Source organism: Carica papaya, chromosome 4 (genome assembly GCF_054855325.1).
Source record: "Carica papaya isolate Zhongbai chromosome 4, ASM5485532v1, whole genome shotgun sequence".
In the NCBI taxonomy this organism is placed as follows: Eukaryota; Viridiplantae; Streptophyta; class Magnoliopsida; order Brassicales; family Caricaceae; genus Carica; species Carica papaya.
Window position 1 is genome coordinate 17215170 of NC_142312.1, and position 72089 is coordinate 17287258.

General features: G+C 35.4%; 2 protein-coding genes across 3 annotated transcripts; one reads left to right on the top strand and one right to left on the bottom strand.

Moving 5' to 3' along the window:
* Positions 1 to 8362: 8362 nt before the first annotated feature.
* Positions 8363 to 9764, bottom strand: LOC148266338 (uncharacterized; the record flags this gene model as incomplete). The annotated part of the gene is made up of 3 exons (XM_088219089.1): positions 8363 to 8418; positions 8459 to 8495; positions 9696 to 9764. Coding segments are annotated over 3 exons (162 nt in total), but the record flags the coding sequence as incomplete, so codon positions are not given.
* Positions 9765 to 15582: 5818 nt separating this feature from the next.
* LOC110807357 (Tetratricopeptide repeat (TPR)-like superfamily protein) lies at positions 15583 to 31582 on the top strand. Of its 2 annotated transcripts, none has more exons than XM_088217993.1 (14): positions 15583 to 16120; positions 16872 to 16994; positions 17267 to 17336; positions 18033 to 18146; positions 21757 to 21840; positions 22246 to 22296; positions 22435 to 22464; positions 22648 to 22710; positions 22846 to 22911; positions 23108 to 23236; positions 23462 to 23497; positions 26709 to 26828; positions 26917 to 27102; positions 29689 to 29856. In XM_088217993.1, exons 1-14 carry the CDS (start codon positions 15723 to 15725, stop codon positions 29764 to 29766), a joined length of 1548 nt encoding a protein of 515 aa, XP_088074119.1. In that variant the 5' UTR covers positions 15583 to 15722; the 3' UTR covers positions 29767 to 29856. The 2 variants fall into 2 exon arrangements, with proteins under 2 accessions (XP_088074119.1, XP_021888170.1); XM_022032478.2 differs by lacking the exon at positions 29689 to 29856 and adding an exon at positions 31315 to 31582 and having other exon boundaries at positions 15584 to 16120.
* Positions 31583 to 72089: the final 40507 nt, after the last annotated feature.

Consider the following 72089-nt stretch of genomic DNA (forward strand, 5'->3'; position numbering starts at 1 on the left):
TCAGCTACACTTGCCTGCTTCTTGCACCCCTCTAGTTTGTGTGTTGTGAACAGATATGGTGTCATACAGGCTATTGATGGTTTAGATAATAGTGAACTATATAATTAAATACAAGCATAAAATGATGACATGAATCAAAGGCTTACCGAGTATCGTGGAAAAGAGTATATGGACTTGGTGCATGAGGTAAACCCTACCGTGGACGTATTCTTAGTCGTACAAGGCTAGAAAGTCCCATACTAGATAGGGTTGAGAGTTGTTTAATTATGCTCATATCGAACAAGATATTGAAATGGTCTATAATTGTGGCGCCCATTACCGAATGGGGTATGGGGACGAATGATGACTTATAAAGAAAATGTTTATGTATCCACGTGTAGCGGGGATCCCTATGGGCCCCCTATAATATCGATAGTGGAAACAAAAATAACGTGACGGAAATGGAAATAGTAAGTAATCATGGTTTGGGTGCGATGGTAAAGAACCCAAGACTATACATTTATAGAAATGCATGTTTATTGAGATTTCATCGTGATTCTAATTTTATCTTAGTGTATTGTGTTTGGAAGACTACTAATAAGAAAAAGGAAAAAGAATGTTTTTAGTAAAAACGAATAAAAGATTCATTAGCGTTTGGCTTTCATTGGAAATGTATGCTCCATTTGTTATTTTATGATTTTCCACAATACTTTGGCTGTTGTGTCGATGGTAGGGTTTTTGATATTCTTATTGAGTAAATGTAGCTCACTTTTTTCTTATTAACCATTTTAAATTGAGACGATCAAGACCTGGATCTCGAACAGTGAAAAAATAACTTGGATATTGTTCCAGTATGTTCTGCCAGACTTGAATTGAGGTTAATTATTATTTTGTACTAATTTTTTGTGGTAGGTTCTAAAACATTCTAATAGGCCTTTTGGGTATTTTCAAGTTAACGTGCAAGGAATGTAACTTTTAAACTTCAAACTCTTCTGCACAATGGTAATTTCATCATCACTCTATCATTACAATCTTACCAAATACTCGAAACTCTTAATGGGGGATTCGGGCCTTTACATAAAAGATATCCAATTAAGTAAGATCACATGTCAAATTTAATAACATGTGGTAAATATGTTGAGGGCATTAAGGCAACTAATAGAAAATGATTAAGGTGTACATTTTGAAACTATAAAGATCAAAAAACAAAATAAGTAAATAAATGGACCAAATTGAATAAAATGAAATAATAAATGAAATGAAAAGGTATTTAAGTTGATGTCATGTGCCAAGTCTAGTAAATATATGACAAATATGTTTAAAATGTTAACAAAAACTAACATAGATGGATCAATGTGCATAATTTTTTAAAAGTATAAAGACAAAAAAAAAAAGTGAAAGAGATAGTATAATAACTAAATTGAATAAAACAAAATATTGTATGGACCAAAAAGGTATTTAAGTCCTTTATTATTCAAGTTTTTATCTACTAAATTATTATAGTTTCATTTAAAGCATTACCTAGTTTTAATTTTTCGTATTTCCTAGTTACTTGATGAATAAATTTCTAGTGTCTCATAAATAATTTTAAGGTACCAATTAGAGGAAAATTTATAATTCATAGCTTTTGGTTGGCCATACTTAGTATTTGTAAAGCATTGGAAAAACTCATATATATGGTGCACATGAATTTAGTAGTATAGAGGTATAATACTCATTTTTATTTCTCTTCATGTGTTTTTACTAGTTCTGACTTACGAGTTATTATTAAACATAATAATAACTATAGATTTTTAAATATATATATATTAAACTCACACACATATATTTTTTATAGTTTGCTCCATATGTATACAAATGTATTATATGATTGATTTACTGATAACCATCACATTTATATACATTTTTTTTGTTGTTAATATATATTTTACAAAATTTAAGTAATTATATTTGTTTTATTTTATAGCAAATTTACTTAAAATAATTTAACTAAATTAAAATACAAAAATAGTTTTATACTTTTTTATACTTGCCCCGTTTTTTCCCATTCAGTTGAAGCTTCACAAAATTACCTTCACTTTTACTAAAGCATTTTTGAATTTTGACAGGTGAGTCAGCCATTCTGCTGCCAAGCAAATTAAGGTGCTATCTTCGGCGGATTTTGAATGGGTTTGGTTGAACTAAATGGGGTTCCAAGTAGTCGAAAATGATTTTACGTTGGGGTAGCGGTAGCAGGGCATCATTTTCGAAAGTAAGAGAGTGTTCATGAATTTTGGAGAAAAAGCCTGCGAAAGGATTTGGAGGGAATCACTAGTAGGGATGTTGCAAGATTGACCGGAGGGAGGGCGGATCTAGAAAGGTAAGGATGAGGATAGAGCAAAAGGAATTGGAGACGGGTTAAGGGATTTTGGACTGGGGTGAGGGAAGGACGTAATGTGGGATAGATGTTGTTGCTCCCTCCTTGCACCCTCTCAACAAAGTTTTCCTACAAATTTTTTCTGATTCATAAGTGCCATATGAAATTAATATAATGCTCTAGTGTATACATTTCGCAGTAGAATAGATTTTTCAACTACATTATTTTACATATCCCATGGCTCCAGAATAATTAACTTAAGAAATAATAGCTAAAATTAATTACAATATCACAACCCAAGTATGTGTTTTTAGAATTCATTCGATCCATCTTAAATATTTTTCGAAACTAGTTTACTTCACTAAACTTAGGGATGGGAGTAACATAATAGATCAATAAATAAAAAGAATAAAATTGAAATAATAATTTTATGAACTTTCATTTTAACACTTAATCTTATGCCTCCTCCCAATAATAGAGTAGGAGATATTCACAATGTTTTCTTTAAAAAAAAAAGAAAAATTATATCAATTAATTAGTACTACCTAACACAACACTAACTAATTTCCCAAGCAAAGCAAAAAAAGATCCATTCTCTATGAAAGCTTCTCTGCTCCTCATGCTCATCTCTTTAACCTTTCTTCTCATCTCTTTACTCTCACTACTCGTCATATGCGCCACTGTTTTCTCTATCCCATTAGCCATCATAAGTTCATCATCATTCTTCATTTGAAACTCAACTAGTACATAATCCTCCTTTCAGTAATCCAATCTCTTCTCTATTGCCCACCCAACTTCATTCATCATCTCAAAACCATTAATTTACTATTGTGTGTATATCGACCATGTTACCATTGGCACTCTACAGCACACACAATCTCTTCTCTACCAATAACATCAATTCGTTCTATTTTTCTCAACTCCATACTCATACATTGAATTGCATCCAACACAATGATTTAATATTTAAATTTTGAATTTGAGGTTTAGAGTTCAAATTTATCTTACATCTTGCTTTTAGATAGATGCTTAATTGCAACAGTGATCTTTCTTTAGACCTCCCTTCTCCTAGCTGATATCTGACGAAGATTCCTCCTTTTAATCCCCCTTAACTATTCTGTCTAACCTTTCCTCAGTTAACTTTTCCTGTTTTCAGCCTCCTCTCCATCATTCCCTTCTCTCTCTCTCTCTCTCTCTCTCTCTCTCTCTCTCTCTCTCTCTCTCTCTCTCTATCAACCCTTACTCCCCCTTTATCCTTTTTATTGTTCCCTTCTGTCCTCATTCGAATTCAACAGTTGTAATATAAATAAGTTGAATGGGATGGATTTTTAACCATTGGATTTAGGGATTTGTAACAATAACAAAAAAGGAGATTAAAAAAAAAAAGACAAACCCCTAAAGGGCAGAAGAGAGGGACAGAGTAAAAAAAAGAGGAAGAAAAAGAAGAAGAAAAAGAAGGAGAAGAAGAATGAGAAGGAAAAGAAGAATCAGAAAGAGAAGAAGAATGAGATGAAGAATGAGAAGAAGAAGAAGAAACAATAAAAGAAGAGATAGAAGAAAGAGAATAAGAAGAAGAAGAATAAGAAGAAAAAGGATAAAAAGATAAGGAGAAGAAGAAGAAGAATGAAAAGAAGAAGAAGAAGAAGAAAAAGAAGAAAAAAAGGAAAAGAAGAAGAAGAAGAAGAAAAAGAAGAATAAGATAACAAGGAGAAGAAGGAGAATAAGGAGGAGGAGGAGGAGGAGAAGAAGAAGAAAAAGAAGAAAAGAAGAAGAAGAAGAAGGAGGAAGAGAAGACGAATGAGGAGAAGGAGAAGAAGGTGAAGAAGAAGAAGGAGAAAAAGGAGGAGAAGAAGAAGAATGAGAAAAAAAAGGAGAAGAACAAGAACAAGAAAAAGAAGAAAAAGAACAAGAAGAATGAGAAGAAAAATAAGAAAAAGAAAAATAAGAAGAAGAAGAAGAAGGAGAATAAGCAAAAGAAGAAGAAGAAGAAGAAGAAGAAGAAGAAGGAGAAGGAGAAGGAGAAGGAGAAGGAGAAGGAGAAGGAGAAGGAGAAGAAGAAAGAAAAGAAGAAAAAGAAGGAGAATAATAATAATAATAATAAAAAGAAAAAGAAAAAGAAGAAGAAGGAAAAGGAGAAGAAGAAGGAAAAGAAGAAGAAGAAGAAGGAGAAGGAGAAGGAGAAGGAGAAGGAGAAAGAGAAGAAGAAGAAGGAAAAAGAGAAAAAGAAGAAGAATAAGAATAAGAATAAGAAGAAGGAGAAGGAGAAGGAGAAAAAGAAGGAGAAAGAGAAGAATCAGGAGAAAGAGAAAGAGAAGAAGAAGAAGAAGGATAAAAAGAAGAAAGAGAAGAAAAAGAAAGAGAAGAATGAGGAAGAGAAGAAGTAGAAGGAGAAGAAAAAGAAGAAGAATAAAGAAAAGGAGGAGGAGAAGGAGAAGAAGAAGGAGAAGATGAAGAAGGAGAAGAAGAATAAGAAGAAGAAAAAGGAGAAAAAAATGAGAAGAAAAAAAAAAGAAGGAGAATAGGGGAGGAATGAGGAGAAGAAGGAGAAAAAGAAATAGAAGAATGAGGAGAAGAAGAAGAATAAGAATAAGAAAAAGAAGAAGAAGAAGAAGAAAAAGGACAAGGAGAAGTAGAAGAAAAAGAAGAAGGAGAAGCAGGAGAAGAAGAAGAAGAATAAGAATAAGAGGAAGAAGAAGAAGCATAAGAAGAAGAAGAAGAAGAAGAAGGAAAAGAAGAAGAAGAAGAAGAAGGAGAAGAAGACGAAGAAGAATAATAATAATAATAATAATAAGAAAAAGAAGAAGGAGAAGAAAAAGAAGAAGAATGAGAATAATAATAATAATAAGAAAAAGAAGAAGGAGAAGAAAAAGAAGAAGAATGAGAAGAAAAAGGAGAAGAAAAAGGAGAAGAAGGAGAAGAAGAAGAAGGAGAAGAAAAAAAAAAGAAAAAGAAAAAGAAAAAGAAAAAGAAAAAGAAGAGGAAGAAGAAGAAGAAGAAGAAGAAGATAGAGAAGAAGAAGGAGAAAAAGAAAGAGGAGAAGAAGAAGAAGAAAACAGAGAAGAAGAAGGAGAAAAAGGAAGATGAGAAGAAGAAAAAAAAAGAAGAAGGAGAAAAAGGAAGATAAGGAGAAGCAGAAGAATAATAATAAGAAGAAGAAGGAGAAGTAGAAGGAGAAGAAGAACAAGAAGAAGAAGAAGGAAAAGAAAGGGAAAAAGAAAAAAAAGTAGTAGAAAAAGGAGAAGGAGAAGAAGAAGAAGAAGGAGAAGAAGAAAAAGGAGAAAAAGAAGAATAAGGAGAGGAAGAAAAAAAAAGAAGAAAGAGAAGAAAAAGGAGAATAAGAAGGAAAAGAAGAAGCAGAAGAAGAAGAAGAAGAAGAAGAAAAGTAAGGAGAAGAAAAAGAAGGAGAAGAATGAGAAAAAGATGAAAAAAGAGAAGAAGAAGAAGAAAAAGAAAAAAAAAAGAAGAAAAAAAAGGAAAATGAGAAGGAGACAGCTAAGAAGAAGGGGAAGGGGAAGGAGAATGAGAGGGAGACGGGGACGGAGAAGGAGAAGGAAAAGGAGACGGGGACTGAGAAGGAGAAGGGGAAGGAGAATGAGAGGAAGAAGAAGAAGAAAAAGAAAAAGAAAAAGAAGAATAAGAAGGAGAAGTAGAAAGAGAAGTAGAAGGAGAAGTAGAGGGAGAAGAAGAAGAAGAAGAAGGAGAAGAAGAAATAGGAGAAGATGAAGAAGAAGAAGTAGGAGAAGATGAAGAAGAAAAAGAAGAAGAAGAAGAAAAAGAAGTAGAAGGAGAAGAAAAAGAAGAAGAAAAAAAAGAGAAGAATGAGACGGGGACGGAGAAGGAGAAGGAGACAGGGATGGAGAATGGGAAGGGGAAAGAGAATGAGAGGAAGAAGAAAAAGAAGAAGAAGAAGAAGAAAAAGAAGAAAAATAAAAAAAATAAAAAAAAGAAGAAGAATAATAATAAGAATAAGAAGAATAAGAAGGAGAAGTAGAAAGAGAAGTAGAAGGAGAAGAAGAAGAAGAAGAAGAAGAAGAAGAATAAGGAGAAGTAGAGGTAGAAGAAGATGAAGAAGAAGAAGAAGGAGAAGAAGAAGTAGGAGAAGATGAAGAAGAATGAGAAGAAGAAGAAGTAGGAGAAGATGAAGAAGAAAAAGAAGAAGAAGAAGAAGAAGAAGTAGTAGAAGGAAAAGAAAAAGAAGAAAAAAAAAAGGAGAATGAGAAGGAGACGGGGACGGAGAATGAGAAGGGGAAGAAAAATGAAAGGAAGAAGAAGAAGAAAAAGAAGAAGAAGAAGAAGAAGCAGAAGGAGAACAAAAGGAGAAAAAGATGAAGAAGAATAAGGAGAAGGAGAAGAATGCTAATAAAAAAATGAAGGAGAAGAATGTGAAGAAGAAGAAAAATAAGGAGAATAAGAAGGAGAAGTAGAAAAAGAAGAATAAGGAGAATAAGAAAGAGAAGTAGAAAAAGAAGTAGAAGGAGAAGTAGAAGGAGAAGAAGAAGAAAGAGAAGAAGAAGTAGGAAAAGATGATGAAGAAGGAGAAGAAGAAGAAAGAGAAGAAGAAGTAGGAGAAGATGAAGAAGAAAAAGAAGATGAAGAAGAAGTAGAAGTAGAAGGAGAAGAAAAAGAAGAAGAAAAAAAGAAGAAGGAGAAGGAGACGGCGGCAGAGAAGGAAAAGGGGAAGGAGAATGAGAAGAAGAAGAAGAAGAAAAAGAAGAAAAATAAGAAGAAAGAGAAGAATGCGAAGAAGAAGAATAAGAAGAACAAAAAAGAGGAGAAGAATGCGAAGAAGATGAATAATAATAAGAATAGGAAGAATAGACATAAGAAGAAGAATAATAATAAGAAGGAGAATAAGAAGGAGAAGTAGAAGAAGAAAAAGAAGAATAAAAAGAAGAAACAGAAGGAGAAAGAGGAGAAGATGATGAAGAAGAAGAAGAATGAGAAGAAGAAGAAGTAGGAGAAGATGAAGAAGAAAAAGAAGAAGAAGAAGAAGTAGAAGGAGAAGAAAAAGAAGAAGAAAAAAAGGAGAAGGAGAAGGAGACAGGGACGGAGAAGGAGAAGGGGAAGAAGAATGAGAGGAAGAAGAAGCAGAAGGAGAACAAAAGGAGAAATAAAAGAAGAAGAAGAAGAAGAAGAAGGAGAAGAATGCGAAGAAGAAGAATAATAATAACAAGAATAAGAAAGAAGAAGAATAAGAATAAGAATAAGAAGAATAAGAAGAAAAAGAAAAATAAACAGAAGAAGAAGAAGAAGAAAAAAAAAGAAAAAGAATAGGAGAACTAGAAGGAGAAGAAGAAAAAGGAAAAAAATGAAAAAAATAAGAAAAAGTAGAAGAAGAATGAAAAGAAGAAGGAGAAGGATAAGAAGGAGAAGAAGAAGTAGAAGAAGAAGAAGTAGAAGGAGAAGAAGAATGAGAAGAAAAAGAAGAAGAAAAAGAAGAATAAAAAAAAGAAGAAGAAGAAGGAGAAGTAGAAGGAGTAGAAGAACAAGAAGAAGAAGAAAGAAAAGAAAGAGAAGAAGAAGTAGAAAAAGAAGAAGAAGTAGTAGAAGAAGGAGAAGAAGAAGAAGGAGAAAAAGAAGAAGAATGAGAAGAAGAAGGAGAATAAGAAGAAGAAGAAGAAGGAGAAAGAGAAGAAGAAGGAGAATAAGAAGGAAAAGAAGAAGCTGAAGAAGAAGAAGAAAAAGCAGAAGAAGAAGCAGAAGAAGAAGAAGAAGAAGAAGAAGAAAAAGAAGAAAAAGAAGGAGAAGAAAAAGAAGGATAAGAAGGATAAGAATGAGGAGAAGATGAAGAAGAAGAAGAAGAAGAAGAAGGATAAGATGGAAAAGAAGAAGAAGAAGGAGAAGAAGGAGAAGAAGATAAAAAAAGAGAAAAAGAAAAAGAAGAAGAAGAAAAAGAAAAAAAAGAAGGACAATGAGAAGAAGACGGCAAAAAAGAAGGGGAAGGGGAAGGAGAATGAGAGGGATAAGGAAAAGAAGAAGCAGAAGGAGAAAAGAAGGAGAAGTAGAATAAGAAAAAGAAGAAGAAGATTATGATGAAGATGAAGGAGAAGAAAGAGAAGAATAAGAAGAAGAAAAAAAAGAAGTAGAATAATAATAATAATAATAATAATAATAAGAAAAAAAAAGAAGAAGAAGGAGAAGGAGGGGTAGAAGAAGCAGAAGGAGAAAAAGAAAAAGGAAAAGAAGGAGAAGAAGAAGAAGGAAAAGAAAGAGAAGAAATAGAAGAAGAAGGAGAAGAAGTAGGAGGAGAAGAAGCAGAAGGAGAAGTAAAAGAAGACGAAGGATAAGAAGAAAGAGAAAAAGAAGGAGAAAAAGAAGAAGAAAGAGAAGAATGAGAAGAAGAATAAGAAGAAGAAGAAGAAGAATGAGAGGACGAAGAAGAAGGAGAAGAAGGTGAAGGAGAATAAAGAGGAGGAGGAGAAGCAGAAGGAAAAGAAGAAGGAGATGACGAAACAGAAGAAGTAGGGGATGAAGGAGGAGGAGAAGAAACAACAGGAAAAGAAGAAGAAGGAGAAGGAGAAGAAGGAGAAGGAAAACAAGAAAAAGGAGAAGAAGAAAAAGGAAAAGAAGAAGAAGATGTGGAAAAAGATGATGATGATGATGAAGATGAATATGAAGATGAAGAAGAAAGAGAAGAAGAAGAACGAGAATAAGAATAAGAATAAGAATAAGAAGGAGAAAAATGAGATGAAGAAGAAGAAGAAAGACAAGAAGAAAATGAAGATGAATAAGAAGAATAAGAAGAAAAAGAAGAAAGAGAAGGAGAAGTAGAAGGAGCAACAGAAGAAGAAGATGAAGAAGAAGGAGAATGAGAAAAAAAAAAGAAGGAGAAGAATGAGGAGAAGAAGGAGAAGAAGAAGATGAATAAGAAGAAGAAGAAGAAGCAGAAGGAGAAGAAGAAATAAAAGGAGAAGTAAAAGGAGAAGCAGAAGAAGAAAAAGAAGAATAAGAAGAAGAAGAAGAAGAAGAAAAAAAAAAGAGAAAAGAAGAAGAATGAGAAGAAAAAGGAGAAAAAGGAGTAGAAAGAGAAGAAGAATAATAATAATAATAATAATAATAAGATGGAGAAAAAGAAGGAAGAGGAGAAGAAAAAGAATAAGAAGAAGAAGAAGAAAAATAAGAAAAATAAGAAGAAGAAAAATAATATAAAGAAGAAGTAGAAGGAGCAGAAAGAGTATGAGAAATAAAAGGAGAAGGAAAAGAAGAAGAAGTAGAAGAAGAGGAAAAAGAAGAAGGAGAAGAAGAAGAAGAGGAAAAGAAAAAAGAAGAGGAAAAGGAGGAAGAGGAAAAGAAGAAGAAGAAGAAGAAAAAAAAAAGAATAGGAAGAAGAAAGAGAAGATGGAGAAAGAGATTAAGTGGAAGGAGAAGAAGAAGATGGAGAAGAAGAAGAAGAAGAAGAAGAAGAAGAAGAAGAAGAAGAAGAAGAATAATAATAATAATAATAATAATAATAATAATAATAAAGAGAAGAAGAAGGAGAAGAAGAAGAAGAAGCAGGAGAAGAAGAAGGAGAAGAAGAAGAAGAAAAAGGAGAAGAAGAAGAAGGAGAAGGAGAAGGAGAAGGTAAAGAAAAAGAAGCAGAAGAAGAAGAAGAACAAGCATAAAAAGAAGAAGAAAGAGAAGAAGAAGAAGAAGAAGAACAAGACCAAGAAGGAGAAGAAGGAGAAAAAAAAAGGAGAAGGAAGGAGAAGGTAAAGAAGAAGAAGTAGAAGAAGAAAAAAAGTTGATATATGAATTTGCTTAATACAAGATTTCTTAAGAGATGTTTTTTCTCTTGTTCTGATTCTTGTTTTAATTAGGATTCCTACAAGCAAAGTTAATTACTTTATGAGTAGTTTATTCTTAGATTCTCTCTTCAAGGGTTAAATTTGGGTTGCAGATTTATTCTAAATTTTTCTTTCACTAACTGAATTAGATTAAGAACTTGGTGAATCTGATTTAGCTTTCCAAGGAGTTGCTTCCAAGCACTAAGGTATTAAGTCTCGAGTATAATATACCCTAGTTCGTATCAATTTAGTATCAAAGCTCAGGCTCTAAATCAGGTTATATCCTTTGTGTTTCATCTCTTTACTTCTATCTCATTGTTTCAAGTCTTTGTTTCCATTTCCATCCTCTAAATCCATTCGTTATTGCTTAACATCCAGCATATCAATTTAGTGTCCTTTCATTTTTCATTCGTTTCAACTTGTTTTCTGTTGTTAATTTTTCATCATTTGTTGTTCTCCATCTCCTGTGAGCTATTTGTCATCCAAAAGTTAGTCCATTCAAGTTTATTTTTGTTGTTTTACATAAAAAAATATTTAAAAAAAAAGAAAAAATAGAAAGAATGTGAAAAGAAAAGTAAAAAAAAAAAGAGGATTTGAAAAAGGAGTTCAAAAAAATTCAGTTTGTTTTCCTAGATTAAAATTTCTTTTAAGTCGTATTTCTTTGTAAGAATTTATGTTTATCTTTTATTTCCATCTATCTTGGTTGAGTTTCATTCAGATTATTTTTTATTTTCTTCCAACTTGGTTTATTCTATTTCTCATTGTAATTCAAAACATTTGTATAAGCTTTGATTCTCTACAACGAATCTTAACAAGAGAATTGGAGTGGTAAAAGACTGAGTGAGATATGTGAAATTAAGTGATACCATCATTTAAGTGAGATATGTGAGGGGGTGATGTGAGAAACTATTATTCTGCTTTAATAACTTTGATTTATAGCTTAATACAAGATGAGTGGACAAGCAAATAATCCACAAAACAAGATAGATGGGTTTCAAGCCTTAACGAAATTTATGCAAGCTATGGATAGAAGATATGGTGAGATTACAAAGGGGCAACCACCTAATGCTCCTAATCCAGCCATGCATGGTAGAAGATTTGCTAAATAGAGTTTAAGAAGGTAATGACTTTAAAGATGATGAATTACATGGTGATAATGAAGAAGTGAAGAGGTGCAACCGAGAGTAAGAAACAACAATAATAGAAACTTTAGTGGTGTTAAATTGAAGATTTCATCCTTTCATGGATAGATCCTAAAACTTACTTGGATTGGGGAAAAAAGATTGAAGTACTATTTCATTGCAATAGAAACTGCATGGTAAAGCCCAGTAGAGTCGCCACGGCCGAAATCATAAAACCCCTCCGATGAGCCCATTCCCGCTTCTAGTTTCAAAAATTTTTTCGACCATTGTGTTCACCGTCTTTTTCTGTGTAGATTAGCTAAAGAAGAATCCCCAACCTTGAAGAAAAACCGGTGGAGCCACCGCACCCAGAGACCCCCCCCCCCGGCTAATAGGTTTAGTTTTTTTGTGATTTTCTGGCCAACCGATGCCCCCTAACGTATTTTTTCCCAAGGATACGTGTAAAACCGGCCAAAACTGACCAAAATCGACTAGGTCAAGTGGTTGGTATGGTTTAGTAGTTGTTTAGATGATAAGAGTCTAAATAAATGAAAGCTTACTGGGCATTCTAGGCAAGAGTGGACGAATCGGGTACATAGGGAACCCTACTATGGACATTATCTCATTCGAACGGGGTCGAGAAGTCCCATACCGAAAAAGTTTTGGGAGATACAGTTCACCCTCATACCGAATGGGATATCGAGGTGATGGTTTTTTTTGGTGCCCATTACCTGACAAAGTATGAGGATGGCCGGGTTAATTATCAATCTTGATACTAGGTCCACGAATAGAAGAATATCCCTATGGACCCCCACAGGTCCCAATAAGTAGGTTAAAAAGGAAGGATTGTTGATCCTATGCATGAAATTGAAATGTCATTTAGTTAATTGTCTTCATAGATTGATTTTGGAAAAAACCATAATGATAAGTATCGAATAAAAAATTTTAAAGTTAAATGTATTTATTTAAAACAACGGTTCCATTAGTTATTTTCTAATTTTTACCAACCTTCAATTTTTCGTATAAGTGATTAGTGTGTTATTCTTATTAAATTAGTGTAGTTCACCTTTTCGTTAATCATTTCAGATTAAGAAGACCAAAATTCAAATCCTGATCAACAAGAAGGTTGTAAATAGTCCAACTCTTGAACTCCCTTCAAGTGCCAGTGAATGTTGCCTTATGATACTTATTTATTCATTTTTCTTTAATTACTGTTTGTCTTTTATGAACCATATAGAGTAGACATTCCCGTAGCCCTATTGAGCAATTCAATTTATTGTGTAAGGAATATAAACCCTAACGTTTATTATTCGCTTCCATATTTAAATTATAAATTCATTTTTTTTAAGGTTTCGGGCCTCAACATTAATTTAGTCATGCTTTATAATAATTACATAAAGGTAAATTAAAATAGTAAAATGAATAATTTATGGAAATTATTTTGATTTAATAAATATGTAAACAAATTAATAAATTTTATTTTGAATATAATATATAAGATAAGAAAATTAGATGTTGAATATAGAAATATGATTTAAATGAGATCGAATGCCTTAGTAACTAGAGTAGTAGTAGAAACGAGACGAGCATGCAATATGATTCCATGAAACTTTGGGTTCATCACTAATCCGAGAAGATGTAGTTGCTGTGCAAGTTTTCTTCTAATTTTGGGATGATTTTTGGAGCTCAAATTGGAATCATTGTGCTCCAAAGTATGTAAGTATAATTAGTAACCAACTAGAAGCCTTCATATAATCATTTTTTAAAAATGTTTCATTATAATTTTATGAAATTAAGAGCATGCAAACAGGTAAGGGTGATGTGGTTTGAAAATAGAATTTTAGTGATTTTTAAAGTTTTTATAAGTATTTGTTTGTTGATGATTGTGAATGCTCGATTGTATTTTTGTCTATCTCTAAACATGTTAGGAGAATTGAATAGATATAATTTAAGTTACAATGAAATAAAATATGAAGTAGAATGTCAATTGTGGAAAAATTAGGGAGTGAATTAGGAATTAGGCAAAAGAATTGATGAATAAGACTTAAAAGAATTATAAAATAAAAATAAAATGCATCAAGTTGATAAAAATAGAATAAAGCAATAATAATAGATAATAAATATTGGCGATAAAATACTAACTAATTTAATCCTTAAATCACAAAGAGTTACACAAAATAAACTAATATTAACAAGTAAAAATGCAAATAATAAAATAAAATATCAAGATTGATAAGATTTAGTTAGAGAATGAGGGAAGAATGATTTTGTTAGAAAAGGTTGAGAAGGATGTGTCGAATTTTAAAATGTGAAAAAAAAATCAATTTTAACTAGAATAGGAAGAAAAGAAAATAATGCAAATAATGAACTTAGAGATAACTCATTTAAGATTTGTATGCCTGAAATTCAGCAGCGTGGTGAACCCTATCCTTGGTTGGATGATATCATTTCTAGACGTGGTTGGGAAGTGTGTTCTGTTCTAAGTCACCTGACGACAGATTGCTCTGACCAATGTGCATATCTTGTTTGTATGTGCATCTCCTTGTGATAGTGAGAATTCTGATCCCACAATAATATCAATTGAATAACGAACACATGTTCAATATTTAAAAAAACTATAAAATTTTAATAATGTTAATATTGTGATTGGATTGGGACAAATCGAGAATCGGAGATACTTGTGAGGGGCTACGGATGTCTCGATTCGACCAAAAATTTACAGAAAATTATGGTATATTGATTTGAAGGAAAAGTTTAGCTTGGGAAGAATCTGAGGGATAAAATGAACCTAAAGAGATATTGAGAGATATATTGAAAGAGTGGGATAAAATGTGATTTAAGGGGATTTCGAGGAATACGTTGAATTTAAGAGAATTTTGAGGGATAAATTGATGGGGGATACTGAGGGATAAATAGGAAGAAAGGTAGTGAGGGATAAAATATGATAAAATGGGAATGTAATAGTAAATTACTAATAAGATAGAAGTAAGGAAAAGAGGAAGCTTAAGAGATTTAGATGAGAGAGAAAGTAAAAAGGAAAAATTTAGAAATTTATGAAATTACACTGATCTTTGGAGTTTTCAAATAAAAAGCAAAAGAAAAGTTTTACATATATGAATATCTGTATGATTTGTATGCTGCATGCCTAGAGCCTAGTTATTTTTTATACTTATTGAACACATTGAAATTGCTTACCCTATTCAAATTCTAATCTTTTTCAGATTAGAAAGATGAATAGTAGTACCTAAATTAAAATTTTCATATTATGCTTTGTACGGGTAGTGTATATATTTAGTTTTGAATATATAGAATTTTGTTGCCTCATGTATTGTCATTTGATATTATAACTATATAAGGGATAAATAATTATGTAGATTTGTATTTTTATGTACTGTGAATGACTAATTATTTAATTTAGTCGGTACCTGACGACTATAGTGCCTTAGTGGGACTACAAGTCGTCATAAAACTCTTAGATGCAGACAATATAATGTAATACTATAATTTATAACCAAATTTAGGCTTTGATAGCAATTCTACTATTATAATTGAATCATTCGTGAACTTAAGTGAATATTAGAATTTGATAATGAATTACATAATTCTTTCCAATTTTACAATTTATTGAACTAATTTTTAAGTAGCATATTTTTATTTAATTTTAAGATTAAATAATTACACAATTTATTTTAAAATAAGTATTTTTAGTTATTTATAACATTAATATAAAAATTTTAATATATATTTTTTAAAATTATATATAAATAATTACAAATTTGGATAGATAAACTATATTCTAAATTTTACCATTCAAATTTAATTCAGAAAATTTAAACTTAATTCAAATGGGAATTCAATAACTATACCTTTAGATATATTGCAAAATAAGTTATTTATTTGATAAATTTCCCGTGGTATATATTTATTAATGTTTATATGAATTTTAAATATATAATGACATGAAAATATATCAAAATTTACCAATATAAATATATTATTTTAAAATTGGAAAAAATATTAACACGGAAATGTAGATATAGGTACCATCTCACTTATAATTTTTTTGATATAAAAAATAGATTAGAAATAATCATTCTAATTATTTTAATTTAAAAGGTAATAGATAATGTTATTTTTGTTAAAATTATAATAATTTGTGAAAAAAATTAATTTAATCATCGCCAATAAACTAAAATAAATCCGTTAAATTAAATACTATTGACCTACAAATGAAAATTTTTAAAATGTACTAGTTGCTAAACTGGTTAATGTTTATATACTAAAATTGTAATTTAATTTAATTTTTTTCCAAACCCCTCTCTCTCTCTCTCTCTCTCTCTCTCTCGCTTTTTTCTACTCGCCTGATTACATTCGTCTAAACAGATCTCCCTGGTTATATGTCCCTTCTCCTTTTCCTTTAAACCAGTCATAACTCAAACTTAGGGGCGGAAGCAGTGGCCAGCATCTGAATTTCCAGAGAAAAATTCATTTTCGTCTGCAATGTCCACGATTCCCGAAGAAGCTCAGTTGCAAAATGGAGTCATACCAGAACCAGAACCAGGACCCGATCAAATTACGACATCGCAATTAGAACCAAATATAGAGCAACCAAAACCCGAAGCAGAAGAAAAACCTGAACCAGAAACAGAGGCAAGAGCTGCAGATCACAAGCCAGACCAACACAGAGAGACCTCGATCCAATCAAATGAGGAGCAATCCAGAGAGACCTCGATCCAATTAAATGCGGTCGACGACGTTCCCACCTCGGGGCAAACTACGCGCCCTGAGCTGCGAAAAGACGAAGGTAGCCGGACTTTCACAATGAGAGAGTTACTCAATGAACTGAAAAGCGACGAAGGAGATGAGAGCCTTCAGGATTCTGCCGTATCTCCTTACAGGTTTGTGTTTCTACTGATGGATGTTTAGTTTCCTTTTTTCTTTTCTTACTCCTCTTGTTTCTAAAATTTAATCTTGTCGCTAGGATATTCGTAATTGCTTGCTAGGAGATACTGATAGACTCACCGGAAGGGTTTAGATCTCATATAAATATGGTTTTTGAGGATGGTAGCATTTGATCCTCTGTGAAATTCGTATGTCAAATTGGCTTTGCATTTCCAGTTTTTGGAGAAATCATATGCGGATTGGGGCATGTTCAGTTTTTTCAAAATTTTATCGAATAGTTTTGTTTAGGTAACTCTTCCTTGACCAAGCTTTTCAAGTTAGTTACAAATCTGAGCTTTGTTGATATTTTTGTGTGTACTTTTTAAGTATCATACCCTCTTTGATTGTGTTCTTCCTTGCTATGGTGTCAACTCTTTGTCACTTGCACTATCTTTCCTAGGTGAAATTCTTATTTCAAATTGGCTTCGCATTTTCTAGTTTTTGAAGAGATTAGATGCGATCCTAACATGTTCATTTTTTCGAAAAATTTTATCAAACAATTTTGTTTGTGCAACCCTTCCTTGACCATGGTTTTCAAGTTAGTTACAAATCTGAGCTTTGTTGATGCTTTTATGTTGAACATTTTTTAAATATCCTCTTGGATTGCTTTCCTCTTTGCTACAATGCCAACTCTTTCTCCTGCACTAATCATTCATTAAAACTAGTTAGGAAGTACTAACAGTTTTGTGTTTCCTCTTATTAATTCAGTCAAGAGAGTACACCACAGCAACATGTAGAGAATGATCCTGCCATGGACTTGATCAACAGTGTAACAGGTTCTGATGAGGAGGGTCGATCTCGCCAGCGGGTTCTTGCATTTGCTGCCAGGAAGTATGGTCATTCCATTCAATTGTGTGATTTCAATCAGTTAAAGGAAAAAGTCGAGTTGTTTTCATTTGCAGTATCATCAAGAAATTTGTGTAAGATGTAAACTTTGGATTCAAACTTAATAGATTTTTTAACTGGGTTTCCTGTTTTTCACATCCAAACATTAGAAAGAAAAGGAGGAAAAAGTCAAACCCAGCTACTTAGAATCAAATTTTCTGCTTTTTTTTCTTTTTGTTTTTAAAGATTTAACACTAATTTCCTCTGGAACCCTGTAGGTATTCTAGTGCAATAGAGAGAAACCCAGAAGATTATGATGCCCTGTACAACTGGGCACTGGTTCTTCAGGTCTGAAACAACTTTTCATTTTGACCATTTTATGTTTTTGTGTGGATTTTGTTATGTGGAGACAAGTTTGTGAGAAGAAAGCTCTTTCATGAAAGATTTTTTTTTTTTCTCATTTTTAGAACTATTCTTACGAATCAGGCGTTTGATGTTTGTGTAGCACTGTCATTTACAGCGAAAATAAAAAGCAAAAGTAAATTGAAAAGGAAAGAAAGGTTGGGATTTGGGCTAGTAGAGTTCCAATTATTGGGAATATAAGTAGAGAAACTTGTATCTTCTTTTTTTTTTTTAATTCTTTTAGAAAAATAAAGGTGATTATCATAAGTATTGAAGCATAGAGAGTTCTTGATTGGAGGATGGATATCTTTTCTGCTTGAAATTTTGCCTCTTATGTGTCATATGCTGTAACTGGGAAAAGGCTTGGCTGAATTGAGTTTTCTTGTCATATGCTTTCTAAAGTTCATCTTAGCTGCTCTCTTGTTTCTATGTCATAGTCTATTGCTTGAAAAGATTTTTTTCTACTATGCAGTCACATTTACTCATGTATAATGATTTTCTGAAGAGCCTAAAATTTATTGGACAGCTTTCCAGTGTTTTGAGGCAGTATCATAATTTGATTCTTTTCCAAAACTGAAACAATTTCACATAGATCATGTTCCCATATATTGTATTGACGTGATCCACATTTTCCCTTGGCAGGAAAGTGCAGACATTGTTAGTACGGATTCTACTACACCTTCAAAAGATGCGTTGCTTGAGGAGGCTTGTAAAAAGTATGATGAGGCAACTCGTCTTTGCCCTACACTTCACGATGTATGTACATCTATCTCATGGAGAGCTGTGTTTTATACCTTATTAACTGGTCATATTGAAGTGACAATACAGTGCAAATACAGTACATAAGCCAGGTAATAGATTGAAAACAGAATGCTTAGAACTTTTGCTGCAAGTCGTATGCTAGACCTGCAGTACTTAAGAATTTCAGATTTCCTGGTGCAACATGAGGATTAAATAGGACAGTATTGCAGGTTATAAAGATTAAGAAATCTGGGGAAGGGCCTGTTTTACATTTGCTTTTGAGTGATTCCTGCCTGGTTGCTTCTTCTAATTTGTACAGACATTTACATGGCAGTCTAAAGCCACATTTAGTATACTAAGTGGGGAAAGGTAAGGAAGTCTGAAGCTTTATCCTACTTTAGTCAGTGTTTGGTATTTAAAATTGACTCAGGTAGAGGAACTCTATCTTACCAAGAGTGGTAAACTAGTTAGGGTGGGAGTCCATCTCTATCTAACAAAATTACTTCAATGCTCATTTGGGACATTTTTCTTCCAAATTTATCCCTCCTAATGACACTAATTACAAAATAACACAGTATTTGAAAATCGTTCCAACACTACCCCAATAAACTTCCAAAGCTTTACTACACTGTCATTGGAAACTGCTAGAACACTGTCCAACCTCAGCAAAAAAATGTTGGAAAACATTGTTACTACCCCAATAAACTTCCAAAGCTTTACTACACTGTCATTGGAAACTGCTAGAACACTGTCCGACCTCAGCAAAAAAATGTTGGAAAACATTGTTATGTCATATACCAGTTACTGAATAACCATATTTTGATCTGGCAGGTATCTAGCTTGATTGCTAGGCCTTCACAGCCTTTAGGCCATGTTTTTTGCAATTTCTGGGTCCTCTTGGTTGTTGCTGTGTGACCCTCAAAGTCATTTGGTTGTCTTCTCATGACCTTTACGGTCATCTAGTCATGTACTAGCAAATACTATCCTATCTTGATTGAGATTACTACTCAACCTCGGCCCTGTTCCTGAACACTAACTAAATTAGCTAAGTTACCCTGGGGCTCTCAAAATTTGACATAACAAGTTTATGCAATTCGTTTAGAGATGACAACAGTGTGGGTTTTCCCACCTCGTCCCTGCCCTGTCCGTTATTATCCACGTGCCGTGTCTGTTCTGTATCCAGCACATATATGAAAGCTTTTCTCCTTGTCCTTGTCTTATCTGGGAATTTAATTCCTTATCTGCACTAAACCACCCATTTTGTTAAAATATAAAAGTAATAAATAAATATGACATATAAACTGAAAAGACTATATAAGAATATATTTATATTTTTTATTTAATTCGTAAATATATATGTATAAATGGGGCGGTTCAAAGGGGGAAATATGTAGCACTACCCAAACCCGTCTGCCCCGAATTTGTTTCTTGGCAAAGGAAAACTGTCCCACCTGGGGAGTGGCATTCTGGATATCTGTAGTTCATGGGCAAAAGTAGCGATTTCTTATTCTCTGTGCATGTATTCTTCTTTCTTTTCTTGATAATACTTCTTTTCCTATTAAAAAAAGGTTAAGTGGCATTTAGGTTTGGGTATGGTGTAATGAGTTTGGGTCATAAACCAAGTGAAATTTGTTTAGACACCACAATAAAAGTGCCTAAATAGTAAACAAGCCACTTAGCAACATGATTGAATCCATTTTATAGCATAAAGGTTTGAAATATATTAAACTAGTTATGCAATAAATAGTAACTTCTCTATATTTATTCATCAAAGTCCTAACATTATTAATATATATTGATATATATTCAATATCCATATGCTAAGCCCTTGTGGAAGGGATTATTATTTGCTGGTCTCTGGTGTTTTTGGCTTGCTCGTAACTCGGGAGTCTATAATAATAGAAACACTCCATACTCCGAGTTGTGAAATAGGGTGATTTTTTTGACCTACTTGTGGATTACAGGACATGGCTGCTACAAGGACCTTAGCATCTCTGATCTTCAATGCAATTGGGATATCAATTTTTTTTTTTGAAATAAGCAATTGGGATATTATTATTCGTGACTGTTAGCTTTTCGTGTTGGTTGTTTCTGCTGCTTTTGATGGATTTACTTTTTTTGTATTTCATTTTTTAGGATGTGTCATTCTCCTATCTTGTATTTTCTTCTCTTCGTCTTAATAAATTCTTCTTTTATGGAAAAAAAACTCAATATTCATATTACTAAAGTAATCTATTTATTTTGGAATTAAATGTGATGTTTATATTTTCATGGTTATTCTGAAATTATAATATTATTCTAAATAAATAATCTATTAAGCATGTCAATTATTATTTGAAATGACTAAAAACATATTAGTTACTTCGCAAAGTTGCTAATACATCTCTATCAACACTGTAACAAATGCCCCCATGTCTTTTTAATTGGGAAAATTACGAACCCATATTTTGCTGGTGTGACAATGGAACCTCTCTTAACTAACTTTGTTTAACTTTAAACAAATGAAGGATAAAAATGTAATTTGCACCTTTTTATATTATAGCTACACTATTATTATCATATTTTTCTTTTCTTGCAGTTATAGTATAATAATAGTTCACTATTCTCCCATTCATATTCTCCCTAATCGTATTTCTTTCGACAATAATATCACAATATCATTTTCGGTTTGAGTTTTTAATTTTTAATAATAATTTTATTTTACTTTTAGTTTTTTAACTTAACTAAATCTGTATTTGTATCAGTCATTCTGCTTTTACCAGTTTTTGTATTATTGGTTTTGATCAATTTATCTGGTTTTAATTGGTTTTAAGTAGCATTCTACTTTGTGCAAAATTTAAACTGTACCATACTACTCTATATTGTTACGTACATATAGGAAAGTAGTTTTCCCAATTAAAAAGAGTTTTTTTTTGTTAATGTGCTGATAGTATAGGGGGGTATTAGTAATGTTCCTTAATTATTTTACAAATAGGTTAAATGCATTAAATTGATTTTGAGGAACTAATATTTTATTCATAGGAAAGCAAATGGTAAGTTCGATATACTTTACTAAAAAAATCATTTGATATTATTAGTATACTGTTTATGTAATTTATCTTTTGGGAATTAAATTTGATGTTGGTATTTTCATGGTTATATGAAATTATAATATTATTTCAAATAAAATAATATATGTTGATTATGATTTGAAATGACTAAAGCATATTAATCATTTTACAAATATGTTCAATGTCTTAAATTGATTTTTGAGTTAGTTAGCATATAACTTAACTTGATAGATAAATGGGTACAAACGAGTTTAAACAGGTTGATTCGGTTATAAATAGGTTGGATTTGGATTTGGAAATAAAAACCCAATTGGTAAATGGGTCAAGTTTGGGTTTAGGAGTGAAATTGTTATTTCCTTGTGTAGACACTACTTGTTAGACACTGGTGACATAAACTGCTACCTGTACCCTACTATACACCAGTGTGCTATGGTACACTTTCCTATTAAACGACCCTACCTTATACAAATTGTTAAAATAGCCTAATTTTCTAAGTTAATAATGTTAGTGGATATGTTTGTATAGTGATCTATTATGATCCCTATCACATTGTAATCTATTTTGTCCCTTGATAGGCTTTCTACAATTGGGCAATAGCAATCTCAGATAGAGCAAAAATGCGAGGTCGTACAAAGGAGGCTGAAGATCTGTGGAAGCAGGTTTGAGTGTATGATTTTGGAGTTCAGTCATGCTATTTTTCTGCACCTATTTATCAGAAAACACATGGCTTATGTTTTATTTGTCTAATAGAAATTGGGCTGCTATCAAATAGGGTACTTACTGCTGGATATGAATATAATTAATGGAATAAAGGTTACATTATGAAAAAGAAACATATTGCTATATTGCCAAATCCCATATGTTTTGGTACCAGGGGCGACCTTTATGATATCTAGAGAGGTTTGTCATGCTAAATTCAGATTTGTTTTTCTTCTTCTGTATTGTTCTTCTAAACTAGGGGAGGTTGCGTTTTAGGAATCAATATCATGTGTAGATATGTTATTCTGTTCATATCCCAACTCTTTTATATTAACCTAGTGTTGAAAAAGTTTATCTGATTTCAGGCAACAAAAAACTATGAAAAGGCCATCCAGCTAAACTGGAACAGTCCCCAGGTACACCAAAAACTATATTGGCGTCTTTTGTAACTTCATCTGAAGTCTATTCACTAATATCTTTTTTGCACCAGTACTCCTTTTGTAATATTTTCTTTTTTGTGGTGTGATTCAACTTCCATGTAAAATTCATTACAGGCGCTCAACAACTGGGGTCTTGCACTCCAGGTACTTTGAGTTAAACTAAATTTCTTTTAGAATTACTCAAATGCATTTTATTCTATTTACGATTAAATTATGAGAATAACTTTGGAGAGCCTTGTTTAGTAATTTTTGTCAGTTTTTACTTTTTCGTATGTGTGACAATGATATGAAGTCAAATGTGATTTTAGTTTCTGTTGTACAATTTAGGAACTCAGTGGAATTGTTCCGGCACGAGAAAAGCAAACTATTGTGAAAACTGCAATTAGTAAGGTACACAAATCATTGGTGATACCAGTGGTTGCATTAATATATAGGCAAGAGCAGCATACTTGGCATCTGATGTATTCTTAGATTTTTTCTGGTAATGTCTTTCTTTCTTATACTTCCACTGACTTTATAATGCAGTTCCGTGCAGCAATAAGGTTGCAGTTTGATTTCCATCGAGCAATTTACAACCTTGGAACTGTTCTGGTCAGTTGCAAATCTGTGATATTACTTTTGGAGGTTGAGATAAACCTTTTCTTGTTATTTGTGGGATTAGAAACCACAAGGAACTCACCGGCCACTCTTTGGAGAGGGCTGACTGTTGAGGCTAGACCATGTTTATGATGTTTTGCTTTTAGTTGAAGTGACACATATCTCCTCATTGCAATATGCTATTATGTAGTATGGACTAGCAGAAGACACACTAAGAACTGGGGGTTCAGGCAATACTAAAGAACTCTCTCCTAGCGAGTTGTATAGCCAATCTGCTATGTACATTGCATTTGCCCATGCATTAAAACCAAGTTACTCTGTAAGTGCTGTATCTGATGTTTCCTTCTATCAGCTTCTGCAGTTTATTTTTAGATTTTGCAGTTTGAAAATGTACTTTCTTCTTATAGTTTCATTTTTTTAAAATCTTCCTTCAGATACCTTCTAAAGATTCCCACTTAGTTAGTTGTTGGTGAGGAATGCATTACCCCACTCCCTCACATTTTCTTTCATGACAATATCTACTTTGATGCTTCAAACTTTTCAGGTTTACAGCAGTGCGTTGGGTGTTGTGCGATCCATGGTCAGTGCTTGCTTTTATTAACATTCATTTTATTGTATTCTAAAATGTCTAATTTCTCTTAAAATTCATTTTGTTACAACCCTGTTGTTTCTCTTTTTTGCTTAATTTAATTGATTTTTCTGTATTAGTTAGACTGTAGTTCCTTAAAATTAAACAATTGTTCTCTTTGATGAATCTGAATATAAATAGTTCGAAACTGTAATCTGGCCTGAGAAACTGTTGTTTCATTATTAGTGTTCTGTTAATGAGTCCCCAAGAGTCTACGTTGGGTTTACGGGTCAAGGTGTTAAAAATATTTTCACATGGGAAGTGTAGGAAAGTTAGTGAAAATGTTAAGTATTTTATTTTCTAATTATTTATGTATCTGAAAGTAGTTTGTAGTTACTACATCTGTCAGTTTATGTTCAGTTTTATGTTTGAAAACTGCCATCAGTTATCTTATTTTTAAGGAGGTATTAAATATCCTTGAGGAGAAGCAGTTATCTTATAGTGTTAAGGCTGTTCCGAGGGAAATATTGGCAGAGAATTATCAATAAGATTTTTTGAGTACTTAAAATCTAGAAGATTTTTGGTTTCTGTAATTATGAGCATATACTATTAATCAGAATCTCAGAACAAGGTCCTAAAGTAGAGGCCATAACATTTGGTACCAAAGTCTTACCATTATGGGTGATCTACGATCTCTCAGGCAAAAATTTTAGAATTTCCTAAAATTGTACCAGGAGGATTGAGCACAGGAAGAACTTGAGTGGGAGTGAGACTGGACCACTTTGCTACCTGAGTAAGTTGTCTGGAACTATTATTTATAGAATTGTCTGGTCGTTCCGAAGTCAGAAGAGATGTTGGCTACAGAAGCAGTGGTGCGAAAAGGACTTGGCAGAATTAGTGCAACTTCCCCAAGTGGGTTCAGTGGATGATGTTCCACAATCTGAGGAATTTGCAGTTGGGCAAGTTTGTTAACTGTGAATTGAAAGTGATTGTTTGAGGCAGAACTTGAAGGCAACAGACTCAAGGGTCTTTGCTTCAACTGCCAAAAGATGTTTATCCTGAGTAACTGCTGTGACAAAATTTGTTCAATCTGCGGAGGAAGAAGAGCATATAGATGCCTACACACCAGCAAGCATCACCAATCCAGGGGAATTTCATGAGAAATCAATCGGCGTAGATGGATCAAGAAGTATCATTCACCATGAGAATTTCCTTGAGTCTGTTGAACCTAATGTAACCATATGCATTCTCTTAGAATCAGACAATCCGAATGATGATCAGACTGTCCAGATATATGCCCATGTGCTTTTCTTAGATCAGTGTGCCTTTTTTGATTCGTTGGCGGTGTTGGATTTTGGCTAGAGATTGTGGCTGAGTTTGATGGTGAAGAAAGATACGAGGAATTGGTCGAATTGATGTTTATCATGGGTCACTGCTGTCCCAAAATGTGTCATATCCACGGAGGAAGAAGAGCAGATAGATGCCTATGAACTAGCAAACATCATCAACCTTTAGCAATTCAATAGGTGTAGACAGATCAAGAAGTAACATACACTGGGAAAATTTTCTCGAGGAGTCTGTTGAACCTAATATAACCATATGCATACTCTTAGAATCAGGCATAATCCCATTAATGAGCAGACCATCCAGATATGCCCATGTGCCACGCCTTTTTCAATTCCTTTAGTGGTGTTGGATTTTCACCCTAAATCTAGTTCATGTAAGATTTTGGCTAGAGATTGTGGCTGATAGGTTTGATGGTGAAGAATGAGAGGAGGAATTGGTCCCAGTTGATGCAAAGGAGGCTACAATCCCCATTCTATAAGAGGAGTTTGATCTTCATAACAATGCACATGGAGGGATGAGGTTGCTTTGCGAATTTCTAGAAGAACTTCCTACCTTGAGGTTTCAGTACCCTGGGACTGTTTGCCTTCACCAGATTGAGGATGGCGAAAGAAAAATTAATGAGACAGTTGTGTGTAAAGAAGTTACAGACTAGTTCCTTGCCTTTCTAGTACTTCAATCTTTTTGATTGTTTTATTCATTTTTAACCTTCTAAGGTTGGGTGCAAATCTAGGTGTCCCTTGTTGACAACTCTAGATTGATAGTTTACTGTCATGTGTACGATTTTTATTAAAAGTTGGCAGCAATTACACTTTCATGGTCTGAGGGAATCTAGGTGGAGTTGACCAAGAAACTTATCTACCGCATCACAAACAGTGGATAGAGATCCATCATTGCTGCATCTACTACTTTTAGCAAGTTGAATGACCCTCAAGATTTGACTCCTAGTGATTCATAGGACCATTGGATTTGCCACCTACTTTGACTGCTACATTTTTCCATTCCTACTCAGCAGCTATTTTATATTTTCGTGTTTGGGCTGGATAAAGAGAAGTTTGGTTCACTGTTTCAAAGAACAAAAAAAAAAGAAGTTTGGTTTACTAGGAAGGGTTGCCTCCTAAAGATGCTTCTTGGGAGGCTACTGATCATTTAGCTCATCGCTATCTGCATTTTGTGCTTGAGGGACAAGCGGTTCTGGAGGGGGAGAGTACTGTTATGAGTCCTGAAAAGTCTACATCAGATTCAAGGGTTCTAGTTTATGAAAGGTTTTCCACATGAGAAGTGGAGGAAGACTTGGTCAAATTGCTAAGTATTTTATTTTCTAGTTATTTTACTTTTTTGAAAGTAGTTAATAGTTACAAAACTTTTCAGTTTATGTTCAGTTTTATGCTCGAAAACTATGTGATCGTTTATTCGATTATTAAGGAGGTAGTTACTGTCCTTAAGGCAATTAGCATGTATTGTGTACACAAGGCTGTCCTGGAGGGAATAATATAGCCATAAAATTACTGATAAGTTTATTAAGTCCTTTAAACTCTAAGTGCTCTTTGGATTCTCTTTTTTAATGAGCTTATACTATTAATCAATATCTGTTAACAGGATCCTAAAGTAGGGTCCATAACATAGTCCTTGATAAAAAGGGAAACCAACCATTGTATTCATTTGAACATTTGGCTAGCATATGAACATAGTTGATGAAGATTTCATTCTTTGTCTAGCAGGCAAAATTACAATCCATCAGCACAACTAACTTTGCTGTTGCAATGTCAGTTTAGAATTCAATCGTTCAGCTCAATAATAACACATTTTTTATGTATGTTTTGTTGTAATTGGTTGGAAAAGTCCTTATTAACAAAATTGGGCGGTGATTTTGTGGCAGTTGCCCCTTCCCCATCTTAAACTTGGATATTTGACTGCACCACCTGTAGGCAATCTGCTTGCACCTCATAGTGATTGGAAGCAATCCGAGTTTAGTTTGAATCATGAAAAGCTTCAACAGGTATTCTTCTGCACGCTAAATTAACTGGTACCTAGGTATACCTTTCCTTCTTCTGTGATTTCCTTCTGAATCTTTATGCCCTGCACAGGTGAACAAATCTGAACAAAATCAAATTTCCCAAAGCCTCTCTGGCAGATCAGGAGATATGAATAGTGATAAAAAGACTATCAAAGTCAATATTCCCGATATTGTTTCTGTCTCCGCATGTGCTGATTTGACTTTACCACCTGGTGCTGGTCTCTGCATTGATACAATTCATGGGCCAATTTTCCTGGTAAGATTCATGTTTGTGCTTTTCTATGAACCATTTCTCTATGTGAAGGTTTTTGGATGGATACAGAAACCTTATAATATAAAAGCAACCTAGGTTTCCTAAAAAATAAACACATAAAACAAGACAGACAATTTATGAATTTTTTTTTCTTTTCAAAATATATTAATAATCATTCAATCAGAGAAGATAGATAAATATATTTTATTTTCTAAAAATTAAATTTCTTTCCTCTTTTTTGGAAGCTGTGAGGGAAGAGAAAAGAGAAGAAATGGAGGGGGCAGAAAAGAAAAGAAAAAGTAGTATATTATTTTTCCTTGTTTGGATGCTAAAAGAATACGTAAAAGAAATAGAAAAAAAATAAATGAAAATATTGTTTGTTTTTTAGTAGAAACAGAACGAAAATGTTTGGTTCTACCGTTGTAAAACCCTTTTGTCTTTTATGGTTTCATCTACCTAAGTGCTATATATAATAATTTATAAAAGAAAACTTATGTATTGCCTTTTTGAACAATAAAGAATTGCAAATGTTTAGAAAATATTTATTAAAATAAGTTGTATAGATCATGAAATATTATATAGATCATGAAATAAATAAATAGTAATACTTAAAATTTGCATAATTTGTTTGTATCTTATTATCAAGCAGAAGCCTTGGAATGTTCTTGGGACCTGGGCACGAACCTTGAACTTTTGTCATTCCAAGAGTCAATGCATTCCTAGGACCCCAATGGTGTTCTAGGAATCAACTCAGTATCTGGCGTTTTCTAGAGACATGGTCAGGTTATTGGACTCTGGCATGTTCTCTATACCTGGAGGTAGTTTCGGGATTTGTATTGAGTTTTTGGGCTTGGGTTTACTTGGGATCCATGATTGATCTGCATATCTGGAGGTGGCTTGGGGATCTGAGGGCATTTTAGGGGTTTGAGCATATCCAAAATCTGGGTGTGAGCTAGGGACCTAAGTTTGCTAGCGAGACCTAGAGATATACTCGGGACCCTGGAGTAGAATCCGGACCTCAATGGTGATCTAGGTACTTGTAGGCATTGGAGCTTATCTGTGTTTTTTGGGAATTGGGTGCAGTTTGTAGTGATGTCAACTTGATGGGTTTGAGCCAGATTTCACTCGCCTTGCCTTTGTCCAGCATGTTAATATTTTTACTCTGTTGGTGGTTTTGGAATGAATATTTATGCTCTGTCCTGTTCGTTTCATTCCCCACTTGGCACCAAATATTTTAACTTTACGTATGCGAGTATGTGTGTATATATATATATATCTAAATGCAAGAACTGAGATTTATCGGTCAATGTGAATAACAAAAGGATGTGAACCTACCCTGTCTCAATTATAATTCTTTCACACTCATCTTGTCCTACCCTGAATTCTTTTTTTGAAGGAAAAAACTGTACCTAACACGGATGGCGTGGTTTGGATTCTCATATCCACTGGATATAGTCCTAGGTTCCAGAGGTGGTCTAGAGATTTTAGTGCATTCTTGGTGCATTCTTGAAACTTAGCCATGATCAGGGGACTTGAGCATTCTTAGTACTTGGGTGATATCCTGAGGACTCAACATGTCCAAGAGAGATGGTAACATTATTAGAAATCAGGCGCTTTCATGTTATTGAAGTGGATTCAAGTTGAGTTCTGGGGCCCAGGGGCATTCTCAGGACCTGTGAGCTGTCTGGAGATCTGGAGGAGATTTGGGGATACAAGAGCAACTTGGGGATCTGAGTACGTTTTTGGGACTCAGACATGAATTGGATGCATTCCGAAGATCTAGGCATGGTCTGTGGACCTAAGCTTGCTTGAGAAATGCAGAAGCAGACTTGGTTCCCCTATCTGGGGATGAATTATTTGTCTCTTAACCTGCCTTGTCTGGGGAACTTAATTCCGTGCTTTGCACCAAATAGTCAAATGTGTATGTATATATACAAGTACCAAAATTTACATGCGAATGTGCATAGACAAAAAGAATATATAGAAATACAAATATGAATGTGTATGAATATGTAAAAATAAATGTAGAAATTATATAAATTTATATATATATTTGAGGCAGGTAATGTTATTGCATAACCCAAATGTACCCTGTTCCAGATGTGTTTCTTTCATCACTTGCCCAATCCTACCCTGAATTCATTTTTTGAAAGGAAAAATTGCCCCACCCTGGATGGGGCAGTGTACGTTCCCACAATTCACAGGTGGTTTTGGACCCGAGTGCATTCTCAGACCTAGGCTCGTTCTCAAAACTTAGGGTTCGGGGGTGGTCCAGGAATCTTGGGTGGCCCCAGGAGGTTTGGGGACCAGGGGCATGTTTTCCAGGACCTAGACACAGTTCTTGGGTCTCAAAGTGTGATACAACTTCTGTGAAGATTTAGCATATGTAGAGATGGAAAGGGGGCAGATCAGGCCAAATCCAAATCCAACCCCCTTTTGCATATTGCATGAACCGAATCCTTACAGAACCCAAAACAGATTTGTTTTTTCGGAACTTTTTGGGGCCGTACTGGATTTATGGGTTATGCCACTCATATCTGCTTCGTATTTGATGATGCACACAAAATTAAGACAGAGGAGCAAATGCAGATGTGCAGTCAAGCTGGAGTTGGCGCTTTGAAGGCGAAGAGAAAGTGGAGCTGGTGCTGTCAAAGGCGAAGAGGATGAGGAGCTAGCGAGGTGGATGATTGTTTTGGTAAAAGATGCTGAAAAAACTCAAGGTTTCTTTGGTGCGTGTATAGTATCATATATATATATATAGACAAGTCGGGTTTGGGTGGGGTTTTGGCATATGCCAAACCTGATTCTGCTCTGAGTCAATCTATTATTCCAGACAATCCGAATCCAACTTGATCTGAACCTGTTGGCCGGTTAAAAAAATACTGGTCGGGTGTGGGCGGGTTGGCTTAAGTTTTGTAAAAATGCTATCCCAAAGCATACATCAAGGGTAGATTTGTCCTTATGTATTTTACAATATCTTTTTTCTCTTTTGTCTGGAGGAATTAAAAATGTGACAATTGATGGGGATGAAAGGATAAAATTTATTCCTTATTCCCTTTCTTTCCTAAGTATGTCTCAAACTCCTTAATAAGGAAAAATATGATTTTCTTTTCCCTCAGCTCATTCTGATCCATTCCTCTTCATCCAGATATACCCTTACATGCAATATATCTATATTATTATTATTATTATTATTTTTTTGAATATGCAATATATCTATATTATATTTAACAATATCTTCAGAAGCAATATTTATTGCCCAAGACACAAATTAGGAACATCTTGAACTACATTTTATGCAAGATAAATTATCAAATAAAAGTAATCCTTTTTTCAATGGCGACTTTTTTTCTAAGCATGATGAAATGAAGCCTAAATATGCTTGCAGTTCCTCTGGTAATTGGCATTTCCTGTCAAGTGGAAGAAGTCATTTGTTCTATGTGTTATTATGTTCCAAAAATTAATTTTGGCTTTTACCTGGAGCTAGTTAGCTCTGCTATTTGGGTCCTTTCCTCCAGCCTTCTAGTTGCAGAAAGCATGTCCATGACTAAATTCATGTCATCTTGGTCTATCCTTACTCATCTTTGCTTGGTCTACCTAGATTGTCTCTGATGCCTCCTTGAAATAATTTTGAAGATAACCGAATTACATTTAACTCATTACCACAATTTATCCTTTACTTATATGATGCTAGCATTTGCGTAGAATAAATAATTTTCTGTACGAACTTTTTGTTTCGCAAGGAACTGTCTGGGCTACTTTGTGGGCCTTCACTTTTTTGAACATGCATGTTTTATTTCATTGGATGGGAATTAATATAAAGCAACTCATATTTGGATACTCTTTTATATTTAATTTGGAAATTTTCCATGATGGACAACTGGATTTAGAGTTAGTTTTGTTTTTGAAGAATGACAGTATATTTTAATTTGTTTGCTTATTTAATTTACCTTCTACTTAGTGTTTAATTAATTTATTTTTCACCATGCTCTGTAATGATCTAACTACAAAAGATTATGATGATTTCCTTCCTGAAGGTTGATTGCTAGATAATCAGGGAGGTCAGAACAAATATTACAGATCCTGTTTATAGTGATTTTCAACAAATTATAATAATCACTGGAAAATTGGGTCTTGTTTCCTGATAGAAGCTCGGAGCGTTTGTTCAAGTTGCATTCATGTTTTGGAGTCATATTTCTCTTGTTGATCTTTCAGGTTGCTGAGTCATGGGAATACCTGGATGGATGGCTTGATGCAATCCGCCTACTTTACACAGTTTATGCACGTGGTAAAAGCGATGTTTTAGCTGGTATTATTACAGGTTGATTATTTTATTTATTGAACATGTCAGCATGCAATTCTTTTCTGTAAGACGATAAAAGATTTATGATGGAGATGCTGATTACTTAGATTAAGCTTTTGTGTGTTGTAAATTGTTTTGGCTACTGAAATTTTCAGCTTACCTCACCCATTCCTTTGTTTATCTCTTTCCTCAATTTGGCTTCGTTGGATGCTCATGCAACCCTGGCCAGAAGAGTTAGTTTTGGGAGAGAAAAATAGTTGGAAATAAAAGAGAGATTTGTTTTTTCTTTCTTGAACAGGGTTCTGTGTTTCTTTCTTCCTTGAACAGATAGGTTGTTTGGTTTCATTTATTTTTCTGGTAAAATAATTTTATAAGCTGGTTTGGTTAAAAAATGAGCTTAATGAGCAGTTGTTTTAGAATAGTTGGCTCATAAGTTCGTGATTTACAATTAAATAGAAAAGGCTCTCAGAGGATTTTTTCGGAGTATAAGCTATGCGATAAGTAAATTTGTCTTTCTGGTTTGTAATTAAAATATTCCGATTAGAAGCTGTTAAATAATTACTTGTCATTTTTTAGTTGGTTGATTTCATTCTCAATTTACCAGCTCTGTTTTACCATAAACTTATGATTTATGTGCACGTTATAACTTGAATAGAGATACAATAAACATTTATTTCACTTATTTTTGTAAGAGGTGAGAAATTTTATCACAAAAAAAAAATCCAAAGGCTATTATGCCCTTCCCATTAATAAGGTTGCCATATGTTCGGGTAACTTCCATACATTTATCTTGTATTTTTATGTTTTTATTAATTGATCTTTAATTTTTAATTTAAAAATTGATTTCTATATTTTTAAGGAGAAGAAATACTATTGACGATAAGAGAGAAAACAAATAGAAAAAATGAGGATAAACAAGGAGTAAAAATACAAGGAAAACTAACACAAACAGAAATCAATATAGAAGAGCCTCCCAGATGACGATATATCTTTGAAACGGTCTTGTGCCTTGGCCCACAAAGGATCCAGAAAGTCTTTCCTTAAAAGGACATTTTAGTCATTTTAAGCTCATCTTTTTTCTCAATTATTCTCTCCCTCTATCTCTAGTCAAACCATTTGCAGATTATGTTATTATGCGGTTGTTTGGCAGAGAAGTGGTGAGTGCAGAGGAGAAAGTAGATATGTGGATGGTGATTAGTACAATGAATTAAAAACAACTAACATATTCTTAAAAAAAAAATTGTAAAGTGTTAAATTAGAAAGTTAAAGATTAGTCTAAATGAAGGTAATTTTTGGAATAAATCCATTTATGGATTTATTTAATTCAAAAATGATAAGATTTTTATTTGAAATTATAAGAATTGAGTTTATATAGAAATTATATAAAATTAAAATAAAATATTTTAAATTATATATATTTTTATAAGATTGACTTTTTTTTTTAAAGCCAAAGGGAGAAAAGAAAGCACACAGGAGAGCGAGACACTAGTGATTCATTATGCATGTCCGTGCATCGTCTTAGATATTTAATATGAGAAGTTAGTCTAACTCCTTTGTGCATGGAAAATTTTGATGGTGCCACTCGAGCCAAATGAGCTAGAAAAGCAAGACGATCACATAGGATTTCCCTCCCTATGTACGTGAGAAGCTTTAATGTTCTAAACTCTCCTCAAGAGGTTGAAGAGCCTAGCCTAGTCCACATAGTGCAAACCTTTAATGTGAGCAAACTTCTCAAAATGAAGCTTCAGGTATAAGCAGTCAATTTCAATGATAATGTTACTGTAATGGAGTCCCATGCTTTTTGAAAACCTATCAAGGAAGTTAGACCTCAACCTGCACAAGGTAATAAGAGCCTGTATTAGTTAAAAAAATCTGTGATCTGGTTATCTTTATTGTTTTTTAGCAGGTCGTCAGTTGAAGAATGCCCATTCATACTCCTAATAGAACCATTTGTATTGGTTTTGATCCATTCCAAATAGGGGCCCTCCAGCCAACATCCAAGTGCTTTCCACAATGCCTAGGGAAGTCGGTTGACTCATTTTTGTTGTAACTCTTTTGGGCTTCCAAAGCTATCTGAATGATCTCACACCTATTGAGGATTTTAGTTTTTTGAGCATCACTGTGAATGAATTCATTATATGCATGCCAGTTCAAGCCATAATAACAAAAATAGCCTTCCGTTTTGCCATTTTGTGGGTAGAGACATCACTCTACAGATTCTACTTGAGCTACCTATCAAAAGGAAGAGAAAAGAAGTTGTCAATAAGACATACATCAATATCGTTAGTTCAGACCTATCTAGAGACAATACAATCTTTAGTAGTATAGAGAGTATCCTTGGAGGTAGGTTGTATATGAGCAACTATTAAAATAAAATGATATTCGTTGATCAAGCTATCCAAAACTAATGATATATGTAAAAAATAATAGGTAAAAATAAGGGAAATATTAGATTTGCGCAGGTGGTGTTTAGCAATAGTGGAGGGTGCAGAAATAAGACAACTGAGATGAAACTTTTCGCTGCAATGGTTAAATGAAGTGGGCACTCCTTTACCTGCAAGAAAGATAAGGAGAAATGCTAGAAACAGAGAAAAAAATGGAGGATTTTGGTGCTGTGTCGGCAGCAATAGAGAGGAGAGCAGAGTAGGTCTGCACGGGGAAGAAGACAAGTTTAAATACCCATTTTGTCTCCAAGCTCAGCTGAGCCTGAACGCATTGGATCACCTTTTAGTGAAACAATGCATTTTGGTGTGGGTTGGATCGACTTGCTTTATACATGCCTGATAACATCCCCCGTCAAGATGGAGAGTGAACGTTTTCTGCTTCCATCTTGATCATATGCTCCTTGAGAAGCCAACTAGATAGAGTTTTAGTGAAAATATCTACTAGTTGTTGCTTGCTGTTCACATACCTCATGACTATACTCCCTTATTGTACTTTGTCTCTAAGTAAGTGACAATCTATTTCAATATATTTGGTTCTCTCATGAAACATAGGATTAACGTCTATGTGTATGACAGTCTTGTTATCACAATATAAGTTTGTTGCTTTTAAATAACACACTTTAAGATTATTAAGTACTTACCTTATCTAATTTAACTCATAACATACACTTGTCATAGCTCTATATTCCTCATCTGATGAAGATCTAGAAACTGTTTGTTGTTTCTTATATTTTCAAGATATCAATGAATTTTCTAAAAGAACACAATATTCTGTAACAGAATTTTTTGTGTTTAGGCGTCCCCCTTAGTCACCATCAATATAAGCTTTAGTTTTAATTCAGATGTATTTGACTAAAACAAATCTTGACCTTGTGTACCTTTAACATACCTTAGGACTTTGTATGCAGCTCTCAAGTGACGATCTATGGGATTTTCCATGAATTGGCTTAGAACTTGAACAAAGTAAACTAGGTTAGGCCTAGTCAATACGAGGTACATTACCTTTAATATACCTCCTGTACATTGTTGGATCTAGTACTGGCTTTCCTTCATCCTTCAAAAGCTTAATATTCTGGTCCAGAGGGAATGATGAGATTTTGCTTCCTGGAACCACCTGTATCTTTCAAAAGGTCTAAGGCATATTTTCTCTAACATTTATGAACTCTTCTCTTTGACCTAGCAATTTTAGTGCCAAGAAAATACTTTAAATTTCCTAAATCCTTAATTTTAAATTTATTATCCAGTGTTATCTTTAGTTCTTTAATTATGGATTCATCATTACCTACCACAATGATGCCATCAACATATACAAGTAGTAGTGTAAAACTCTTATCATTGGTCTTTATGAACAAACTGTAGTAAGCCTTGAATTGTTTGAATCCTTGTTGAGTAATAAATTTAAAAAATTTGGCATACCACTGTCTAGATGTTTGTTTAAGCCCATATAAGCTTTTTTATAGTCTATATACTTTCCCTTCTCTCTTTTTAGGATGCCTAGGAGGAAGTTTCATGTACACTTCCTCATTTAAATCTCCATGTAAAAAGGCATTGTTGACATCTAACTCTTGAAGATGACATCCTTTGTTTGCTATTGGAGCCAACAATATTATTATAGAAATGATTTTGGCCACAGGTGAGAATGTCTCATGATAGTTTAGACCTTTTCTTTGGGTGAAACCCTTAGCAATAAGTCTAGGTTTGTGTCTCTTAATGGTCCCATCTACTTTGAATTTCACTTTGTAGACCCACTTGCATGTTATTGTTCTCTTCCCCGCTAGTAAATCAACTACTTTCCAGGTCTTGTTTTCTTCAAGGGCTTATAGTTCTTTTTTTCATTGCATTTCTCCAGTTTGGGTCCTTGCTAGCCTCATATGAACTTGGTTCATTATAGGATGCTACAACAAGTATGTACTTTTTGTGTCCCCCCATAAGTCTACTGTATGTAATTGTGCTTGATAGGGGAATGACACCACCATTGCAAACTTTTGGATCAAATAACTCCATGTAATCATTGTTCTCTTGAATCTAATCACATATATAGTCCTTTAAGTACTTCGATGACCTCTTTATTCTTGTTGATTTTTTCCTTGGAACTTCATTGTTATTTATATGGTCTTCTCTTCTTTCTCTTTCCCCATCAATTCTTTCTTGATTGTTGGATACCTCTTCTATTTGTATGAGATTCATAACTTCCATACATGGGCTATCTTGACCCATCACTTGGTCTCTAGTAATGTCTTGCACAAAGGTGTTTAATTCCACTTCATCTATCACAATATTCTTAGACTCATGTATAGTTTGCAGATCCTTTATACACTTTTTTTTCTTGTGAGGAAATACTTTTTTATGAAATATTACATTTATAAAAATAACGACCTCACCGGTTTCTTCATCTACCAATTTATATCCCTTTGTACCAAAAAGATACCCTATGAACAAACATCTTTTTGCTCTTGCATCGAATTTTTGTCTCCCACTTAATAAAGTAGACGCGAAAGCCAAGTACCCAAATACTTTCAGGTGAATATAATTTGGTTTCTTTCGATATAAAACTTCAAAAGATGTCCTGCCACCTAGCATAGAAGAGGGTGTTCTGTTAATTAAATATGTACCAGTAAGAACAAAATTACTCCAATACTTGATGTCTACCCCATTTTGGTATTTTAGCGCCCTTGCAGTATTAAGTATTTGTCGATGCTTTCGTTCGACTCTTCCATTCTATTGTGGAGTTTTGACACAGCTCTTTTGATGCATAATTCCCTTTTCATCATAGAATCTTTTCATTTCGATTTCCTTCCGTTATCAGTTCTAATCACGTTTACTTTCCTATCAAATTGAGTCTCAACAAAAGTGCAAAAAATTTGTAAATGTAAACATGTTTCACCCTTACTTTTCATCATATATACTCAAGTACATCTAGTAAAATCATCAATAATCATTTAAAAAATATCTGAATCCATGATAAGAAATTTCAGTACGAGGTCCCAAAATATCACAATGTATTAAATCAAAACATTATACTGCTTTATTACTGCTATCACAAAACAAAAGTTTATGCATTTTTGCAAATGGGCATACATAACATAACATAACTTATAGTCTTTGCTTGCTAACATATTAAAATCAAAATTAAAGTTCAATGAAGGGTGCCCAAGTCTATAGCGCTACACATCAAAGTCTCTCTCCTTTTTGATGGGACCTTGTAGTGTCATTCCTACAAATATTTGTTGACTTGTGTTTTTTGAATCCTTCACTTGTCTAAGCTGGTATAATCCATCCTTAATCTCTCCCATTCCAAGTGTCTTCCATGTCAAAACGTCCTAGATGATACAATTTTATTATAAGAAAATTAGACAACATCTAACATTCTATTAATGCCTTCTTGCATATATTAAATTAAATTTAAATGAAGGTGCACATATGACATTCTTAAATACAAGCTTGTCACTTAATTTTACCATTCCTATATGAGATACATCTACACTTTCTCCATTAGGTAATGCAACTTTAGATCCAACATTTGATGTTATCTTAGTATATTATTTTGGTGTGTGTACTATGTGATTTGAGGCCCTAGTATCAATTATTCAAAGTGTGTGTGTGTGTTTATTTCTATCTATTGTGCAAACATTAAAACAAGAAAACATAACAAAGAATGCAGTGAGTTTCTGATCCTGAAGTTGCTTTGAAGTTGTTTGTACCATATTGATAGTAGCTTGACTTTGCTGAATGAAAGCCATAAGTTGATGGAGTTGATCCTTTGTCAACAAATTGTGCTCTTCTCCCTTGAGTTCAATTTGTGCATTAATAAAAGATACTTGATTGATTGTGGGTTGTCTAATCTTATTTTAGGTCCTTTGTCTCTTTGATTGGTTCTTATTTCTATAGCATATTTCAACTGTATGTCGTGGCAGATTACAATTGGTGCATACAAGTTGATTTGGGTTGGCCTTAAAGCATCTTTCCAAAGAGTGTCTAGTCTTCTTGCAATAAGTACAATAATATTTCTCATTGTTCGGGTTGTCATTTTTCTGTGATTTGTTGGCCTCTTTTATACTGAAAACCATGGCTCAGTTAGTAACAGATTTCAAGAAATTTTTCTTTTTTTCTCCTCTTGTTGGATGATAGAAAATGCCTCGTCCAAATTAGGAAGAGGCTTCATTGCTAAGATTTAGGATGTCAAGTTCCTATATGACTCGTTAAGTCCCATAAAAAACCTCATTGTGTGATCCCTTTTCTGGTACCCAGTAATGGTTTAAGGCCCCCACATGTGCAGTTGGAAATGGGTTCATAATTTATGAGTTCATCAATCAGAAATTTGAGTTTTGAAAAATAAGCCTCACTGGCTCTTAGTTTTGCATGAGTGCATATATAGACTGCTTAATTTGATATACCCTTGTTGCATTTTGTTCAATATGCCTTTGTTCTAGTTCATGCCATAGTTGGTGTGCAGTTTGAGCATAAAATGTGCTTGTCTTAATGTCAGATGAAAGTGCATTATGTATCCAAATAATCACCATGTCATTACACCATTTTTAATGTGTTCTCAATAGATCCACTGGATCCGTAGGTTGTGTTAGGGTTCCATCTATAAATCCTATTTTGTTCTGTATACTCAATGCCCATTGTAGTTGCTGTCATTAAGTTCTGGGACAAGAACTGCGATAGAATTTAGTGATTTCTCAAGATAGTATGGGCTGTTGACATTTGAGGAACCCAGATTTGTTATGGCCAAATCCTTAAGGTTTGGGTTTGGGTTTGCGGTGGTTTGGTAAGAATTTTGACTCTCCATTCATAATATGCTTTAATACCATGAAAAAAATGATATTCACCGACCAAGCCATCTAGAACTAACGATTTGAAAAATTAATAGGTAAAAGTAAATGGAAATACTGGATTTACACAGGTGGTGTTTGGTGATGGTGGAGGGCGTAGAAGTGAGAGAACTGAGAGGAAACGTTTTGTTGTAGTGGCTAAATGAAGCAACCACTTGTTTATTTGCAAGAAATACAAAGAAGAATGAGAGAAACAGAGAAAAAATGGATGATTTTGGTGCTGCTTTGGGTACAATAGAGAGGAGAGCAGAGTAGGTATGCTCAGGGGAAAAGACGAGCTTAAATACATGTTTTATCCTTGAGCTCAGCTGAGCCCGAACGCACTGGATCACCTTTTAGTGAAACAGCGTGTTTTGGTGTGGGTTAGGTTGATCTACTTCGTACAGGCCCGATAACAACTATCATCATTCGGGTTATGGTAATGACACCTCTCTGAATAAGCCAAAAGCTTATTTGAAGTAAAGAGAAAAGTAAAAACCATATTTGTTTCCAATTAAAGCCAATTTCTTAAGGCTCACTATAGATAAATGAAGTCGTAGGCTAACCAAATAGAGAAGATACAATAACTGAAGGGATATTAAGTGATTTTATCTGTAGGACTACTTCTTCTACATATTCTCATATGCGTAATGGACAAACAAATCTGTCTAGGGATCAGACTTTCAAACTCCTTCCACCTTCAAGATCTATCCTCATTCAAATAGGAGGAAACTTTCCTCAGGAGATGGGTCTCAAGAATAAGAGCATTAATAAGCTCACTCAAAAGGTGGTTATTGATATATCTAACCATCTAAATTGACAAGGTTCTAATTAACAAAAATCAATAAATGCCTTTTTGGAGGGTTTGAAGGGGCCTGGTAAGATTTTTTCAAGTGAAGGAACTAGAATGAAAAAAGTCATTCACTTCTAGCATATGCTTACTAGGAAAATATTTGGCTTTTAAGATCTAAGTCCCTATTCATGGACTAGGATCCAATTAAGTCTTAGAAGGAAGACATCATTTTTGCTCTTCATATCTTGGATGCCAAGGCCACATTTCTCCTTCTGACGACATAGCCTCTCCCACTTCAGTAGGGGAATAATTTATTTGTTCACCCTAGAATTCCAAATAAAGCTCTTGATAAGTTTGTCAATGCGATTAGTGACTGAACTGGGAAAGTAAATAGTCTTTTAGTGTGGGATGGAATAGAAGCCATGATGGATTCAATAATTATGGTTCTCCTAGCAAAGGATGGATAAGGAATATGCCAACTTGCTAGCATATTTTAGACTTGATCTATAATCCCTTATATATTGAGATGGTGAATCTCAGATGGATACTAAAGACTCCTAGATAACAAACCAGGTCAGTAATGAAAAGAATCATGCTATTCTCATTGAGGTCGAATGCTAATTTCTTATCCACATTTTGGGAAAAAATGTAGGATTTGGCAAGGTCAACTTTTTGGATAGACCTAACACATAAGAGATTAAAACATTCTTTGATGATCTTCATATATTTTATTGAGGCCTCAACAAATAGGATAATGTCATCAGTTGAAGAAAAAGTGGGAGATGTTAGTTTAAAAACACCAGTAACCACTTTAGAATAGGTCATTTAGCCAAACCACTCAATATAGAGGACAAATAGGTATGTGAGAAGGGGTCACCTAGCTTAATCCCCTAAGATAGCTTGAAACTCTCAATCAAGCTACCATTCAGGGAGATTATCATCGAGGAGGACTTAATATAGCTCATGGAGAATTAGGTCCATTCTTTGAAAAATCTCATAATACGAGGAGTGTTTTTAATAAAGTTGTAATTTAACTTGTTATAATTTTTTTCGAGGTATCTTTAATAGCCATACAATTTTTCCTACCATTTTTACCCTTCATGGAGTAAATAACTTACATTCACAATAATGAGGTAGTCAATGATTTGATAACTTGGAACAAAATTGGCCTACTTCATTTGGACAAGAGGACTAATAACCTGATGTGGGGAGCTATAGGATCAAAAACACATTGATAATAAACTCATTATACTTAGCATGAAGAAACTTAATTCTCTAAATTAAACCCTCCTTACTTGAATCACAATCAATAGTTTGAAGGCAACTCAAGATAATTGGGATAATAAAAAGGAACAGGAAAGACACCATGAGTTACTCGATAAGTCGATTCAAATTTCTTGATTTAACAAGATGGTTGAAGCAATCTCATTTGAAGAACACCCACTCTCAAAATTAGTAAAACTAATTTAGAAACAAATTGAATAATTTAATTGATCTTGAAAGTTGTTATTTTATAGCCTAAAGTGAGGCTTTAAATAGACTTTCATCAAGATAGCTCTAAAGAAATACAATCACTTGAATTTAATTAAAATTTTACCTAAAATATAGCCTTATCCTAATCTTAATTCAAAAATAATAATTAAATAATCTTAAGGATAAAATTAACAATAAATTAGCAATTAAAAAAACTAATAAAATATTACTTGAATAAGGATGAATTTCCCCATGTGCTTTAATCTTCTTTTGGACTTTAAGTTAATGAAGAATTCTTCTTAGAAAATTGATCATGTATCATGTGATCCTGGATGGCCCTAATTTAGTTCCAAAGATGAAATCCTGCGTCAAGGAGGAACTCCATGGAAATCCGGACTCCTAAAAAATAATTACCCGCGAGTCCACCACAGAACGAGATCCTACCCATGCAGTACAATGGATGAGCACACGTAGGCGTAGGAAAAAAGGGAAATCCTTTTTCCGCAAGGATTCCCGTAGGTCCCGTCCCAAACAAGCAAGCAATTCTAGAACGCTTTTGTTTCCTAAATGTGATTGGGTCAAATGGGAAAGTAAATTTCAGTTTTCTAAATGGGAGCACCTTGAACAGGAAAGTAAATCTAGTTTCCTAAACGGGAACACCTTGAATAGAGAAGTAACTTCATCTCTAACTACTTTCCTAAATGGGACTATTCTAAAGAGTGGGCCAAGTTGGTTTAAAGGAAACTTGAAGCTGCCCAAGTAACACTTCATGGGCTTAGAGAAGTTACAAGGAAAGAAGAAAAGCTCATTTATGGCCCAACCCAAGGTAGCCCAAGGACTTCATGGCCAAAGTGGGCCAAGGCCAAAAAAAGAATGGTGGAAAGTATGTGTCGTGCATGTGATATCCCTTTGACACATGTGCCGGCAACCACATGTGCAGAAGAGCCCACCCGTACATGTGGGCCCATCAATCGCATGCGGACAAATAACTTTGCATGCCCAGTGCATGCACGAATGTGCGCAGAAAGTGCTCCGCATGCGAACAGGAAGGAAAGTTCACACCCAACAGGGGTGCACACGTGCGGCCCAAGCCCATGCAGCAATAGCCCATGCAATCCAAGCCCAAACCAAATGGTCAGAGCGATCTAGGCTCAACTCGAGCTGCCTGTACCCAAGAAATAGACCTGCAAAGCCCAATTGGCCCTTCCACGCGACTCGCAACCCAGCCTGTAGCCCAGCCCACGAGGCCTAGTGCTTGACCCACATGCAAACTGGCTCATCCATGCAATGTTTTCTTCCTAGTCCTTTTTGGACTCCAAAATTGTAACTTTTCCTATTTCTACAAGGTATCCAAGTTTTTCAATTCTTCAATGTGCAAAATTTGTCAAAATTGAAGGTGGAATTCTACTCAAAGTTGGAGGAGAGATATCGTTGAAGAATTAGGAAGAGGAGACCATTATTTAATATTATTTAATTAATTTTTTAATGTAAGCCTTATTCATAGGATTAATCAATTATTATTTTAGGATTTAAGTGAGGATCGATATTGATTTTATGTATTTTAAATTCAAATTAGGATAGGATTTTATTATTTAATTAATTAGGTATTTTTTTTTCAATTACATTAGAAATTAGAATATGGATAGGAATTTTAAATCCTATTTTATATAGAAATAGTAATTAAGAGCCTATATAAAGGCCTTAGCTCAAGCATTGTAAACAAAGTCTTTTGAGAATTAATAAAATTAAGTTTTGAGCTTTTATTAGCCTTGTGCTAAGTTTTCTTTTCAGGTTATTCCAAGCTAGGTAAGTTCGTCTAAGTTTTAATTGAACCGAGGAGTTAGAATCGATTTATTGGGTAAGTCCGTTGCGTCTTTCTTTTTCTTGTTTTTGTTTCTCTAGGTTTTGTTTTTACATTCCTAATTTTTAGTGTTACAAATTCAATTAGAGGTTGCGCTGTTTTAATTAAGTTTTTTCAGTCTTGATATTGCATGCGATTGGGTTAAGATTTCGGGAGTCCAGAGGATCCTCCCTATAGCCACCCACGTTACTATAAATCACATGTGGAAGAGGAATAAGGAAGACTCCCTATCGGCATCAAATTCCAATCCGATACGCCTCACCTTCACCGAGCAAGGTCTCCCACATGCGCACTGGATGCTCGCGTGTACATGCGGCACTTCCTACACGAACACTCCTTCCCACATGCGAGCAACAACTCCCCAAGGCTGTAGCATAGTTTAGCTTGTCCCTTTTTGACACGACCTCCTTTGGTCGTGACCCTCTTTGGCCATGAGGCCTTGATTCTTTCTCTGGTTGAGTCAGAAGCTGGCCCTCCTTTTTACCTTGAGATTCTTCAAGCCCATTATGGTTAGGGGTGTAAATACTTTACTCTTTGAGATGATACCATTTAGAAAACAAAAGTAATATGAAACTTCTTGCTTGTTTGGAACGGAACGTGTGTGCTGTATGGCATGTATGTGAAGCGCCCTTACTCTTGTGAGTGTGTGGCTCTCATGTTGTATGCATGCACATTGTGCACGTTGTATATCCTACCTATGCGACTGTGTTCTCGCGAGTAAATATCTCTGGGAATCCTAATTTTCACATGATTCCTCCTTGATGCGAGAATGTATCCTGGGAACAAAATTTGGGCCATCTAGGATCACATCATAACCTTTTTCAACCGATTTGTAAAAATTATAGTAATAATTTTATAAATGAAGTTACAAAGGCTAATAGGTCTGAACTCAAAAAAGGTCTTAACATCCTCTTTTATGGGATGAGAGTAACGATGGTGTCGTTAACATCATCAATATGAATGATACCTTCGAAGATCATATCTAGAAAATTGCATACACTTTGACCAACCACATTCTAGTACTAGAAGTCAACATGAAGACTTTAAAGGGCCCTATGGGCCTAGGATCTTGCTGTTATCAATAAATCCAACGAAATCAAGGGTGTTCCCCTTAAAAAAGTGAGCATGAGGATTTGACTCTAAGGAGGTAAGGTCGATGGTTAACCTCCTTCATATAAAATCATGGTAGAAACCTTTAGCAAGCATTTGAATAATGTGATCATCCTTGACCCATTGTTTGTCAAGGTCTCTAATTCTAGAGATCCTATTCCTGGTAGATTCGGTTTTGCATTCGCTATGATAGTACTTTATATTATAGTTCTCCATCCCCAGTCGTTAGATATAGACCTTTTGAAATGACAAGATTCCCTCTTTCTTGAGGAGGTCATTGAGCTAAACCCATAAATCTTATTCAAGGTGCATGACATAAGAGGAATCCCTGTGTTAGAAGGCTTCTTGGAGCTTAAAAATTTTGTTGATAAACTGATTTTTTGGGTATTTGATGTTCATAAAGCTATCTCTATTCCATATCTTATCTTTTTCCATAAATTTAGTGATAGAATGTTTGATCGACCCATTATTAGATCAGGCTTGAGCCACAAAATTCTTGAAGCTAAAATCGGTTTCTTAAGCCAATTTATACCGAAGGGATCAATCCCATAAGAGAACAACTCCATTAGTGAAAGGGAGACTTTAATGGGAGTGTGATTTGAATAACATTTGGGGAGCTGAGAAACATCCTCTTTTTGAAAAAAAGATATTACTTTGAAGGTTTGAATAGACATTTTCAAGGCTAACTTTGGTATAGCCACAAGTCCAAGTAAATTAAGAGTTCTTAAAACCCCAATCGATTAGGCCATAATCCTCAATCTACATATAGAGGGCACGGGCTCTGTAGTAGTAATCCCTTAAACCACCTTGCTAATCAATTAGAGAGAATATCATTGAAATCACAAGCAAGAACCCATAGGCAGTTAATAGAGTTAGCAAGGATTTTAAGGTGATTCCATAAACTTTTGTGTTAACGTTTATAATACTAGTATAGATGGTAGTGGCAATGATTTATATTTCACTGGGTATACTACAATGAATGTCTGTTTAAGGGGATGGAGGATATGGCCTTCTAGGTGGGTTTATAATAAAAGCTAAATACTTTCGAAGAGCCCTCCGCTTCGACCCTAGCAAAATTCTAGTGAGTTAAGGAATTAATGACACAGTTCACATTAGTGTTCGTAATCCTAGCTTGAAGAATAACAAAGATGATTGACTTATGTACGCGAATAATTTCTTTCGCATTTAACTGAAATTTTTTTACTAGCAATGCCACTAAAATTCCAAGAAATAGTTTGAATATGCAAGGATAAAGTAGTTATAATGATTAATAATTCTAGGTAAAAATTCGCATCCATAAATGAAGGTGAATTAAGTAATAACAATCAATAGGAAAAGAAGCACACAAATAGTATTAGATATTACCTGCATGGGGGCCATTAAACTTTTCTGCTATAGGTTTTGAGATCTCCAACCTAGGTGTCACGGGTGTGTTGGATGTTACTTTGTGAGCTTGGGTTCCCTCATGGGCTTGGCATTAGACTTGCTTATGGTGGCCTGCTCGATAAACTTATTTTTGTGGAGAGGAGTCCTATAGGAGGAAGCCCACTTACGGATTAAATTGGGCTTCAAGGTGTTTAGACTAGGTGGGCCCTTTAGCTAATCTATCTTATTAACAATAGGAAAGAGAAGAATTTTTATTATTGGAAACATATATGGGTTTGATCCTCATGATAGAGCCTTTTTTCTAATTTGAGTTTTAATTTCTTGTTTGCTCCCTTAGGCTCGGTTCCTTCCCAAAATGGGCTTGGACACTGTAAATACAACCTTAACATTCGACACCTTTCCAAAGTCATTTTTTTTTTGCATATCTAAGACCTTTTTTTTATGGGTCTTAAGGAGGCGAAAGTATTATCACTATTATACTCTTCTTCACTCTGTAACATGATGAAGAGTTCCTTATTTTAGTCACATCTATTAAGTTGTCTCTATCAAGGTTCGACCGCTCAGTTTGAGCTCATCACTAGAGTTATCATTTAACAAGTCAGGTGAGCCCAGTAGTATTGTAAAATGTGAACCCAAGGCTTGCTTATTAGTTGAGGGGCTTTTTTATTAAGAAGTGGGGAAACAACTTTTCCAGTATTCGCGGTCAACATTTCCTTATCCATGATCCTTCCTAGAATCCCACATATCAAGATTCTTCTTAGTGTTGCCAATGACTACTTCATTTTTTTTTTTTTGCAATTTTGGCTCTTTTATGCTTTCCTTCCCTCTAGGAGCCAAATAATCCTTTTTGCTATTTTTTTTCCTGTTGCCATTCTTGCACTTATGGACCATCATCTAGGGATTGTAATCAGTTGTTATCACCATGTTCCACCCTTGTACCACAGTGGTTGAGCTCACCTTTATAGTTGGGTTTTCGTTAAGGGGCATTTCTCAGCATCATGGCCATAAGCACCATGTTGAGAACTGGATGCAAACACCACAGAATGCGCCAAGATAAAAAGAATTGAAAAATAGGGAGCAAGAAGTGAAAAATGGATCTGACTTTAAATAATTCGCTCTTAAAAGCTATGTGGCAATAGCTGAAGTAAACCGAAAAACTGAAGCGTCAAACCATTCTGAACCATCATCTTTACTGCATGAATTGAGTTGACTCTCTCCACTAAACTGTACCTGCTTAAGTCTTGAACCAGCTCATGCCTATTCATATTTTTCCTCTAATCAACGCATCCTAGCTTGAACGGTGCTTCAATCTTTCTCTCTCTAAAACTAATCTCTCTCTTTCACGTATTTGTATTCACTCTCTCTTTGTGACTTTAAAGACTCTTCTCTCTCTCTCTCTCCCCCTTAAACTCACTCCTTCTCTCTTGCCTGACACCATCTCTCTCCCTAACTCTCTTCTTCTCTCTATCCCCAAAACCCTTTATTCTCTCTTTCCATAATCTTATTTTTTTATAAAATTTTCATTTTGTCCCACACTTACTCAATTTTAAATTCTACCCAACATTTTAAATTATCTCATAATCACCCACAAATACTTAAACTTCCATTTATATCCTTAATATTTCTTTAATTACTATAGTAACTCTCATATTTTCAAGTTACTCCAAATTATTCTAAATCATTTAAACTCAATATTTTTTTAATATATGAGTTGGTGAATCACATGTTAAAGATGGGTCTTGACAACTTGGTATCAGAGCAACTCGATTTTGACAAAACTCTTGCAACCTTCATAACCATGGTGAAAAATAAAGGCAAAGCTACGGCATCCGAACCATAGAAAATAGAAACTTTGGAGGAAAATTTACTTGTGATGGACCAAAAATTTTTAGAGTTCAGATTCAAAATATATGAATCACAATAACAAACCCAAGCTATAGTAGACCAATGGCTGACTATGTTTGGCCAACAATTGGAAAACTCACCGAAATCTTACAGAGCAGCATGCAGATTGGTAAAACAACTGCTTGGGTAAATCTCTTTGCCTCCACTCTAAATATTGATAGGGGAATATTATTGAACTTGAGAACCAAGGAAACCTTGTCCTAAAAATTAAAATTCCTATTTTTGATGGGCAAAATTCTAGAACATTGATTAGAATATACAATAAATATTTTCACGTTTTCAACATCCCATAAAATAGTAAAGTGGCAACTACTTCACTGTATATAGGAGACAATGCTGAGATTTCATTCCATGGGTTAGTAAATGACCTAAATATGTTCGAATAGGAAGTATTTGAGGTGGAAGTTTATAGAAGATTTGGAGAGTTAGTTAGAGTCAATATTGTTGAGAGTTCAACAAATTGATCTAAGAAGATACCGTCCTACAATATCAAGAAAGATTTGAAGAAATGAGGTCTTTGCTGTTAATAAAAAATCTAGCACTATCCGAAAAATATTTCATCTCTAGTTTTATTAGTAATCTAAAGGAGGAGCTTAGACTGACAATGAGGATGCACAGGCCACACACCCTGACTCAAGCATTTGAGTTGGCTCTGTGACAAGAACAAGTAGTGGATGCAATCAATTGCAATAACAAATTCAAACACTCTTTAACAGCTTCTAAGCCATCCAATTCTAAGGTAAGTCTTCCAATCACTAAATGTCTCCAAAAATTCCTCTAAAATAATGAATTTTCAAAAGGCAATGACACATGAGGAATACAAGTCCCTCAGAATGGAAGAGAAGCAATCTTTCCTATAGATGTGAAGAAAAATACTTCTAAGGACAATAATACAGAGAGAAAATAGCCATGACAATAGAAGACTGTAAAAAAGTTAAAGAGGAATGTGAGTAGAAACAACCTCCAGAGGAATAACAACATAACAATACAGAAGACACTGTGACTCTATCCTTACAAGCCAGTGCAGGAGGTTCTTCAGGAGGCATAGTTAAGATCAAAGGATTGTTGAATGGGAAATCTATTCTAATATTGTTGGATAATGGAAGTTCATATTCTTTTGTAGATAACTCAGTTATAAGTGAAGTAAGAAATATGGTGGTTCCAAGTAAACCTTTTATAGTAATAGTTTCCAATGGTGAGAAGGTAGCCACTGAAGGAGAATGTCATGGTAAAGAGTGGCAGATGCAAAACTACAACTTCTGTTATAATTTCAGGATAATTCCTTTAGGGAATTATGATATGATTTTAGGAGTAGATTAGACGAAGCTTCGCAATCCTATCTTTAAATTGGATGAAGCTTCACAATCCTATCTTTTTGATTTTGTAAAATCAAGGAAGAGTGTTGGAAGAGATGGAGAACAAATCACTCTGCATGTAACGGCCCCAGAAATTAAAAAGAAATGTATAAATTTATTCTAAGTGCGGAAGCGAAATAAAATAGATTATGATTAACATCCCTTACACAATAACCAAAACGAATTAAACGTATGAAAGAATAAACTAACTAAAGGAGATACTATGAATGAATACAATAAGGAAAACTAATAAATTCTTATGCTTCTACTAGCCGTCTTCCTGCAGAACGGGCTCGGGAACCAAGTCCTCATGATCTGAAATGGTTAAGTAAGGAATGAGCTACACTAGCCCAGTAAAGACATCACACTATCTCACTGTCACAGAAGTAAAGGTTGGTAGAAAATAAAAACGACCAATGGAGCATAATTTATAACAAACTCATTTATCAATAATAAAAATTTTTAATGTCCACTTACCTCATTGAGATTCATGAAAATAACTTATAAGAAACAATAACATCATAAATATCATAAATTCATACATAATCTGTATCATAGTACATGTCATACTTTTGTATTTCAATCATCAGGCAACAAATTTCCTCTTTTATCAGCCTACTAGTATCCATGGGGATCCATAGGGGGTCCCCGCTACACGTGAACCATTCACATTAATAACTTAATTCCAGAGCCATCCCCATACCCTGTCCGGTATGAGCGCCAAAACCATAAACCTCAATACCTCGTCTGGTATGAGGATGAAACGGGCCGTCCCCATACCCCGTCCGGTATGGGTGCCAAAACACATAAAGTCTCCATACCCCGTCCGATATGAGAGACCACGTTCCCGGTAGGGTTCCCTATGGACCCGGTCCGTCCACCATCTCCCAGGATATCTAGTCAGGCTGTCGACATCATCCATTTATCAATTCACATACCTTTTTTCATTTTTCTTAATCTCAATTATCTAATAAAATATAAACACGTAAACCAGTAATGGATACCAAATAAGGCAACACAACATCGGGTTCACAATAATTCAAAGCATAATAAATGAAACCGTGATTCATGCATATGAAATCATAGAATAAATACATCAGGCACCATACTGCATTCAAAACTGTAAAATAAATCAAACAACACCTGACCGAAAATATATCAGATTCGAGCTTCATTAGCAACCTTAATCAATTATACATATCTATTAATTCATAAAATACCATTTTATCATTTATTAGGCTTTAATGTCGTGATAGGAAATAGGGTGAGAGATCCTTACTTGTTTTGGAGTCTGAAATCGGGTTCTCACTGCGCCTCCCCAGATTCTTTGAATTTTTTTCCAGAAACTGAAACATACTTTCGGTACCTGCATATGTCCCCAAAAAAATTCCAAATCAGACCCAGGGCCCTTTCGGCCAATTTCAGAATTCCGGTACGGTGATCCGACGGCGGCGACGGCGATCAATCTCGGGTTGGCCGTTTCTAGCCGTTTTCGGTCGAATTCGGCCAAACTTGCATTGGTTCCTGTGATAAAACATCCATAGGGCCCTCGGTGGGCCAAAAAATTCTAAAAAATTGAGACTTACCGGCGAGGAAGCTCTCGGGTACGGCGGCTCCTCCAGCACGAGTTGCAATTTGGTGTTTTGCTCCAGTCAACCTGTAGAAAAAGGACAGTGGTCACAGTGGTATAAAAATTACATCGAACGGGAACTGGGAAGGGCCTCATCGGAGGCAAAAATTGAGGAAACCCGCGGCGACGCCGTTGGACTTTGACGGTGTTTTCGGCCAATTGGCCGATGGTTTGGCTTCAATTTGGCCATAGGGAGGTTTAGCATCGAAAAACAAGCCAAGGGGAGAAATTTTACCTCATTTGGCGGCCGAAAAATTCTTCGGTGCGGCGGCGGGTGGCGGCAGCCGGTTCTTCTGGTGGCTAGGTCGTCTTCTCCGGCGAGGGTTCTGGCAGCTAAGGTTTGGGGTTGGGTGTGGATGCAATTATTTATAACCTTTCCCTTTTAATCTGAGTCGTCCATCATAATTTAATATGGACCGTCCGATCGCAATTAAATTAGAAATAAATCTAGGCCGTCCATCGCGATGCGATCTAAGTCGTCCGTACGTGATCAAATCTACACCGTCCGCACGCGTGAGATCTGGGCCGTCCATGCGCATTTTTTTTCTGGGCCGTCTGTGCGCGCGGGAACGGATCTGGGCCGTCTGATCGCGCGCACACGGATCGCCCACATGTCTCCGTCTCGCGTCAGCGTCCCTGCCACGCGGCGTGTCCTGGTTTGCCGGGGCTGCTGACCGGGCTACTAATGTGGCGTTATTTTTTCTAAATTACGTTTTAACCCTCGATTTTCGATTTTTTTTTCAAAAACACCCCCAGAATCTAAATTTTCACCACTTTTTCCCAAAATCAATTTTAATTTAATCTCAAAAATAATTTTATCCCTTTTTTTATTATTTTTATTTTTATTTCTATTAAATTAAATTAAAACCTTATGAATTAATTATTAAAATAAAATTAAACAAAATTCTAATAAAAATTTAAAATAAAATTAAAAAAAAAAATAAATAAAATAAAAGAAAAATTTTGGGTGTTACAACTCTCCCCCCCTCAAAGAAATTTGGTCCCCCAAATTTGCCTCTTACTCTTAGTCGAACAAATGAGGATACTGGTCTCTAAAGTCTGATTCTAGCTCCGAGATAGCCTCCCTTGGCGAGTTGTTCTACCACACTACCTTTACAAATGATATTTTCTGGTTGCGGAGTATTCTGCTCTTTCGATCTGTGATACCGACTGGTACTTCCTCATAAGATAAGTCCTCTTAGAGTGGAAGCAGTTCATGAGCCAAGACATAAGAAGGGTTCGGGTTATACTTACGTAGCATGGATACATGGAACACATTGTGAACCTTGAAGAGCTCTGGAGGCAGTGCTAGTCTGTAGGCGGCAGTACCAATCCTATCTAAGATTTCATATGGTCCAATAAATCGAGAGTTCAGTTTTCCCCTCCTACTGAACCTACTAATTCCTTTGAAATGAGTGACCTTAAATAACACCCGGTTGCCTTGTTCAAACGCTAAATCTCTTCTCCAGGTGTCCGCATAACTCTTCTGCCTGCTCTGAGCCGTCTGAATATTTTTTCTGATTTTAACTATTTTAGACGTGGTCTCCTCCACCAACTCTAGGCCGAACAATTTTCTGTCGCCCATTTCTTCCCAACAAATCGGTGATCTACATGGCGCCCATATAATGCCTCGTACGGAGCCATGCCAATGCTCACTTGGTATCTGTTGTTATAGGCAAATTCTATTAGGTGTAGATGGTTGTCCCAATGGCCCCCAGAGTCAAGAACACAAGCTTGGAGCATATTCTCAAGTGTACGGATTGTCCTTTCTGATTGTCCATCCGTCTGAGGATGGAAGGCAGTACTGAGAGATAGCTTTGTTCCTGCTGAAAGCTACTCCAAAATCGAGAAGTGAGCCTGGGGTCCCTGTCGGATACCATTGTCACTGGAACTCCATGCAATCTGACTATTTCCCGGATATACATTCTTGCCAACTTGTCCAAGGGATCGATCATCCTGATGGCTAGGAAGTGGGAAGACTTGGTAAGCTGGTCAACAATTACCCAGATGGCGTCATGTCCTGAACGTGCCTTGGGTAATTCCGTTACGAAGTCCATGGCGATATGTTCCCACTTCCACTTTGGGATCGGTAAGGGCTGAAGTAACCCACCTGGGCGTTGATGCTCTGCCTTGACCTGCTGACATACCAAGCATTTAGATATAAAGTCAGCTATGTCCCTCTTCATCCCATTCGACCAAAACCGGAGTCGCATGCTTTGGTACATTTTGGTGCTTCTAGGATGCATGGTAAACTTGGAGCTATGGGACTCTGTCATGATGTCTCTCTTTAACTCACTATCGTCTGGGACACACACCCTGTCCTAGAACCGGAGTAACACGTCGGCAGAGATTCAGAATTCTGAGCTCGCTCCTTGTTCTGCATCACTCTTGCGGGCTACTAGGGTGGGGTCGACTGACTGGGCTTCCCTTATTCTCTGTATTAACTCGGGCTGGACGGTCAGACGGCCCAAACATGCGACTCTCTTCAGGTCCTGAAGCCGAACCTGTTGTGTGGCTCCAATTTGCCTGCGTTCCAAAACCATCAAATGGGCTAAGATACCTGCATTTTTCATGCTGAGGGCATCTGCCACCACGTTGCCCTTACCCGGATGACACAAGATATCACAATCATAGTCTTTAAGGAGTTCCATCCACTTTCTCTGACGCATGTTGAGATCCTTTTGAGTGAATATGTGCTTCAAACTCTTATGATCGGTATAGATATGGAAGGTCTCTCCGTATAAATAATGGCGCTAGGTTTTCAAGGCGTGTATGATTGCTGCAAGTTTCAAGTCATGGGTGGGGTAATTCTTCTCATGATTCTTTAACTGTCTAGACCCATAAGCTCTAACCTTCCCATGCTGCATCAGGACACAACCCAGGCCTAGATAGGAGGCATCACTATAAATTATATATCCCCCCGATCCACTTGGTAAAGCCAGTACGGGTGCAGTGGTCAGCCGCTCCTTTAATTCTGAAAAGCTTTTCTACAGTCCTCATTCCCTCAAACTTGGCATTCTTCTTTGTGAGTCGAGTTAGGGGAGCCGCTAGACTAGAGAATCCTTCGACGAACTTGCCGTAATAACCTGCCATTCCCAGGAAGCTACGGATCTCCTTAACTGATGCCAACTTTTCCCAGCCAAGTACCGCTTCAACCTTTTCGGGATTCACTGATACTCCTTCCTTCGATATGATGTGTCCTAGGAAGGCGGTCTGCTCAAGCCAGAATCCACACTTACTCAACTTTGCATGTAGCTTCTTCTTTCTGATGACCTGCAAAACTTGGGCTAGATGGTGAGCATGCTCTTCTCTGCTTTTTGAGTATACCAAGATGTCATCGATGAACACAATAATAAATTGATCCAAGAATTCTTTGAAGACCCTATTCATCAGGTCCATAAAGATGGTCGGGGCGTTGGTTAGCCCAAATGGCATGAACAGGAACTCATAGTGTCCATACCTGGTTCGAAAGGCCGTTTTAGGGATGTTTTCTGTTCTTATTTTCACCTGATGGTAACCTGATCGCATGTCTATTTTGGAGAAGACCTGCGCACCCTGCAGCTGATCGAAGAGGTCGTCAATTCTAGGAAGAGAATATTTGTTCTTGATTGTGACCTTGTTCAATCCTCTGTAATCAATACACAGTCTCAACGTTCCATCTTCTTTTCTGGTAAACGTGACTCCGACACCCCAAGGAGACACACTGTGTCTAATAAAACCATTGTCTTGCAATCAATGATCTGTTTCCTCAGCTCTTCCATCTCAACGCGGCTCATGCGGTAAGGAGCAACTGAAATGGGCTGGGTGCCTAGTTGTATGTCTATAGTGAACTCAACTTCCCTGTCCATTGGTAGTCCGGACAGTTCGTCCGGAAACACATCTGGAAAGTCTCTCTTGGATACAAATTTCCTTCTTGGGCTTGCCTAGTTAGAGAAAATAACAAGGTTAAAGTACTTGAAAATTAAGAAAACTTGCCATCAAGAAATAAGTATCAAATGATTTTATTAATTGTAAATGGCTCCTCATTAGGAGGATTGAATACAATCTTCTTGTTAAAGTAATCTATGGTGGCGTGATATGCCGCTAGCCAATCCATCCTTAAAATTACGTCAAAATCTCCCGTGTTTAACCCTATTAGGTCTACACTGAGTTTCTTATTTGCTATCTCCACGGCACAAGCCTTGTAGACAACTTCCCCTAATAGTGTTTCACCCCCAGCAGTAGACACAAACAACATTGAATCAAGTTTATCAGGTGATACATTAAGTTTAGATGCAAAAACATGTGAAACAAATGAATGCGATGCACCAGTGTCAAATAAAACATGAGCAATATGGTCACAGATAGTGTACATACCCTGTACCATGTCCGGGTCGGCGTCGGCATCCTGCTGTGTGAGGTTGTAAACTCTGCCTTGAAAAGGAGGTCTTCCTTAGTTCTAGTTCCTCGGACACTCTCTGGCATAGTGCTGGGCACTACCACATATGCGACAGGTGTTGTTGAGGTGATAGCATGGTCGATCCCCGTGATCCTTGTCGCAGTGCTGACAGATCTTGCCACGTGCTGCCCCTGGAGCCTGAAGGGGTGCCTGGATCGCCGGTCTGGCCTCTTATTTTGTTGGACAGGCGTAGTAGGTACTGGTTTGCAGGGTGGGGCTGAGGGTCTGTGACTTTGTGATTACTAGGAAAGGGTGTTGAAACTCCTCTCCACGATCTGCGCTTTTGCCAGAACAGTTAAATATGTTTTGAGCTCTAGCACCAACAAGTGCCGTTTGATCTCTGGGCGGAGGCCCCACTGGAACCTCCTAGCCTTTCTGCCCTCATCCATCAATGTCTCAGGGGAGTATCGGCCCAGCTCTACGAACTTACGAGCATACTCCGACACTGTCATGTTTCCCTGGACCAGCTGAACAAACTCCGTCTCCTTTAAATGTCGGATGTGCTCGAGGAGGTACTCAACATGAAAGGCTGCTAGGAACTGCTCCCAAGTGACAGGCGTGGGCAGGGTGGTCTGTTTGAGCTTCCACCAACGATTTGCTTCCCCCACCAGCATGTAGGAAGCAAGAGTAACCCTTTGCTCAGGAACCACTCCTAAGGTCTTGAAAGCCTTCTCTGTCTCCGCCAACCAGTACTGAGTATCTTCGAAAGAGGACTCCCCTGCAAAAGTGGAAGGGTTTAGTCTCATGTACCTCTCTCTACGTAGCTCGGGTCAATCAGGGAAGGAGCTGGGTCCCGTGGGAGAGGAACTGGGCCGGGCTGAGGATAGACTGGGGCCCTGTGGTGGCACCTGCTGATATAGTGGGGGTATCGGATTATATTGTGATGGTGCTGGGCAATACTGTGGCTGAGGCACCGGATTGTACTGCGGCGGTGGTGCCGGGTGGTACTGTGGAGGAGCAGACTCTTGCTGGGGTGGCTCGGGATCTGCTCGCTGCAGCGGTGGCTCAAACTGTGGTAGTGGGGGAGGGTTGGGTAATTCCCTTCTCTCCTCTGAGCAATGATCCTTTCGAGCATCTCAAATATTTTGTCAACATCTTCCCGAAGCGAATCATCCCGGGTTGTTCGATTTAGTGGGGGTCTCCCTCTCCTCATCTCTCTACACCTTCATTTCACAAGGAAGAGTTGAGAAACAATTCTCAGTTTGGTATTCCTCTAAGTATTATTGTGTAAGGGACAGGTCCGAGGAATGCGGCTCTGATACCAACCGTAACGGCCTTAGAAATTAAAAGGAAATGTATAAATTTATTCTAAGTACGGAAGCAAAATAAAATAGATTATGATTAACATACCTTACACAATAACCAAAACGAATTAAATGTATGAAAGAATAAACTAACTAAAGGAGATACTATGAATGAATACTATAAGGAAAACTAATAAATTCTTATGCTTCTACTCGCCGTCTTCCTGCAGAACGGGCTCGGGAACCAAGTCCTCCTGATCTGAAATGATTAAATAAGGAATGAGCTACACTAGCCCAGTAAAGACATCATACAATCTCACTGTCACAGAAATAAAGGTTGGTAGAAAATAAAAACGACCAATGGAGCATAATTTATAACAAACTTATTTATCAATAATAAAAACCTTTAATGTCCACTTACCTCAGTGAGATTCATGAAAACAACTTATAAGAAACAATAACATCATAAATATCATGAATTCATACATAATCTATATCATAGTACATGTCATACTTTTGTATTTCAATCATTAGGCAACAAATTTCCTCTTTTATCAGCCTACCAGTATCCATGGGGATCCATAGGGGGTCCCCACTATACGTGAACCATTCACATTAATAACTTAATTCCAGGGTCGTCCCCATACCCCGTCCGGTATGGGCGCCAAAACCATAAACCTCAATACCCCATCCCTATGAGGGTGAAACGAGCCGTCCCCATACCTCGTCCGGTATGGGCGTCAAAACACATAAAGTCTCCATACCCCGTCTGATATGAGAGACCACGTTCCCAGTAGGGTTTCCTATGGACCCGGTCCGTCCACCATCTCCCAGGATATCTAGTTGGGCTATGACATCATCCATTTATTAATTCACATACCTTTTTTCATTTTTCTTAATCTCAATTATCCAATCAAACATAAACATGTAAACCAGTAATGGACACCAAACAAGACAACATAACATTGGGTTCACAATAATTCAAAGCATAATAAATGAAACCGTGATTCATGCATATGAAACCATAGAATAAACACATCAGGCACCATACTGCATTCAAAACTGTAAAATAAATCAAACAACACCTGACCGAAAATATATTAGATTCGGGCTCCATTAGCAATCTTAATCAATTATACATATCTATTAATTAATAAAATATCGTTTTATCATTTATTAGACTTTAATGCCATGATAGGAAATAGGATGAGAGATCCTTATTTATTTCGGAGTCTGAAATCGGGTTCTCACTGCGTTTACGGGCAGTTCCCAGATTCCCTGAATTTTTTCCCGGAAAACTGAAACACACTTTCGGTACCTGCACATGTCCCCAAAAAAATTCCAAATCAGACCCAGGACCCTTTCGGCCAATTTCAAAATTCCAGCACGATGGCTCTGCCGTGCTCCAGCGATGGCTCCGCCGCCCACGGCGGTGATCCACCTCGGGTTGGTCATTTTCGACCGTATTCGGCCAAACTTGCATTGGTTCCTATGATAAAACATCCCTAGGGCCCTCGGTGGGCCAAAAAATTCTAAAAAACTGAGACTTATCGGCGGCGAAGCTCTCGGGTACAGCGGCTCCTCCGACTCGAGTTGCGATTTGGTGTTTTGCTCCAGTCAACTTGTAGAGAAAAGGATGGTGGTCAAAGTGGTATAAAAATTACATCGAACGGGAACCGGGAAGGGCTTCATCGGAGGCAAAAATTGAGGAAACCCACGGCGGTGCCGCTGGACTTCGGCAGTGTTTTTCGGCCAATCAGCCGGTGGTTTGGCTCCGATTTGGCCACAGGGAGGTTCAGCACCGAAAAACAAGCCAAGGTGAGAAATTTTACCTCGTTTGGCGGCCAGAAAATCCTCTAGTGCAACGGCGGGTGGCGGCGGCCGGTTCCTCCGGTGGCTGGGTCATCTTCTCCGATGAGGGTTCCAGCAGTTTGGGGTTGGGTGTGGATGCGATTATTTATAACCTTCCCATTTTAATCTAAGTCGTCCATCATGATTTAATCTGGGTTGTCCGATCGCGATTAAATTAGAAATAAATATGGACCGTCCATCGCAATGCAATCTAGGCCGTCCGTGCGTGATCAAATCTGGACCGTCCGCATGCGTGAGATCTGGGCTGTCCATGCGCGCTTTTGATCTGGGCCGTCTGTGCGTGCGGGAACGGATCTGGGCCGTCCGATCGTGCGCATGCGGATCGCCTGCGTCAGCGTCCATGCCACGCAGCGTGTCCTGGTTGGCCGGGGCTGCTGACGTGGCGCTATTTTTTTAAATTACGTTTTGACCCCCGATTTTCGATTTTCTTTTCAAAAATACCTCAGAATCTAAATTTTTACCCCTTTTTTCCAAAATCAATTTCAATTAAATCCCAAAAATAATTTTACCCTATTTTATTATTATTTTTATTTTTATTTCTATTAAATTAAATTAAATTAAATTAAAACCTTATGAATTAATTATTAAAATAAAATTAAACAAAATTCTAATAAAAATTTAAAATAAAAATAAAAATAAAAAATAAAATAAAATAAAAAATTTTGGGTGTTACACTACAAGGGATCAAAGCCCCAGATCTCAGGTTCCACTAAAAGAAAGTAACCTTAAAAAAATAGTGGCTGGCCGAGGATAACGATGCTCAATATATTACATTTGGTTCTTAAGGGCTGAAGAAGCACGAAAACAGGAAGGTGCAAATGAGTTAGTGGAGAGAGTATTACAAAATTACAAAGACATATTTAGTGAACCAGAAGGCCTCCTACTAGTACGAGGAGTGGATCACACCATTCCTTGGGAATCAAACAGCTCTCCTGTCAACCTTCAACGTTATAAATATCCCTACTTCCAAAGAAAAGAAGTAGAAGAACAAGTCAAGAAGATGTTCGATGCTTCCATCATCCAACCCAGCCACTCTCATTTCTCATCTCTAGTCTTGTTGGTGAAAAAGAAAGATGGGTCATAGAGATTCTGCATAGACTACAGAGAGCTCAACAAACCCACCATTAAAGATAAATTTCCCATACCAGTTATTGATGATTTAATTGATGAGTTACTGAGGTAGTTGTCTTTTCAAAAATTGAACTTTGATCAAGGTACCACCAAATCAGGATGAAGGATGAACATTTATAAAAAATAGCATTTAGAACTCATCATGGCCATTATGAGTTCCGCGTCATGTCCTTTGGATTAACTAATGCTCTAGCTATATTTCAGTCTTTGATGAACTATGTATGTAAACCATCTTGAGGAAGTTTTTATTAGTATTTTCTAATTATATTTTTGTTAACAGTCCCTCCCTGAATGAACATTATTAACATCTTCAAGTAGTTTTAAAACTATTAAGGTAACACAAATTGTTTGCTAAGGAATCTAAGTGTTACTTCACTTAATCTGAAATAGAATACTTGGGTCATCTCATTTCTCATCAAGGTGTTTGAACAAACTCAAAAAAAATAAAAGCTATGACGACATGGCCTTTTCCAACCAATCTCAAAGGCCTAAGAGGATTCCTGGGACTTATATGTTATTACAGAAAATTTATCAGAGGGTATGGGATTATCAGTAAACCAATTACTGCCATGTTATAACAGGAGGATTTTAATAGAATGAGGCATCTAAGGAAGCATTCGAGACTCTGAAGAAGAAAATGTCCAATACACCAGTTTTAAGGCTTTCTGACTTCTCCAAACCTTTTATTCTGGAAATAGATGCTTGTGATATTGGAATTGGAGCAATACTGATACAAAAAAAAAAAACAACCAATCGCTTATATCAGTAAGGGATTAAGTCAGAAACGCAAAATTTTGTCCACTTATAAAAAGTAACTTTTTATCATCCTCTATGCAGTTAAGAAATAGAGGCACTATTTTGAAAAAGTCCCTTTTATCATCAGAATCGATCAACAAAATATTAAACACCTCTAGAAGCAAAAGGTCACCACCATGATGCTACAGAAAGAAATACACAAACCAATGGGTCTTAATTACACCATTCAGTATAAGAAAGGCTTAGAAAACAAAGTGGTTGATGCCTTATCCGAAAAAAAATCCCAAAGTGAGTCTGAATCTCTCGATACTTTGTCTGCTCTCACAAGCAGTGTACCCTCTTGGATGGAAGAAGTCCCAAAGAGTTACTTGAATGATGACTAGATGCATATACTTTTAGAAGAATTAATGGTTAGTCCAACTAGCAAACCATAATATGCTCTACATTCAAGAATACTAAAAAAAAAAGAAGATTATTTATTGGGCCATCTGGTGAATGATGACAAAAGCTAATTCTAGAGTGTCATAATACTCCCATAATAGGGTATTCAGGAATTAGAGGAACCTATGACTAACTCAAACTACATTTTAGTTGACCTAGAATTAAAAAAGATGTGATTAAATGGATCTAACAGTGTGAAGTTTGTCAATGATGCAAGGTAGAATGAATTTCTACTCTTGAGCTATTGTAACCCCTTCCCCTATCAAGAAAAATATGGATTCAGATATCCATGGATTTTATTAAGCAATTGCCCAAGTCCAACAATAAAGACACCATCATAGTATTAGTGGATCAATTGACCAAGTATGCTCATTTATTAACACTAAAGCATCTTTTTACTGCCTTTAAAGTAGCACAAGTCTCCCTTGACCAGATTCACTGATTATGTGGAAAACCTCAAGTTATTGTTTCAAACATAGACAAAATTTTCACTAGTATCTTCTGGAAAAAATTAATGAGGTTAACAGGACCAACTCTCTATTACAGTTCCTCCTATCATCCTCAAAAAGATGGTCAGACTAACAACTCAACCAGTGTTTGGAAGGGTACCTTCGGTGTATGGCTCACTCCAACATCAATTCTTGGGCAAAATGGATTGGTCTAGTAGAATGGTCGTATAATACCACCTATCATTCAAGTATAAAAATGTCACCTTTTTAGGCTCTCTATGGATATTCACCACCACATTTTATGGATACTATTGACATCGACACTCCTTTAGCGGACCTTGACCAGATTCATCGATTATATAGAAGTCCTCAAGTCATTATTTTAGATAGAGAAAAAAATTTCACCAGTGTCTTTTGGAAAGAATTAATGAGGTTAATAGGAACAACTCTCCATTATAATTCTTCCTATCATCCTCAAATGGATAGTCAGACTGAACGACTCAACCAGTGTTTGGAAGGGTACCTTCAGTATAGGGCTCACTCGAACATCAATTCTTGGGCAAAATGGATGGGCTAGCAGAATGGTGGTATAGTACCACCTATCATTCAAGTATAAAAACTTCCCCTTTTTCAGGCTCTTTATGGATATCCACCACCACATTTTATGGATACTATTAACATCGACACTCCTTCAATGGACCTTGAAACCTTCTTAAAGGCAACGAATGAGCAGAGATCTCAAAAAAAACATGGCTCAAAGCTTAAAATTGAATGAAGCAATAAGCTAATGGACATAGAACTGAACGCCAATTCGACGAAGGTGAGTTGGTTCTTCTTAAACTTCAGCCTTATAGACAAGTCTCAATCGCTATATGAAAGGATCATAAACTACTTCCAAAATTCTGAGCCCTATAAGATTGAGAAAAAAAATCAATATAGTAGCCTATAGATTACAATTCAGCCAGAAGCTAAAACACACCTTGTTTTCCATGTGTCCTTACTCAAGAAATATTACTTGGGAGACCTACATGATACAGCCAACTTACCAAAATTTATAAAAATAGAGATAATAGAACTAGAGGAGATCTTGTAAACAAGAATGATAATAAGACAAGGGCAAGTGGAAAGACAATGGCTAATCAAATGGTAAGGAACTAATGAAGGGGAGAATGCAACATACATATCCCAACAATTTCCTACCTAAACTTTGAGGACAAGGTTAATTCTCAAGGGAAGGGAATTGTTGCGAACCAGATTCAAACACCATAGAATGAGTCAAGATATAGAGAATTAAGAAATAGAGAGCATGAAGAGAAAAATGGATCTGACTTCATATAATCCCCTCCTAAAAGCTATATGGAAATATTTGAAGCAAACCAAAAAGCTAAAGCATCAGACCATTTTGAACTATTGTCTGTCTTGCATGAATCGAGTTGACTCTCTCTGCTGAACTGCACCTGCCTCAGTATTGAACTGGCACATGTATGTTCATCTTTTTCTTCTAATAAATGCGCCCTAGCTTGAAAGGTTGCTTCTGGTTACATTTGGCAAACCCAAATGAGCATATTTACACCAATTCATGTTTATAAATAAGTGATTATTGATTGAACAATGTATGTGCTGAATTTAAGTAATAAAATATCACATTTATTCATTTTCTCTCTCTAACAGCATCTTTCTCTCTGTAAAACAGTCTCTCTCTCTCTATAAAGTATTCTCTCTTTCACATAATTATATTCTCTCTCCCTTTTTCACTCTAAAGACTCTTATCTCTCTCTTAAACTCACTCTTTCTCTCTTGGCGACACCATATCTCTCTCAAATTATTCTATTCTCTCTCTCCCTGACACCCTCTTTTCTCTCTTTCTACAATCTTATTTTCTTTTCTAAAATTTTCATTTTGTCCCACACTTCCTCAATTCTAAATTCTACCCAACATTTTAAAGTATCTCATAATCACACACAAATACTTAAACTTTCATTTATATCCTTAATATTTTTTTAATTTCCATATTAGCTCTCATATTTTCAAGTTACACCAAATTATTCCAAATCATTTAAGCTCAATATTTTCTCAACATTCGGGTTGGTGAATCACATGTCAAAGCTGGGTCCTAACACTCTATAAGGAAGGCATATAGAATATAGACCATCGTATTTCATTTTATAGGTGCATTTGTGGATCTTGAATTTTACAAGTAATGGTTTAATAATATCTAGCTCCACAAATATGTGTATAAATCTCTGTCTCTAATGACCTTGGTAAATGTGGTCCAAGCTTGGTTTTTAAGAAGTCAGAGTCGAAGTACTAAATACTCAAGTTGGGAAATTGGATCCAAAAAACAACTTTATCTATCAATTAACTTCTTCAAAATTGAAGTTAGAGGTCCATGGCTTAACGATAAGTTAGTGATCGATAATAATCCAGGGTTCACTAGTGAGTGCAAAGTCCATATCATCCTCCTTTACAAGGTTAGCTAGATAGAAACTTTTTTATATTTCTATGAGTTTGAAATTCCTTCATTATGCCATGTTTTCCTTAACTTAAAAAACTTAATAATTTAATTTGCAAGTTATAAAAGCTTATGTCTCTAGTTTAGTGTGAGATCCACACTTTTATCCTATCATGTATCATGTAAAGTATCTGGCTTTAGTGCCTTTTAGACATGCCTCATGGATCATATGTGGGGACTGTTAGAAGAAATAATTTGCAAGTTAATGGGACTCTTTATATTCTAAGCAGTTAAAAATAATAATTTACAAATCAAAGAGACTTAACTAAGTAGTTTAAAATAATAATTGGTGACTTTTTATTTTATATAGAGTTAAGGATATAAATGCGTCTTTTGATTTTTTGTAAGTTATGGTTCATGAATTAGACTTTATATGAGTCTTTTGAGTTTTCGTAGGTAGTTATAATTCATAATTATCATTCATATATTTGGAATTTCAAGAGTTGTATTAGTACTTACATATCGTAGAAGATTGTCATAGTTAGTTGAGATTAGGTTGTTATAATTATTCCCTAATTTATTGTGATTATATTTTTGTATCACTTTTAATTTTGATATACCATGTTTATCTCCTATTCTTTAGGAGAAAATATGTACAGATGGCTATAAATGCAATGTATCTATTGTATCAAACATCAATTAAAAACCATATCAATTTTCAAGATTTTTATGGTATTAGGTAAGTTTCTAAGTCCCTGCAAACTCTTTGAACTATTTCTAATGCCATAGTTATTGAATTAACATAACTCACCACTAAATCAACCATGGTATCATCCTCTCCTATTATACATATCCAATATGAAAATTCATGCTTCAATGCTGGTATAATCCTCATTGAATCAATTATGACATTTGGTCCCAAATCATGGAAATGCACATTGCTAGTCGTGGAAGCTCAACTATATTATTGGTGACTCACCTCATCCTAAAACAAATGACTGCTCTTACTCTAAATGGTATGCTAAAAATCAAAAAGCTAAAAACCAGTTACTCACATCAATACATTAGAGATTATGAAGAGGTATCTCCGTCTACGTATTGCACATGAAATTTAGACTGCTCTTATTAAGGTATTCTATGATAGATTGAATGAAAACACAAATCTTTGCTCTTAATCGATATGCCTTTTCTCTTTATCAATTAGGTTGTTCTCTTCCTACATATTATGATGAACTAGTTAAAATATTTCAATAACTTTATTATCGTGATAAAGTTAAAATGAAGGGTCCTGATGATATCATTATGTCTAAAGCATCTTTTGAGAAATTGGGGATATATATATATTCTTGAACGGTCTTGACTCTAAGTTTGAACAAGTGTAGGGAGAAATCATTTGCATGAACCCAAGTTCTGATCTTGAGCACACATGTACATATGTTTGTCATGAAGTAAATCATTGAACTCTCCTAACTGGTGACCTGATTTCCATTGATTCTATTAACATGTTAACTTGTCAAAACAAACTACCTACATGTCAAACTAACATTGGTATTGGTCCATCTTCATCAATGATGATATCTTGTAGTTTTGATATTGGAAATAAGTAGTTTGGCTCATTTAGATGTTATACTCATTGTGGAGATGCGAGACTTACCAAAAATTGATGTTATGACTTAATTAGATATCCTGAATGGTGGCACCCTTCCAAAGGCTCCAAAACATAAAGAAAAATCCTTCTATAATAGTAGCATTTGTTTCCACCACCACAGTTGAAGTATCTCCACCTAATTACCTTCAACAACTCCTTAGATTCATAAGGTAAGTTTCTTATTAACCTTGCTTTTATTGAATCTTGTGCATGGATTATTGATTTTGGATTAGCTTATCATATTTCCTTTAATACAACATCCTTTTCAAAATCAAAACCATATGAAAAATCTATTGTGTTTACAACCAATGGAATTGAAGCAACAATTATTGGCAAAAATTCATTTTCTCTAAATAAGTTGAATTTAGATTCTGTTTTAATAGTTCGTCCTCTTAATTTTAATTTGATATCTGTTTCTCACATCACAACTTCTTTAAATTGTGTCGTGATTTTTTGGCATCACTATTTTGTTTTTAAGAAAATCAAGACAAGGAATATGATTGGGTGTGGTACTAGAAAAGGAAAGCTTTATTATCTTGATCTCACATCATTTAGTTCAAGCACATTAGTTTAGTCATTATCAGTTACTAATTTTGAATCTACTTTTGATATTTTGTGGTGGCACAAGCAATTTAGACATGTTTAATTTGGATATTTAAAGCATTTGTTCCCTAATTATTTTCAAACGCATCTTGATCATCATTTAAATGTGAAACCTATGAATTGGCAAAGAGCCACTGTGTTACTTTTCCACTAAGTTTAAATAAAAATTCTTTGTCATTTATACTTGTGCACTTTGATGTTTGGGGTCCTACAAAAGTTCCAACTTTGAATGGAGCACGTTGATTTATTTCTTTTCTTGATTATCATAGTCACATGACTTAGGTGTGTTTGATGAAAACAAAGTAAACGATTTGCTCACTGTTTAAACAATTTTGATCAATGGTTACTACTCAGCATAAAACTTCAATTCAAGTTCTTCACATTGATAACGGTGGAGAATTTATCAATCATGAACTAAAGCAATACTTAAATGATCATGTCATAATTCATCAAACCATATGCCCCTATTCCCCTCAACAGACTGGGTTATAGAAAGAAAAAATAGACATCCCTTAAACATCGTTCAAGCCACATTTTTCGAAGCCAATATGCCTCTTCACTATTGGGAAGAATCACTTACTATAACATCTTACTTGATAAACCGCATTCAATCAAGTAATTTGGACTTCTATACACCTCATGAGACATTAAATTGCAGCCTGTCTTCACCACCCACATAAAACTTGCCTCTAAAAGTTTTTGGCTGCACTGCTCACATACCAAAACATGCTCGCGATAAAATTGAACCACAAGCTCTCTGATGTGTCTTTCTTGGGTATGGTCTCCATTAGAAAGGGTATTGATGTTTTCACCCACCAACTCAAACAATATGTTACCATGAACGTACAGTTTCATGAACATTAGATGTATTTTCCTGCAACCTCAATTGTAAATCAAGGGAGATGAGTATTGACTTACAGTCTCTTAACTATCAAAATAAGAACATGAGTCATATTTTAATAGAACCTTAACCTCTTGAACCAGCAAAACCCATTGAACCTAAAAAATTAAACTTGAATCACCTGAACAAATAGATTTAGTAGCTGAGCTGACAATACTTGAGCCTGAACCATGTGATTATTATAATATAGCTAAACCAAAAGTATCACAACAATAATCATCTCCACTTGATGTTTCTATTCCTCGTGAGTCATAATCAAATGCAAAATCTTAAGTAAACCTTAAACCTTCACTTCGAATACTTCCTAATCATACCACAAGAGGAATTCTTAGAGCTAGTTATGAACCTGTTCTTAATTCTACCTTTAAATACCCATTAAATAATTATATATCTTATCATCGATTATCAAAGACATGTGAATAGTTTTTAAATCAATTATCTACTGTACGTATTCCTAATAGTGTGCAGGAAGCCATAAAAGATCCTAGGTGGAAGAATGTAATAAACAAAGTGATGAAATCCCTAAAAAAAATATACAACATGGAAAGTTGTTGATTTATTTGCTGGAAAAAAAACATGTTGGATATTGATCTAAATTGATGGTGATATTAAGAGATTAAAGCTCGACTTATCGGTAAAGGATACAGTCAAACATACGAGATTGATTATGCAGAAAATTTTGCACTAGTAGTCAAGATAAATACAATGGGTATTCTCTTATCATTATCTGTTAATTTTTATTGGCCACTACATTAATTTGATGTAAATAATGCATTCTTGCATAGGGATCTCCAAGAAAAAGTTTACATGGAGTTATCTCCAGGATGTTGGTTGCAGGATGAAGGAAATAAACAAGTTTGTAAACTAAAAAAATCATTGTATGGTTTAAAGCAATCATCGAGAGCTTAGTTAACAGATTTACAAAGTTAATGAAAACTTTTGGTTATCAATGGAGTATTTTTGACCATACACTCTTCATAAAACATAATAAAGGAAAGCTAACAGTACGTATTATATATGTTGATGATATGATTGTGACAGGAAATGATGTTGCTAAAAAGAAAGCCTTGCAGACTTATCTCTTTAGTGAAATTTGAAATGAAAGATCTTGACCTTTAAAGTATTTTATGAAGATCAAAGTGTTAATATCTAAACATAGAATATTTTTGTCACAACGGAAACATACTGTCGATTTACTGAATGAAGTTGCCATGTTATCTTGCAAACCAGGTGATATACTTGCTGCTGAAATTATCAAGTTAGATACATTTTTGGATCAAATTTATGCAAATAAAAAATGTTATCAAAGATTGATAGGATAATGGATGTATCTTTCACATACTAAACCTGATTTGGCATACTCTCTTAATGTTGTTAGTCAATTTATGCACTCTCCAAATAAAGAACATATAAAGGTCGTGATAAATATCTTAAAATATTTGAAGTCTTCTTTAGGTAAAAGAATTATGCTCATTAAGGGAGATGCTATATCTGTTGAAGGCTATATTGAGGTAGATTGGGCTGGTTCGATTGATGATAGGTATTCAATTGCAGGATTCTTGATGTTTGCTGGGGGAAATCTGGTTACATGGCGAAATAAAAAATAAGGAGTTATAGCTAGATCTAGTGCGAGAGCAGAATACAAAGGTATGGCTAAAGGTGTGTGTGAGCTGTTATGGATTAAAAATCTGTTGTGAGAACTTAAGATTTTACCAACATCTCCTATGAAATTATATTATGATAACAAGGCCGCATGTGACATAGCTCATAATCTTGTTCAGCATGATCAAACAAAATATATAGAAATTGATAGAAATTTTATTAAAGCTGTATCAAGTAAAATCAACTTGGAGAGTGCTTAAAATCAACTTGCCGACATTCTCACTAAGGCTGTATCATGTAAAATCTTCCATCAAGTTTTAGACAAGTTGGGCATGCAAGATGTTTATATACCAACTTGAGGGGAAGTGCAAAAGATTGTCATAATTATCTCATAATTAGTTGAGATTAATTGTCATCATTATCTCCAAATTTATTGTGATTAGATTTTTGTATCATTTTTTATTTTGATATACCAGGTTTATCTCCTATTCTTTAAGAGCGAGTATGTACAGATGGCTATAAAAGTCGTGTATTTATTGTATCAAATATCAATGAAAAACTATATCAATTTTATAGATTTTCATATATACCCATGTACTTGAAAGTTTTTAAAAACAACCACAAATGAAAACTTTAGTCTTTCTCACTACTCTCTTACTTCTTCCTCTAATTTTGAATGAAGTATTATATTTAGATAGCTTATCTCTCTAAATTTTTCCAACAAAGTGGTATCAAAGCTTAGTTCCTCGTCTTCTTCATTATAAATTCTAGAGAGATAGCTAACAATAATTTATTTTCCTTATAATGTCCTCATCTTATAAAAGAAAGCTATAAGAGTTAGTTTTTTGACATGAAAGCCATACTTGGCTCATAAGATGTATGGAATATTGTATACAAAGGTTTTACTCCACTCGAAGATGAAACATTCTTGACTCAAAATGAGAAGAATGCTTTGGAAAAAATAAAGAAGAATGTTCAACAAGCCCTTGTTCTCATCCATCAAGGTTTGGAAGCCTTACGAATGAAGGACGTTGAATCTATTTCAGATTTTTGCTCAAGGGTAAGGTTTATAGTGGACCAAATAAAGAGATATGGTGAGATGATGGAAGATGTTCATATGGTGAAAAAAATTCTTCGATCTTTGCCACCAAAATTTAATTATGTGGTATGTGCCATTGAAGAGTCAAATGATCTAAACACTTTGACATTTGAACAATTAGAGGGATCAGAAAAATTTCATAAAAACAAAATAAAGAGAAGACAAGAAGAGCCCTTGGAACAAATTCTAAAATCAAAGGTCTATTTGAATGATGGTGGAAGACATAGATGATAAGGAAGAGGTAGAGGACATGGTTGTGATTGAGGTCAAGTGTTTAAATGAAGTGACACTCAAGATTATGTCAAAATTGAAGAAAATATCTAACAATCAAGTAGAGGTCATGGAAGAGGAAAAGGAAGAGGAAAGGTAACTATTAAAATTCTAACAAGTCCAATGTTGAATGTTACAACTATCACAGATATGACCATTTACTTGGGAATGTCTTAACACTTCAAACGAAATGGAGGAACAAATCAATTTTGTTAATGATTAACAAGATGAGGAGGAAACAACTTTGTTATTAAAATGTAAACATGGAGATATTAATAACCATAATTCGTGGTACTTGGATAATGGAGCAAGCAATCACATCTGTGGCTACAAAGAAAACATTGTGAAGCTTGATGAGAAGATCAATGGTAATGTTTCTTTTGGAGACTCTTCAAAAGTTTAAATTCAATAGTGATGAACAATTCTAATTTCTTTTAAAAATAGTGGGCATGTACTCATTACTAATGTTTATCATGTGCCAAAGCTGAGAAGTAATATTTTGAGTTTGGGACAACTTCTTAAAAAGAGATGTGAAATTCACATGAAATATTGTTATCTTTGGCTTAGAGATCAAAATACTAATTTCATTACTAAGGTGCATATATCAAAGAATAAAATGTTTGTCTTGAATCTTAAGACTATTGAAGCAACATGCTTGAAGGTTAGTGTGGAAGATGAAACATGGTGTTGGCATATGAGAGTTGGCCATCTGAATTTTGGCAGGCTTAAGGCAATGGGAGAATAAAAGATGGTGAAAGGGATGTTTTTGATCAACCATCCTAATCAATTGTATGATACATGTCTACTTGGAAAGCATTCAAAAAGAAGTTGCAAAGAGAACTGATAGAAAAGGTGAATTAACTTCCAAAGAATTCCATGATTTTTATGAATCTAATAAAATTCATTACTCTTTAATAATTCTAAGATAACTACAACAAAATGGAATTATAAAGAAAAAGAATAGAACTATTCCTAATGTGACATCCCAATACCCGATAGGGTAACAGTGTCCGACAACATAACAAATATGAGTGCATAAAAGAATTATACAGCAGAAGAAAAATTCATCCCATATAAAATATGATGTTCCTATGCATAAGAGGCCAAGAAGTTGGCTAATAAAATAAATACAAACATTGTTCTAGTCACTTCTTTCATTACAAAATAATTGTTCATTATAGTACAACCATCCATATGCACTCAAATATCCACTACTGGTCCATGAACGGATCCAAAAAAGTTTTAAAGGGCAGCTCAGAGAGCGATTCTTCACTTTCCACACCGTCTGATGGAAAATGGATTTGGGTGTGTTCCATAAAACTTAGTAAAAAAAATAATATTTAAACTACACTAGTAAAGTTTCAAAAGTTATATTTATTTTAAAGAAAAGTGTCGTCACCCCTATAGTCGATGATACTTACCATCATTGCAATTTTATCATATTATTTAGTTCTTTTAAAATACTGCTAAAAACCAATGTTTTTATTTGTTGAAATTTTATTTAAAGTACATGCCTCAAATCATAAGCACTATGAAGAGACAATGAGAAACATATTTAGTATAAGTAAAACTATTTAAAATATGGCATGGCGAGACGAAACAGTAAGAAACATAACCGATACCAAAAAGCTATCTAAAACATAGATGGTCAAACAAAAGTCTTAACTATGCAATCCAGTTATTCGGTTTCATTATAGTGTCTATAGATCTTTGTGTAAACTTTTTTAACCTATATCAATAGAGGGCAAATGGAATTCTTGATTGCCACTGTGAATGGGAAATAGATTAGTTCGATATACAGTAATACAGTTAGAGACTAGGACCATGACAATATTTTACCACAGTGACCCTTATAATCAGTTGCAATTCACTCTCGTCAGAGGGAATGCTAGTACCATTCACAAGGAGCGGTTCATCAACAATCAATAACAGTCATAACCAGTCATCTTTCAATGATATCGGTCAAACGGATTTCAATCGTATCATTTTTTCTAAGTAGTTACAGAATCACGGTCTAATTTATAGTTCATAGCATTTATTTTAACCCATTGCGTCCATCAAACTAGTCTTAAAAACTTACTGTCTCCCAATTCTTGAACTACCCTATTTCCCAATCATTTTGGCCTATAAAGGCCCTAAGCCATTGAACCGGGACCAACAAGGGTCTACTAGTTAGAACTGGATCCAACCAGGGCCCATTAAACAAACCTAGACTCGATAAGGGTCCCTTGACCAAACTTGACCTAGTAGGGGTCCATCAACTAGCTCGGCCCAAGAAGGGCACAACATACCTGACATGAACTCGATAGGGGTCCACTAACCAACCCGACTCAAACCTAGTGGGCGTCTGTTGGGCCTAACCCAAACCCAATGGGGGATCGCACATCACTTGGCCCACTTGGGGGTCCACACAATCGGACCCAGCTCATTTAGAGGCCCATAAACCCAGGTCGAGTCGTTGCGTTTCCCTCTCGAGCCAAGTCCTAATTGGGCCACGCCTCTTGGCCTTCACCAAAAGGGTGAGGCCAAGGGCCAAGCCTGCTCGGCTTGCTTAACACACGGACATGCCAAGCAAGCTGCGTAGCACGACATGCTACATGAGTGGCGCGCCCTAGGCATACTATCTCGCGTGCACTTAAGTGTGTGGGGACATGCCATCGTGTGTACTATGCGCATACGCACGCGTGCTCACATGGGCAATGCAGCACTGCATGTTGCGCATGCTAGCCCCTCACCTCGCACGCGCACAATCTTCTCAGCGTGTAGGCACATTTGCCAAGTCACACGCACGCGCACGCATGGCGACATGCTCATACATGCACAAGCAGCAGGCCCGCTCAGTGTGCTACCACTGCACGCACGCAGCGTGCTGGGAACCATGTCTTAGCACCTAGGCATGCTAGGGCCAGTGCCCCTCGTGCGCTATCGCAGCACAGCTGTGAGCCGAAACAAATTTTGGCACCTTGGTGCCTAAAACCAATTATGAAACTAATTTACCATACAAATTAGT

Bases quoted from the DNA above. Each gene is read 5' to 3' on its own strand.
- LOC110807357 (XM_022032478.2), top strand. From the start codon at position 15,723: ATGTCCACGATTCCCGAAGAAGCTCAGTTGCAAAATGGAGTCATACCA. The intron at 23,237-23,461 runs GTAAGTGCTGTA...CAAACTTTTCAG, and splicing joins CATTAAAACCAAGTTACTCT to GTTTACAGCAGTGCGTTGGG. The intron at 26,829-26,916 runs GTATTCTTCTGC...TGCCCTGCACAG, and splicing joins ATCATGAAAAGCTTCAACAG to GTGAACAAATCTGAACAAAA.